The 69,961-nt window shown below is 33.4% G+C and overlaps 9 protein-coding genes across 15 annotated transcripts in view; 4 read left to right on the top strand and 5 right to left on the bottom strand.

Moving 5' to 3' along the window:
• Positions 1-2,496: 2,496 nt before the first annotated feature.
• LOC111010821 (uncharacterized) lies at positions 2,497-6,426 on the bottom strand. The gene is made up of 2 exons (XM_022284388.2): positions 3,590-6,426; positions 2,497-3,386 (listed from the first exon to the last, which is right to left on the bottom strand). Exons 1-2 carry the CDS (start codon positions 6,183-6,185, stop codon positions 2,995-2,997), a joined length of 2,988 nt encoding a protein of 995 aa, XP_022140080.2. The 5' UTR covers positions 6,186-6,426; the 3' UTR covers positions 2,497-2,994.
• Positions 6,427-12,178: 5,752 nt separating this feature from the next.
• Positions 12,179-13,112, bottom strand: LOC148212526 (uncharacterized). The gene has a single exon (XM_088121335.1). The coding sequence runs from the start codon at positions 13,074-13,076 to the stop codon at positions 12,192-12,194; it is 885 nt and encodes a 294-aa protein (XP_087977461.1). The 5' UTR covers positions 13,077-13,112; the 3' UTR covers positions 12,179-12,191.
• Positions 13,113-22,012: 8,900 nt separating this feature from the next.
• LOC111010648 (Pentatricopeptide repeat (PPR) superfamily protein) lies at positions 22,013-24,867 on the bottom strand. Of its 4 annotated transcripts, none has more exons than XM_022284142.2 (3): positions 24,664-24,867; positions 24,443-24,571; positions 22,013-23,526 (listed from the first exon to the last, which is right to left on the bottom strand). In XM_022284142.2, the coding sequence occupies exon 3, from the start codon at positions 23,476-23,478 to the stop codon at positions 22,060-22,062; it is 1,419 nt and encodes a 472-aa protein (XP_022139834.1). In that variant the 5' UTR covers positions 23,479-23,526; positions 24,443-24,571; positions 24,664-24,867; the 3' UTR covers positions 22,013-22,059. The 4 variants fall into 4 exon arrangements, with proteins under 4 accessions (XP_022139834.1, XP_022139830.1, XP_022139831.1 ...); XM_022284138.2 differs by having other exon boundaries at positions 22,013-23,570; positions 24,664-24,866; XM_022284139.2 differs by lacking the exon at positions 24,443-24,571 and having other exon boundaries at positions 22,013-23,570; positions 24,664-24,866.
• A 1,518-nt stretch (positions 24,868-26,385) lies between these two features.
• On the top strand, positions 26,386-37,245 carry LOC111010744 (uncharacterized). 3 transcript variants are annotated; one of them, XR_002601380.2, is made up of 23 exons: positions 26,386-27,172; positions 28,220-28,334; positions 29,397-29,497; positions 30,377-30,468; positions 30,715-30,850; positions 30,955-31,023; positions 31,187-31,288; positions 31,536-31,634; positions 31,871-31,981; positions 32,822-33,028; positions 33,269-33,376; positions 33,443-33,538; positions 33,618-33,674; positions 34,238-34,384; positions 34,474-34,533; positions 34,642-34,746; positions 34,926-35,087; positions 35,244-35,317; positions 35,748-35,871; positions 36,301-36,392; positions 36,501-36,621; positions 36,724-36,946; positions 37,109-37,245. XR_002601380.2 is itself a non-coding variant. In XM_022284271.2 (22 exons), exons 1-22 carry the CDS (start codon positions 26,507-26,509, stop codon positions 36,874-36,876), a joined length of 2,997 nt encoding a protein of 998 aa, XP_022139963.1. In that variant the 5' UTR covers positions 26,387-26,506; the 3' UTR covers positions 36,877-37,245. The 3 variants fall into 3 exon arrangements, 2 of the variants coding, with proteins under 2 accessions (XP_087978126.1, XP_022139963.1); XM_022284271.2 differs by having other exon boundaries at positions 26,387-27,172; positions 36,724-37,245; XM_088122000.1 differs by lacking the exon at positions 31,187-31,288 and having other exon boundaries at positions 36,724-37,245.
• Positions 37,246-40,263: 3,018 nt separating this feature from the next.
• On the top strand, positions 40,264-43,395 carry LOC111010811 (myosin heavy chain-like protein). 2 transcript variants are annotated; one of them, XM_022284375.2, is made up of 9 exons: positions 40,264-40,507; positions 40,670-40,797; positions 41,184-41,231; positions 41,377-41,490; positions 42,045-42,113; positions 42,197-42,253; positions 42,465-42,620; positions 42,859-42,939; positions 43,099-43,395. In XM_022284375.2, exons 1-9 carry the CDS (start codon positions 40,357-40,359, stop codon positions 43,189-43,191), a joined length of 897 nt encoding a protein of 298 aa, XP_022140067.1. In that variant the 5' UTR covers positions 40,264-40,356; the 3' UTR covers positions 43,192-43,395. The 2 variants fall into 2 exon arrangements, with proteins under 2 accessions (XP_022140067.1, XP_022140068.1); XM_022284376.2 differs by having other exon boundaries at positions 40,266-40,507; positions 43,034-43,395.
• Positions 43,396-43,458: 63 nt separating this feature from the next.
• Positions 43,459-46,700, bottom strand: NSL1 (MAC/Perforin domain-containing protein). Its single transcript, XM_022284374.2, has 7 exons — positions 46,069-46,700; positions 45,736-45,974; positions 45,381-45,585; positions 45,085-45,168; positions 44,794-44,977; positions 44,460-44,626; positions 43,459-44,353 (listed from the first exon to the last, which is right to left on the bottom strand). The coding sequence occupies exons 1-7, from the start codon at positions 46,336-46,338 to the stop codon at positions 43,664-43,666; spliced, it is 1,839 nt and encodes a 612-aa protein (XP_022140066.1). The 5' UTR covers positions 46,339-46,700; the 3' UTR covers positions 43,459-43,663.
• Positions 46,701-58,323: 11,623 nt separating this feature from the next.
• ERF11 (ERF domain protein 11) lies at positions 58,324-59,639 on the top strand. Its single transcript, XM_022284186.2, has one exon. The coding sequence runs from the start codon at positions 58,454-58,456 to the stop codon at positions 59,030-59,032; it is 579 nt and encodes a 192-aa protein (XP_022139878.1). The 5' UTR covers positions 58,324-58,453; the 3' UTR covers positions 59,033-59,639.
• A 1,609-nt stretch (positions 59,640-61,248) lies between these two features.
• On the top strand, positions 61,249-64,471 carry LOC111010960 (protein yippee-like At5g53940). Its single transcript, XM_022284556.2, has 5 exons — positions 61,249-61,493; positions 62,091-62,134; positions 62,537-62,645; positions 64,098-64,153; positions 64,250-64,471. Exons 1-5 carry the CDS (start codon positions 61,398-61,400, stop codon positions 64,326-64,328), a joined length of 384 nt encoding a protein of 127 aa, XP_022140248.1. The 5' UTR covers positions 61,249-61,397; the 3' UTR covers positions 64,329-64,471.
• Positions 64,472-69,933: 5,462 nt separating this feature from the next.
• The window catches only part of ERF12 (ERF domain protein 12), a 1,191-nt gene continuing 1,163 nt past the window's right edge, over positions 69,934-69,961 (bottom strand). Inside the window, exon 1 of the mRNA XM_088121442.1 lies at positions 69,934-69,961. This exon is cut by the window's right edge and continues 1,163 nt beyond it. The gene's annotated coding sequence lies outside the window, so the exon portion shown is untranslated.

A 69,961-nucleotide genomic window follows, 5' to 3' on the forward strand; every position in this document is an offset into this window, starting at 1 on the left:
GTCAAGTATATGTACTTATTGAATTGTTTTCAAATTCGTAAATATAATTTAATATATTAGCGTAAAAGCATAAATCCCACATTCCAAGACCAGAGAGTTTTTTATTTGTTTTTTTTTTCTTTTTTAACGAGGAGCATAGAAAACAGAGCTGGCTGCGGCCAATCAATGGGAGGTTTGAAATGTTAATTATGGTAACTTTTTTTTTTTTTACAGGAACCCGTTGTGGTAAATTGGTAAATTCCCCTTTCGATTAAAGGTAGAGCGGCGTGGTGTGACCGTGTGAGGGTACAATCCATGTCAATTGTCAGCAGCATTTATTGAGGTGCTTTTAATTTTATTTATTAATGCAAAATTAATTCAGTATGGGTTTTCTTATCTCGAAAATTTATTATAATATGATTTTTGTATTTACTAATATCTTTTGAACTTTGAATATCATTTTGTTCTTGTTACGAATTCCGAGAACAGAGTACAAATCAAGTAAATTATTTATTAAACTTGTCATATTCTAATTAATAATCAGCAAATTTAGATTAAAAGCTTAAACAAGTATATTCTTTTATTTTTCAAACAATCTTGAAACAAAAAAATTAATTATATTCCTTTTAAATTATTTTTTTCCAAACCAGATAGATAATTTTAATTCATTTTTCGAATTACAAATCAAGACATCTAAAATTATTTCTTTTATTTTTTTAACATTACTGTGCATCAAGCTTTGAGTTCATGACTTTTCTAACTCTCTTCATTAACTAATCAAACAGAATGTAATGAAGGGGTTCATTGCACACGTAAAAAAGGAAGAATAACCGCAGTGAATAATATGTGAGTCAAATGATATAAAATTTAATGGTTGAGTTTAGATAAGACATGTATTACTATACTTAAATGATAGAAAATCCCATCAATATAATCTATTTATTGAATTTTAAGAATTTGTTTAAATTTAAATTTTTTTGAAATATCTATTTTAGTTTAAACCTAACTATTTTGGTGCTAATAATTTTTTTTATTGCAACGAGAATTTGAACTTTCAGTTATCAATTACTAATGTCTTAAGCAGTAGATACACTCCAACTGACATTTTCTTTATTTTTATTATTTTATTCTTGAGTGTTTAACAAAGAGACAACATGATTTTTAAATATCAATTAACCATTCAAGCCATAAAATTTTTCGAGGTATATATTTGATCCGGAAATTGCATAATACCAACTAAAATAGTCACTTTTCTCTAATTAAAATATGAAAATAAATATTTTAAACCTCAATTAACCATTCAAGTCACAAAATTTATTGGGTAGATATTTGATTCCTGGAAATTGCATAATAACAACTAAAATAGTCACTTTTCTCTAATTTAAAGACTAAAATACATATGGACTAAATATATGTTTTAATATCTAATATTTTGATTTTTTTCAATTTAATTCTCATTGTTTGAAAAGTTTCAATTTTGTCTCTTTACCATAGGATGATGAAAATTTAAAGATAGGACCTTCCACTCTAATACCATCTTAAGAATGAACGACCCACCCCTCAACCCAAAAACTTAAGCTGATGAGTTTGGTAAGTTTAATTCATTTATATGAATTCTAGTACTAAGTATTATGTCACGAAAATCTATCAAATTGATTTTAACAATGAAAGGCTAAATCAAAATATTAAAATATAATGGGCTATATCAAAACTTTTTAAACTACGAATCACTGTATCAGTGGACAATTAAATCGAAAAAGAAAACATAAAAATATAGGGCCTAAAACATATATTCGAGATAAATACTTCAAACTTTAGAAAAAGTAAAATTAATTTAATCAATTTTTGTCACGTATATTAAGAAAACAAAAATCTGATACTAAAAGAAAGAGAAAAAAAGAGAAAAAAGGCATTAATTGAAGATGCGATGGCCGATGAGCGATGGGCGTACGGGCAGCGGCGTAGTGCAGACGCAGCAGCAGCAGACCAGAGGGAGATTCTACATTTGGATTCCCCAAACCAATTGTCTACCTCTAATCTTAATTCTTTAACTATTATTTCCAAAACCATTTGTTTCTTTTTTTTTTCGGCTTTCAAAATAATTACCAAAAAGCTCCGATTGAAAGAAACTTGAAGCAGGCGTCGGGTCAGGGATAGAATTCAATGCCCAAAACAAAAACAAAAACAAAAACAATAACAATAACAATAAAACAAGACAATGCCTTTATTATCATTACTCCAAGATGTGGATTTTCGAATGGTAATTGAAAACAAATAGAAATAAATAACCCAACCTACTGCCACTCGCAGCTGCAACCAACTCTGCAAATTGCAGGTTTTCTTCACTTTAATGCTTCTGCCCCACCGGCACCAACTCTGTTCCGTCGCCATTTTTTTAACAGCTCAACGAAATTTCCAGACCACCGTACCCCGAAACCAGGGCCACACCAGAACCAGAGCATGAACCCATGTAAATTTTTCTATTATTTTAAATATTTGTTGGCTGAATAACTGCGATTAAATTAACTTATCTACTTTTGTCGATATTGATATTTTTGATGTCATTGATCAAAACAGACATGGTCCAGAGCCCACGAGAGCAGGCATCACATGGAATTAATTGATGAAGATTCTCTTTTGGATCTTCTCACAATTCTTAAATCAAAACTAGAATTTCCTGCTCTAGACTGTAGAGTTTCTGAACAAAAAGAAAACCACCATTTTCTTCGGTATGTAAAATTTCACTACAGTGATGTTAGATAAAGAGAAGGAACACCAATCGGCATCAGCAAAGCAAACAAATTTACATACACATCGCTCTCAACTATTGCTATTTCTGGCATCTTCTCAGAGTCCTCCGCCATGGAAATCTTCTTCCCTTTTTGTTTCACCTGAATTTCTTTTCCATTTAAAGAAAAACCAAACCAGCGGGAATATGGGGAGTTGAAAAACTTGAGAAATTTTGTATGGACTGGAAGATTTTTCAATGCGATCAAACTGTGATTTACTGTTCTTCTATGCTACACTTCCCTGATCTGAAGCATCTTCGTAATAGTAAGGAGTTAACTTCCCATCTTTAGTGAAGGTTTTTAACTGGTTCTCTGCACCAACTTCTTGCAGCATTTTTACTACTTTTCTCATTGATGGGCGGTTGATGGGGAGAGGGCTGGTGCACACCAGCCCAATTTGGAGGACTCTGCATATTTCTTCCTTGAAACAACTCTCCAATTTCGAGTCTATAACCTTGTCAATCCCGTCTTGATCTAATGTGAAGCATACCCATTTCACCAAGTCTTTCTCCCCAAACTCAGGATCGATTGGGAGCCTCCCGGTGACTAGCTCGAGGATGACCACGCCGAAACTGTATATGTCGCTCTTCTCGTTTACTCGGAGTGTATAAGCATACTCTGCAAGAAGTTCAAAAAGAGGACTTGTTAGAAAATGATGCTTAAAGAATGGGAATGAACAACTAAAGCATTTCAACTAATCTTAGGAACTGGGTTTCTGGAAACAAAATGATCCGATCTCATAGTAATGAATTAGCTTGGTAGTCAGAACAAGTTCAATATCAAGAAAATTGATGACTGAATAACTAATTTTGTTAACTAACCAGGGGCGATGTAACCACAAGATCCTGCAATGACAGACATGGATTTAGGCCCCTTCCCAGATGAATCGATGACCTTAGCTACACCGAAATCAGCCAACCGCGCCCCAAAATCTCCATCCAACAAGATATTGTTAGACTTGACATCTCGGTGTACAATCGGAGGGACACAGTCGTGGTGAAGGTAAGAAAGCCCTTCTGCAGCATCCAAAGCTATCTTAAACCTTGTAGGCCAATCTAACAGTCCTTTCTTACTACTGTGAAGCAGATCTCCCAAGCTTCCATTAGACATATATTCATATACCAAAAGCTTGTAGTCTCTGGTAATACAGCAACACCATAACTTCACAATGTTCTTGTGCCTAATCTTACCCAGAGTATCGATTTCTGCTTCGAAGCCGTCGTCTTGAACTTGACCCTTCTCAACATCGCCTTTTTCGCCTTCTTTCCTCATCCCTCCAAACAGCTTCTTCACGGCCACAGCTTCCCCATTGTTGAGAACAACCTTGTAAACTTTACCAGAAGATCCACTGCCTATGATGTTGTCTTCATCAAGGCAATCCAAGATCTCATATTCACTGAAATCCAACTTGTGGAAGGACATCCGTGTCCACTTTCCCTTCTCCATTTCTTTCTTCGCCATCCTAAACTTTCTGTATTTGAGGTAAAACCATACAACGCCGACGATAAACACGATACCAGCTAGGAAGAAGATCGATCGCAGCAACCAGAGATAGCCTTCACTTTTTGCTTCACCTTTACTGTTGCACAAACTTTCAAAATTTCCACATATACCTGGATTTCCCAAAAAGCTATTTCTGTAGTTTTCTTTGGCTAAAAACGGAGGGAGATCACCTGATAAGTGATTGTTTGATAAATTGAGCACATTGAGTTTCAAATTCTGAAACCCAAGCGGGATGTCCCCAGAAAACAGATTTCCGGACAGATCAAGGTAATTAAGAACGGGCAAGTTCCCAATTTCTTCAGGGATTTCACCGGTAAATTCGTTGTCGGCTAAGTTGAGTTCGTTGAGATTCTTCCAGGACTTGATTCCACTGGGAAGTTCACCAGAGAGTTCATTATTTCGAAGATTCAAACTCGAAAGGTGTCTGAGATTCACAAGACTCCCTGGTAACGATCCGTCGAGTTTGTTATCAGTCGCTAAAAACTTCACAAGATTATTCAACTGCCCCAGGTCTGCCGGAATAGTTCCGGTGAAGTTGTTCTTAGAGATAATGAAAATCGAAAGGTTCCTCGCAGTGGCAATTGTATCAGAAATCTTTCCAGAGAACGAGTTACTCACCAGCTCCAGCAGATACACATGTGGTAGCCCCCAAAATCCGGCCGGTACCTCGCCGGATAACCGATTGTAACCCAACCTCACCCGAGTCAGACTCTCGCACTCACCTAGACCCGACGGAAGTAGCCCGGAAAACTGGTTGTTAATCATCAGTAGCTCCTCCAACTCTCCCTTCTCGCACAAATACTCCGGGATTTCGCCTGAAAACTGGTTGTCTGAAACGTCGATCCATCTTAACGGCGAGTTCTTTCCAAGATTTCTCGGTAACTCGCCGGTAAGCCGGTTACTGAACAGCCTGAGTTCGTACAATCCCGGCGAATTCGCAATGCTTCCAGGTAACTTTCCCTCGAACTTGTTCTCGTAGAGATTGAGACTCTCGAGCGGCAACTGACACAACTCTTCCGGAATCGGCCCAGTCAACCCGTTCATCGACGCGTCAAACAGTCGCAATGAGGTGAGATTCGAAAAACCCGGCGGCAACTCTCCAGTTAACGAGTTATTATACAACTCAATCTGAACCACGTTTACCAACTCAGTGAGCGACCTCGGAATCGGACCGTAGAGATTATTAAGCGCCAAGTCCAAATCGGTGAGTCGTTTTAACCGACCAAGAGAGTGCGGAATTTCGCCCACCAAATTACATTGCGTCAACCAAAGCACCTCAAGATTCGTCAAATTCCCGAGCTCCGGCGGGATCCGACTCGGCGTATACGGATTGTAAGAGAGGTTCAGCATTTTCAGAGACGTAATGTTGCCGAGAAACGCCGGCACCGGCCCATCAAGAAGATTGTAAACAAGAGACAGAACCTCCAGCTTCGGAAACCGAGCGAAACTCGCCGGAATGTCGCCGGAAAAGTTATTGCCCGTCAAATCCAGATACCGGAGGTTGGGTAGATCGGCGAGAGAGCTCGGAAGAGCGCCGGTGAGGAGATTCTGAGCGAGGTCGATGTGGTGGAGACTGGTACACTCAGAGATAGCAGAGGGAAGAGTCATGTTAATGGAGTTGTTGAAGAGGGAAAGAAAGGAGAGATTGCGGAGGCGGCAAATGAGGGAGGGAAATGGGCCGGCGACGTTGGTGTTGGAGAGGTCGAGGGAGTAAACGGCGCCGGTATTAGGGTCGCAGGAGACGCCGAACCAGGCGCAGGGAGAATCGTCGCGATCGTTCCATGATCGGAGGGCGGAGTCGGGATCGTCGAGGGAGAGCTTAATGGTATGGAGGTAGAGGCCCTCCTGAGTCAGAGAGAGCGAGAGAAGGCTAGGGTTCGCGAGGAAGACGAAGAAGAAGAGTGTAATAAGCATGATTCTGCTTCCGCTTCTGGTTCTGCTTTCTGCTTCCCTGTGGAAGGAGAGAGTAGAGAGCGCAGATTTTGAGCGTGAATTTAAGAGAGAGAGAAAAAAGGGGCAACAAAGGATTTTGGTTGTTATGATGGAGGGATGAAGGCGTGATAGGGAGGTGGAGGAGAGGATGAGATTTGTCTCAGAGCCTGACCAGAACCACACCCAGAGACAGCTGCCATCAGAGAGAGCACGAACAATTTCTTTTTTTTTTTTGTTTTTTTTTTGGGAATCGGTTAAATTTTAAAAATTACAAAATATGCATAACAAATTACAAAATGAAAGCGAGAGATAGAATCATAAATCATACTAATTGTTGTCTCTTATCCATTATGCTCTATATTATTTATTCTAACTTATATTTTTTTCTTAGAGAATTTTGATGAATTGAGTTAAAGTTATGCTAGTTGTAAAAATACAGTATTGTTTTTTGCCCAGGTAAAGATAGCAAATTACAAATTTATGAGGCAGAGAAAATAAAACCAAGATGTTTCTTTTTTTTTTCCTTTTACATAATAGTAGTTGATTGAAAAAATATATAAAATTGTAAGCGAAGTTCGAATCTTTGTTGTACTACAAAATATATAAATACAAAATCTAAGTTTATATTAATATTAGGAAACATCATGGACTATAAATGTTACTAAGAAAAGTAAAACTTAACTGTATTAAATTGGTTAAGATATATACATTTAATTTAGATAATGGATCTTATAAATGGTCTCTTTAAGGTTTTCTTCTCTGGGATCATATTTATATATATATTTTTTTATTTATTTTATATTAATCAAACTATGTAAATTACTGATTATATTGTGGTGGCCTCTTCCAATAATTTATCGTTAACTTTGGAGACCGGGTCGTGGATGTGGATCACATGAGGAAGTATCGACAAGTGACTATGGATACGATCGGACGGCTGATGTTGGTTTGAAGTGACCGCTTACTGGATAGTTGACTGCTTAAAGTCTCTCTCTCTCACAAACATCGAGTATGCAATTTCATGTGTCGCCTCATACTTTTCAAGTATTTAAATCTCATCATATCCTCATTTATTCTCACTTCCCATGCGTCTTTTTCCTTTCTCTGCTTTTTCTTTTTCCTTCTATTTTTTTTCATACTACCTTTATTTTGTTTATTTTTTTAATTTACGCTCTCCCATCTTTCTAAATCTTTTTTAGTATAATATGTAGGATTGGGAATTCGAACTCATGACTTTTGGTCAGAAATAGATGTCTTAACCGCTTGAACTATGTTCGATTTGACATATTTCTAAATTTTTTAAAGACGTGTTTGGTTCGTAATCCATAATCTTTTTTCTTCTTTTGAAATTGAGTAAATATCTATTTGAAAATTTTGTTTTCAAAAATTATTTTAAGACCTTGTGAGTCGAAATTTTGAAATGTTTTTATATTTTAAATTTAAAACTATAAAATGAATAAAAAATAAAATTTTGATAAATATATTATTTCATATTATAAATTAATTTTATTCATTGTTGAAATAAAAATGTGAAATAATAACCCTACAAAATTATAAATAAAACATCAATTAATATTGTTTTAGATTGAACTAAATACTTAGTTGGTTACTAACATTAATTTGCATATTTATTACTAAACATCTTAAAACAATTTTTTAAATTAACATTCAATTTTCAAATATGCTCAAATAGCTACTCTACACCTATCTGAAAATACTGAAAAGAACGCTCTATTTCATTGAATTACTTGTTTTCATATCAGCCATCAAACTCATTCTAACTTATTGCCATTTTTTTCCTAAATATTCCGTTTTTTTTTATTTTGAAAAGTAGGTTTACAATATCAAATATTTACAATCCATTTGGTACAGATTTGTTTTGAATATCACATCATTGATTTCTCTTTCAAAAAAATTAACATTTTTAAAACATGAAGAAAAGTATTGAACTTTTTCGAACTCCAATCTCTCGGGGGCAAATTAATTAAATCACTATTTTAAATTCAACTAATTGTGTTCGATGTCCATGGAACATTGTGTTCGTCTCAAATTTTTAGAGAACTTCTCTTAATTCGCAATCAATCAATATCAACTATATTACTTGTTATTTGTAGCTAGCGATGTGGAGAAAATCAATGAATCATTCTTTTATGAGTGCCACTGTCGAGTTCCAACCCAATACAGGTAAATATCAAATATAATTGATATGTATTCTTCCTCTTTTTATTTAATACAAGTAAATGTTTGATTTTACTCTTTATTTTCCATCTTTACAATTGTTAGGTAAGAAACAACCTTCTTTATTTTCCATTATGAGCATCTTGCCACAAACATTAAGGAATTATTATATTTTTAATCTTAGCATGCTTCGAGTTAAAGGCATTGTGAAAGGCATTTTGAAGATAGAGAGAAAAACACATAATTACCCATTATATATGTGTGGTAATTATTACGTTTTGAGGGTAACTTAAAGGTCTTGCTTAATATTAATTATCAATAGGTAGCCATATATATAGGCCATACAACAGTAATGAGAAATTAGTTACTTTAACTAATATCTAACTAAGTAACTAATCCTAATACTCCCCCTCAAGATGGAAGGAGAAGATTTGATACACCCATCTTCGATAACAAATGAGAAAAAGAAGGAGTAGAAACAGCCTTAGTAAAAATGTCAGCAAGTTGAAGATCCGAACGCACAGGGAGCAGTTTAATCAACCCAGCTGATACTTTGTCTCGTACGAAATGGCAATCCAACTCAATATGTTTGGTCCTCTCATGAAACATAGGATTAGTGGCAATGTGAATGTCAGCCTCATTGTCACAAAACAAAAGAGCTGGGGAAGAAGAAGAAACCTGGAAGTCAGCCAAAAGATGATTCAGCCAAACAAGTTCGCCGGTAGTAGCTGCAAGTGCACGATATTCAGCCTCAGCAGAGGACTGAGAGACGGTGTTCTGTTTCTTGGCCTTCCATGATACAAGGGAGTCACTTAAGAAAATACAGAAACCAGTAGTGGACTTACGGGAATCTAAGCATGAAGCCCAATCGGTGTCCGAAAAAGCTCGAAGCTGAAAGGAGGAAGAACACTTCAACATAATGCCTTGACCCGGCGAAGCCTTGAGATACCGAAGTAAATAATGAACTGCATCAAGATGAGACTGACGAGGTTGAGACACAAATTGACTGAGTTTGTGTACTGCAAAGGTGATATCCGGCCCTGAAACCGTAAGGTAGAGAAGTCTACCAATGAGACGCCTATAGACAGTAGCATCAGGCAATAAAGAACCAGCAGTAGCACTCAACTTAACATGAGGATCCATGGGCAAAACAGAGGGTTTGCAAGCTAAAAAACCAGTGTCTTCAAGTAATTGTAAAGTATATTTCCGTTGGGACAAGAAAATTCCAGCAGAGGACCTTGCTAACTCCAAGCCCAAAAAATATCTCAAATGACCTAAGTCTTTCAACTTAAAAACAGTATGTAGATGAGTCTTTAAAGCATCAATAACAGAAGAAGATGCACCGGTTATGATGATGTCATCTACATAGACCAAAAGAGCGACAAAGGAAGAACCACTGCCCCGAACAAATAACGAATAATCAGATTTAGCTTGTTTGAAACCCATAAGCAATAAGGTATGAGAAAACTTATCAAACCACTGCCTCGAAGCCTGTTTAAGCCCATAAATCGATTTGTGAAGGCGACATACCAGACGCTCGCCCTTAGTTGCTGTGACATTATGCTTATATCCTAATGGGAGATCCATATACACCTCTTCGAAAAGATCACCATTAAGAAAAGCGTTATTCACATCAAGTTGGACTAAAGGCCAATTTAAAGAGACAGCGATAGTAAGTAACACCTTGACAGTAACAAGTTTTGCAACAGGTGAAAAGGTCTCTATATAATCGATACCTTCTTGTTGGGTATAACCTTTAGCAACCAACCGGGCCTTATATCTTTCAATAGTTCCATCAGACCGGTGTTTAATTTTGTAGACCCACTTACATCCAATAGAATGTTGTCCGGATGGTAAAGGAACAACAACCCATGTTTGATTGGCTTCCATGGCTTGTAATTCTTCATGCATAGCAGTACGCCAATGAGCAAACGGGACAGCCTGGTGATAAAACTAAGGTTCAAAGTCAGTAGAAATATTCAGAATAAATTGTCTATAGGAAGGAGACAATTTCTCATAAGATAAAAACTTCTGTAAAGGATATCGAGTCTTGATATCTGGTAAGACTGTGGAATGAAGAAGACTACAATGATAGTCTTTAAGATAGGTGGGTGGCCGGGAAACACGTTGAGACTTGCGAATAGGGGCAATAGCAGATGAAGAAACAATAACATCATTGGCAGTTGAGGTATCAGTAGGAGTAACAAAGGTTGTAAGACTCTCATCCACAACAGAATCAGTATGAACTACATCTGGGACAAATTCATCCATAAAAACATGTGAAGCAGCTGTGAAACAATATTTTGATCAACATTAGTAGTGCGGCCCGAAGAATCTGTAAGAGAAATAGCAGGTATACCAGAAAAATCAAAAGCCTTTGGTAAAACACAATCTGGAAATGGATCAACAGAATCATCCTTTAATGGAATTGAACTGAAAGGAAACATATCTTCATGAAAGATAATGTCCCGTGAAACAAAAAACCTCTTGTTTTCAATATCAAATAATCGATACCCCTTAACACCTGGTGGATATCCAACAAAAACAGACGGAATGACCCTTGGATGAAACTTGGACCGATGAGATGGAATGATTGATGCAAAACATAAACAGCCAAAAGTACGCAGCATAGAATAATCAGCTTCTTTGCCATATAACCGAGAAAACGGTGTGTGCCAATCAATAATGGAAGAAGGAGTGCGATTGATCAAATAACAACAAGCAGTTAGAATGCAATCCCCCCAGAACGTAATAGGCATATGTGACTGAAAATACAATGATCGAGCAACATTAAGTAAATGTTGGTGTTTCCGTTCTACAACTGAATTCTGCTCAGGTCTTTCGACACATGAATATTGGTGAAGAACACCCTTTGAAAGAAAAAAAATCAGTGAATGATAATTCTGGAGCATTATCAGATCTGAACTACTTTATAGTTTTCTCAAATTGTGTTTCCACATACTTGAAAAATTAAGGAATTATTCTTAAGACATCAGATTTTTGGCGCATCATGAAAACCCATGTAAATCGAGAATAATCATCCACAAGGGTAAGAAAATACCGATAGCCATTATAAGTAGGAGACCGATAGAGACCCCATGTATCACAATGCAAAAGATCAAAAGAACTCTCAGCAAGTTTATTATGAGACACAAAAGACAATCAACGTTGTTTGGCCAAAGGACATACAAGACAACGATCGTGAGAAGACATACATGAATCCAAATGTAAAACATCTTTTAAAACAGTAAGATGTTTAGAGGAAGGGTGTCCAAGACGTTGATGCCAAATACGATGATTAGGCAAGTGGGCAGTACATACAGTTTTGGTGATAGGAGTCGATGCAGCAGAAAATAAGTAGAGACATTGCCAAGAACTACCCTTGCCAATCGTCCTCAAAGAGTACTTGTCCTGAATGAAACAAGAATCACCAAAAAAATTAACCAGTAGAGAAGAATCTCTTGTTAAGGCACTGACTGAAACCAGGTTAAAGCGAAATTGGGGAACAAATAAGATATTCTGTAGAATAATCTGATCGGTCAACTGTACATCTCCAATAAACTCAACAGAAACTCGAGAATGATCAGGCAAAGATACATGAACTTCAGATACTGGTTTCATACTAGAAAATAATTCTCGAGAATAACATACGTGAGTGGAAGCCCCAGAATCAATAACCCACTGATGTAGAGAACTACCATGAATATTCAGAGAATGAAAACAAGTACCTGCAACATGGGATGTACCAGACTCAGACTCTGAACCAGTCTTGACTTTGGCAAGATGAGACTGAAGAATTGCTAATAATCCCTAACATTGATCAGCATTGATATGTGATAAAGAATCTGGAATAGCAGCCGTATTCTTAGAAGTAGCATCAGCAGATTTGGCTGGAGCAGGTGATGGATGTGTACCTCGAGCATTGGAATTGCGGTATCCCGGAGGATACCCGTGGAGTTTATAGCAACGATCCACAGTGTGGCCTAAAAGGTCGCAATGAGTACACATCGATTTTTCTTTTCGCTTGCCCTGATTTGACAGAGAACGATTCGAAGAAGTCGACGAATTTGACAAATTCGAGGAATTCGAATTCTGAGTGCCGCGGACCATGAAGGCTGTAGACGAAGCAGAAGAATTAGCAGGAGAGATATGCGAAATAGCTCTTTGCTGAACTTCTTGAGCAATTAAAGTAAAGGCACGATTGATCGTCGGAGGAGGTTCCATAAGGAGTAGCCGAGCACGAATTTGGCTGAAAGAATCGTTCAAGCCCATGAGGAAACACATCACGTACTCAGTCTGAAAATATTCAACAAGAGACTTGACACCTCCACAAGTGCAGCGACCGCAAGAACAATTAGGACGATATGCAGCAAGTTCAGTCCATAATGTCTTCAATTTCGTAAAATAGGCACTTACAGATAACTGATCTTGAACTAATGTAGATAAATCACGGCGGAGCTGAAAAATTCGAGGTCGATTTTGTCGTTGAAATCGTTCTTGTAGATCTAACCAAATTTCTCTTGCAGAATCGGCGAACAGGACACTAGCCGATATCTCTTTCGAAAGAGAGTTCAAGATCCATGCAATGACGACGTTGTTGCAAATGATCCAAGAATTGAGATGTTCATCATCGGGACGTGGAATTGATCCATCAACGAAGCCGAATTTGTTTTTCACAGTTAGGGCTATCTTCATCGATCTGCTCCAGGTAGTGTAATTTTCATCATTAAGCAAATCTGAAACTAGAACAAGGCTAGTGCTGTCAGAATGATGAAGAAAGTAAGGATTGATATACCGTTCAAAGGATGTTTGAACAAAAGATGGAGAAGAAAGATTCGCTGTAGGATTGACGAAGTCCTCTTCAGCCATGGCAGAAGCAAGACGGCGAGAAAATCAAGAAAATTTCTTGAAAAAGTAACCGCCAGACTCTCAGAAAAAAAAAAGTAAAAAAATCCTCTGATACCATATTACGTTCTGAGAGTAACTTAAAGATATTGCTTAATATTAATTATCAACAGGTAGCCATATATATAGGCCATACAACAGTAATGAGAAATTAGTTACTTTAACTAATATCTAACTAAGTAACTACTCCTAATAGTAATTTTCATGATGAATAATGAGAACGAAAATTGTGCCTCACTACCTTTTTCAACGCCTGTTTCTTTACTCTTCCGTAAAATAATTTTTCACAGTCATTTTAAATAAACTAATTATCTAATAATAATCAATCTCTGTCTACGAAAAGTGAAAACAATTCGTGTATTAAACTTTCCAAAGAGCTCCAAGAAATTGTTATTTGGTCTGAAACAAAAGTTATATATTAATTAAATACGGTATCAATCACATGCTGCTCCCTTGTATCTGTTTGTCCAGAGTTTCAAAAATTAATAAAGACAAAACGGAAAACATAAAACATTATCAACAAACTTGTATAATTATATCTTAAAACATAAAGATGTTAAAATAATTACTCATCCATTCGTTACCGACAAATTTCAAAATTCAGAGTATCAATATATCAAACTTCTAATTATTAGGTGTATCCATAATTTTGTCTAATCTTATTTCGACTACACATGTAGCTTAATTTAATTAAAAAAAAAACAATATAAAAATAAATTTCTTCACGAATATTTAAAGAAAAACCTGTAATTTTTTATATTGTTCCTTTTAACCGGGTTTATTTTGATACATGTACTCTCAATTTGTTTCTTTTAACCATGGTACTTTTATCTAGGGATGTTTTTCTCCATATATTATAATTTTTATCTTAATTATTTATTTCAATCTCAATTTTAGCGTCACATTCTACTCATTAATTTATCTGAAATGTAGCTTTAGAACTTTGTATTCAAAGGTTTCTACTATATATAAAATTTGGGTTATAATTTTACAATCAATGGCCAAATTTATCACTTTTTGAAAGTATAATAACCAAAAATAGACGTTATGAGCGTATAAATACTAAAATGAACAAAAGTTTAAAAAATATGAAATATATGAATTAAAATAAATCAAAGTTCAAAAGTAAAAGAATCGAAACAATATTTAAACATATTATTATATATGAAAAAACAATATCGAATGTATAATTTTAAAGGGTAAAATACTATTTTGGTCATTTTACTTTCAGTTTTTGTTCATTTTAGTATCTGCAACCTTCAAAACCATTTTAGCAATTTCCTTTCAATTTTGGTTCACTTTAGTCCATGTATTTTTAAAATGTTCGTTTTGGTGTATGTACTTTTAAAAAATAACAATTTTGGTCCCTTCATTTTACTTTTAATTTAATTTTTTTATCACAATTTTAAAACGACAATATATGCAATATATTTTTTTAATGTAACTAGAACTTTATATTAAAACATTTCTACTCTAGGTCAAATTGGTGCTAAAATTTTTGTAAATAAATATTAAAATGATGATTTTTAAAAATATATAGAAATAAAAATATAAACTTTAAAAATATAGCGATAAAAATAAATATTTTCAAAATATTGATATTAAATAAATGAAAGTTAAAGTAAAAAAAAAAGTTACACTGCTAAAATACTATAAGTGCTAGTGTTACACATTTGCGATAAATAAAAAAAATATCAGAGAGAATCTGAAACAAAAGATTCGGAGAAGGTACGGAAAAGTAAGACGTAGGAAAACATTTTAAAATTTACACATTTTCCAACGAAAAAATAAAAAAGGAAGTAAAGGCTGTCAGATCATTCCATATTTTTACAATTTCTAGCCATTTTGTTATAATTAAGAAAAGATTTCCATCAAAACCAATCCAATTTCCAACCCTTCGTTATTCGATATCCCTTGGAAATTTGACTGCCTTCTTTCATCTTTCTTCCCTCTTTTGACCGCCTGCCACACCTCACCCACCCTCTAAAATTTAACTCTTAAACTATTAATGGTATTTATTTTAAATAATTGTAAGTTTGAACTTTAAATTCCTATTCTAAGCGTATTGTTGAGTAAAATTTCAAAACTGAGAATTAATCAGTAAATTACATAAAATTCAATTAATACAGCACTCAAAACTAAGCTATAAACGTGATGAAGTTCAACGTGAAAATGTTAAAATCATGCGAAGAACCCTTGTTTAAGGCAAATAATAATAATAATAATAATAGCAGAGAAGAGAAATCAGTGTCCTTTTTGTGAAGGACAAAAAAAGTATTGAAAAGATGCCTTAGTTCTAAACTTTTATGTATATCCTCCAAGTCCAACGCTTGTAATTAAAATTATTTTTAGAAAGATTAGACGAATGTCATGCTCTGTAGGAAACGGTGCACGCCAAAACAAAACAATCTTTTTCATTTTTCTCAAAAAAACACAAAACAATATTTTTCATTTAGAAAAAAAAAAGAGCTTCACTCCTGTCATTTCTGTCTACATATTAAATAAACAAAATTTGGAAATTTATAAATCTAGTTTATGCTAAATTTAAATTTGCATTAAAAGTGAAATGGGATCCACATTAACTAATTAAACAAACCCATGTGATATTGTTGCTCTTTCAAATATAATGTGCCCAACCACACACTAGAGCGACCTCCAAGGGAAGAGAAAAAAGTGACACAAGATTTCATTATTCCTTTATATTTATTTTGGAATTTTGGGTTAAATTAGGATAGATTTTAAATTTGGTTCTTTTACTAAACTCTAAATCACACCACACTGAAACTGCTCCTACCAGTCAAATAAATAAATAACACTAAACGACTACCATACTTATTCAAATAATAATAAAAAAACCTACGTGAAAGGTATTATCAATATGAGTAGAGAATAAATTGAAATTAAATCCAATCTGAACTAAATTTAAACTTTGTGTCAATCACAAGAATAAATTTATAATTTAACCTTATTTTTATATTCAAATGACCCGTTGGTTAAAAATAAGGTTCATATGACATTCCAACCTTCTCATTCTCATATTCATATATTTTTTTTTTCTTGATAAAAAATGACACATTCTACTAAAGAACCAAGAACTTCAAATCTAATATATTTTTAAAGTGGAGATACTCAATAGGATGACCATCATGATGGCCACGTATATTTCAAGATGTTTATAATGGATATGTAATTAAGCATCCTAAATGGCAATGGAGACTGAAGTAAGTAGATTTGATACCAATGAGATGTGGTTTTGGGTTTTCGAAGAATGTCATCTCCCCAGTGAATAACATGTATACAGAATAAAATATCGTCGGTCGAGATGGGTGGAGCTAAATCTTGGAACTAGGGTGGGTTGGGATCAAGCTGGGATGCATCGGGATAAAGAGAGATGAAAACAGGTAAGGTGGAGAGTTGCATGCCAGAATGGTTGAGGAGGCAGTGTCGCGGCACTGTCCTGGTGGAACATGCACGGACTTTTACAATCTGTAGTGGATGGCGTTGTATCGACGCTATATGTTCCCAATTTTCATGTTTTTAGGTTTAGAGTCGATTTGAGGGTGCTTGTATCCAATCTCATTACAGTGGAACCCGCATTTGATAAAGACTAGACGTAGTCTATAAATTGTTGGGTTAAACCAATATAAATTTGTTGTGTTATTTATTGCTTTCCCTAGATTTCTCTTTGTTTATTGGCTTAGATAACTAGATAGAACTGCGGAAGGAGAAATTATTTGTAGCACCTAATTTCCCAAACACATGCTTTAATCTCTTTTTCTCTTTTATAGTTTAATAGATATGGGGTAGGATCGAAGTACCAACATTTGAGATGGTAAATAGATATTTTATCCACTAAGCTATAATCAAATTAGTAAACATATTTTTCTAAATATATATATATATATATAGTAAACATATCATAATCTACTAATTTTGCCTTTTTGAGTAATAATAATTTAGCTTAGTACAAAAACGGGATAATATATTCATATATATTCAAACATTACCAATATTATTTCCTCTCTAATTAAATTGATATATTTACTTATTGAGTTATCTTCTAATTTTCAAACCTACAGGATTATGTTGAAGTTTAATTCCTATTTTGGTCGGTTCTACTTGCAATTTTTGTCTACTTTAGTCTATATATCTATGTATTTTCAGCCTTTTTTTCGCTTTCAAAAGGCAACCATTATACCCATTGCTATACTTTTAAATGTTGGCCTTTTGGCTGTATTGTCAAAACTATAATACAAATTATAAATGAAAAAAAAAAGTCTTTTAAAACAAAGCTACCGTAATCTTTCAAAAACTTATTAAACGTAGCATTGTGCTGAAACTATCATGAAAAATAGATAGAAACAAGAAAATAAATTAGTCCAAATAGTTAGATTTTAAAAATAGATGGAACAAACTAGACATTTAAAAGGACAGAGACTAAAACAAAAATTTGAAAAAGTGAATAAAAGTTAACACGAAAAATACTTGGCTCTTTAATGATAAATGATTAAATATTGTTCTCGCCACAGTTCATTCATTTTTATAAAAAGTCTCTACATCCACACTTCTCTTTCAGTTGTCAAACATTTAAGGATAGTAAGAAGGAGATTAATGTGAAAAAAATAAAGAGTTCGGAGGGAATGAGTTAAAAAAAAAAGAGTCACCATCTTTGTCCTCGTCTCTTTCACTTTCTCATGCATATTCCACGTTATCCACCTTCAATTTTCTTCCCCAACTTGTCTATTTACTCTTTCTAAACCATCCAATTTCTATTTATCTACCACCTAAGTTACCATAAAAAAAAAACTTTTAATTTTACGTCTAATAAAATGTCTCCGTTTTGATTGGTTAATTTAATATTCTAAGTAGTTGCATGTGTTGGCGGCTTAAAACATTTGAAATATAAAATTAACGCATATTTTAACCTTTTTAAAGGGTAGAAATTAAATCAATATACCTCTAAATTTAGGGGTTAAACTATGAGCCATCCAACATCCCTTTAGCGTGTTATGAAGCAGAAGCACTCAATAAAAACTCTGTAAAAAAATATATATTTATGGTAAAACTTCTAGTAAAAAAAATGTACGAAAAAATGCGAAGGGTGTCGGTATTGAAATAAAAAAAGGATTTATATTTTGAATTTGATTTTGATGGGTTACCAGACAATGAGAGACATGGACATGAATTTGTTTGTTTGAGAAAAGTCTGTACTGTTTAAGGCTAAGCAGCAAACACGAAGCTTCACTGTTTTAATTTAGACCAAATTAGATGATGTGTGGATATTTTCATGCCATTATGCCTCGCCTCACATCCCCAAGACGTACTCATTTTCTATACTTTATATTTTAATACCGAACATCAAAGTTTACATAACAAATTAATTGTTTCAATTTGAACCTTAAATTTTAAAAAGAGAATTACTAGTATCTTAACTCGTTAGGATAAGGCCTAAATGAGATTTTAAAGGCATAGTTTAAAGTCATATAACTTTAGAACTTTTTGTATTTAATAAATTAAACAGAAATATTGACTGATCCACTAACCTTCCTTTAATTTTTTTTTTTTTTTCAAGGAACCTGTTTATGAATTTAATAATCAGTTAGAACCACTGAAATTCAACATATAAAGATGACTTCACATTCATACATTATTTATAATAGAGATGTGACTAACAGTGGTCCAAACAGAACAAAGACTTAAACTTGGCCTTCCCTTGGCTTCTTTAATGATGTTCAGAGTACTTCGTATCACTTAAATATATGACAAAAAGGAAAAGAAAAGGAATGTAAAATTTTTTAGATCTTAGAGGCATAAAACTGTAGATAGAAAGGCATGAGTGGAAGGGCTACCATGGGCCAAGATCTGTGGGGTCAATGGAGGTGTTTGTTTTCAAACTTTGAGGCAGAAAAATGGGCCAAATTCATTATAATAAGGTTGATTAATCTGAAAAATGGTACAGTAAAGGCAGTGGTGGCTCCAACCCATTTGAGTCTGTTCCTTCCCACAATCATGATTGTCCTCTTGTGCTTCATCTATTTTCTTTCTTCCATTCCCACTATCTCCCACTTTCCAACCATTTCCCTCATTCTTTTCCTCTGTTTTGAGATTGGTTTTCATTTTTAATTTGTTCGTATGGTCATATGGGTGAGCTTTGTTGAGTTTTGTGGAGCCCAATTTATTAAGAAGACTCGTTTCAAGGCTGTTTTCGAAGCTCGTATAGAAGGAAATGGAGAAATCCAGCAAATGATTATGGGGTGTCGTGGCGCTAAGAAGCTTTTTTTTTTTCCCTTTAAATGTGAGATGCTCTTATTTATAAAATCCAGCAAATGATTATGGGGTGAGTTATAAGATATATGTTAATAAATTAGTTAATAATATTTAATTAGTTTACAAATCTATTACCAACTTTTTAGAATTGAGATTCAATTTCTAAATATACTACCAACACATGATTAAAAACACTAAAAAATGTGGAATACAATTCTATTTTTCATTAATTCGATAAAATGTGGCTCTTGAATTGTAAAGTAATATTCTTTAAAAGGGTAAAAATGTGATTAAAAAAAAAATCTTTTAGCAGAGTTGGACATTTCATGAGAGTGGATTCAGGTCTGTACTGTGTAGCATCAGCCAACCAGCAGAGGGATTTACCTGCAGAGTGTGTCTTTTAAAAAACCAAAAACTGGTTCAAATTCAGCTAAAACTGAGGGTTATGAAAATGGGCATACAACAAAAAGATATGTTTGTTGATTGTGGAGGAGGGTTTTTTCTTTTTCTATGATTGTATGAAATGGATGTGTATAAAGAACAGGTCATCATAACCACTTTTGGAGTTGCCAAATGCCAACCAGTCCTTAAATTGAGGGAAAAGTGCTAAATGAAAGCAACCAACAAACTCATTGCTAATAAAAGCCTTATCAGAAAGGGCAACTGACATCAAAAAAAAAAAAAAAAAAAAGGTTTGGAGGCTGAGGCTGTCAATTATTACCATTCAAAATAGAGAGTGTGAGAGAGAGAAGAAAAGAAGAGTGTCCAAATAAATATTTTAACATTCCAATAGTCATTGAGACAACACATCATCACACTCCACACACCATCTCTATAAGGGATGTTGTGAGATGAAATTTTGGCACATAATCACTCAAAACCCAGAACAGTGAATTATTGCAAGTGGTAATATTGTCGAGAATTGCACCCAAAAGAAAAAAAGAAAGAAAGAAAAAAAAGATCTTGGGGTGTTCCTTGTAAGGGAAAGGCACATGACTGCATAATTAGGGCCTCCCACTCCCACTCCCACTCAGCCCCTGTTGCAACCACCAAACACTAATGGCTAATTTGTTGTGGTGGTCAACTTGGCAATGTTCATAACATGTTCTAAGAAAATGACCAATGCCAATCAAATCCACAGATCATGTTAAGTGAATTATGATACCAATTATTCCATGTGTAATAATTTGACAAACTGATACATGGTTCAAAATTTAATTTCCTTTCCTCCCTAAAATGGATAAACTAGAGCTACCTAACCATTTGGGACCAGGTTCCTTATTTTGCTTGTTCATAAATTATTCCCCCAACCCACCCAAAAGAGAGAAAATTAATCATCTTGATTAAGATTTCTTCATCATCATCATCTTGATAGACCTTGTAGGTTCAAATCATAATAACTATAGGCTTACATATTAAATATCTCATAAATTTTCTAATGCATTGATATTGTAGAGTAGGATAAAAAAATGGTCCTAATGCTAATAGAATTAGTTGAAAGGCACATAGCTAGCTCAAAAGCTCATAATTATCCAAAAAGACCTTTAATTTTTCATACTTGTGTGTATTATATTCCCTTGAGTACAGTTTAGAATGTAGGGTTCACAGATCACATGGTAATTTGGTCGTGAGCCTATCTGTGTTAACCCAGAAAGTTATCGTGTAATTAATGGACATGGCGTATGGTGGGATTTCATTTCCAAAGTTCACAAAACTCTATCTATGGATCTTTAAATCAATAGGTTATCCTTTGTTGTTTTTTGCAAAGCCAACTGATTAAAGACCATTAAGACAATTAACTTAATCCAGGGTAGCATCAATCATTCTAATGTCAGCCACTTCTAAAATATGTAGCACGTCCCAGTTACCTTAACTTCTTCAAAATGCTATGGGTTTACATTGAAAGTCAGCCTATATGAAGACATAGAAGTTCATAAAATGCATAAAGCCTTCAACCCATGGAAAAAAGTAAACTGTAATCAACAAAATTATATGATAAATCCTAGCATTGTTTGATAAGTTCTACTACTACAATTAATTCATTAAATGGGGTGAAAGAAGACATAAAAGAGACAGAAAGAAGTTCGAAGTTACTTTAGTGCATCGTGCATGAGAAGATATACAGGCAATGACAATAGTTCAAAAAAGAATACCCCAGATCATGGTTTAAAAAAAAAGACTAATAATACGTACTATGCATGGCGAGTGAAGGTGGTATTTCTGTCTGGATGTAAGGATATGAATGGAACAAGAGAAATCATCCCAATTGGTATGCCAATATTCCCTTTGGCTTCCCGTAGACACTATGATTACAAAGAAAAAACCATTAAGATCAAGACTGATAATGTTGTTGAGCTGGTGAAAAGTTGAGAAAATAGAAATTAAGAGAAAGAGTAGGGCAAAACTTGTCTTTGTCTAGGGAGGAAAAAATTCAAAGTGCAGCTGCATAAAAAGAAATATGTGCTCATGAAATGAAATTTTGAATAAATATCATAGACCCAAGAGATCAACTCATCAACTCAAGTTGCAACAACTTCAGAGCATCACAAGTTTTTCTTTGATCACAAAAACAATTAACCACAGTACTCCACAATTCTCTCTGTGGAATACATCCATTAATTACCATCTCATCCAGAATTCTATAGGTTTTTTGGAGATCTCTTTTTTTACAGAAGCATTTTAATAAACCATCAAAAGTATCAACAGTGATACTAATACCACGTGTCTGCACACTAAGATACAACTGAAATGCACGACTTGAATCGTTGATAGTGCAGAGACCGTCGATTACTCTGTTATGAGTCCTGACATGAAGGCTCCATGTTACTCTATTGGGCGTGATCCCACCAAGGACCATTTCATCCAAGAAGTTTGCAGCTTCTTGGAATCTGCTAGTATCACAGAGGCCATTTACTATTTTCCCATACAACCCGGCGTCTGGTTTCAAACCTTGAAGTTTCATCCTGTCGAGAATCTCTAAAGCTTCATTCAGTTTTCCTTCTTTACAAAGTCCATTAATCAATGTACTATAACTGATCATGTTCGGCCTCAATCGTTTTTGGACCATCAGCTCCAAGAGGTCTCTAGCTCGTGAAGAATGACCAGCCTTGCAAAATCCATCCATTAGGGAACTGTAAGTAAACACATTAGGTTCAATACCCTTGCCCATCATATCTTCAAGTAATCCCACGGCTTCGTCTACATTGTTCAACTGACACAAACCATGTATCAGTGAAGTATAGGTGACAACAGATGGTGAACAACCTTTGGTCTCCATCTCTTGCAATAATTCCTTTGCTTCAACAATCTTTCCCAATTTACATAACCCATTGATCAGAGTTCCATATGTATATGAATCAGGCTCACACCCATGATTAGACATTTCGCGTAAGATGTGCATTGCTTTATCCATGGTTCCACTATTCTTGCAAAAGGCTTTGATTAGAACATTGAGAGAAGCTACAGTAGGTGGAAAACCCATTTTTCTCATATATCTATAAAACCTTAGAGCCAATTTTAATTGATTTTCTTCAACAAGAATAGCAAACACTGTAATGTAAGATTTCTCTGTAGGCTTGCATTGGAAATCCTCCATTTTGTGGAAAATTCGAATGGAATCCAATGGCTTATGGACACGACCATATGCCCTACAAATAGTGAGAAATATATCCTCGGTTACATCAAACTTCTCTTCATTCATCCTATCAAGAAGTGTTTCTGCTGACCTGAACTGGTTTGCAGAAACTAACTTACTAATCATGAGCCTAAAAGTATTGAGATCATGCTTAAAACCGTTGGCATACTCAGATGTTGCAGAGTCAAATATGAGAAGTGCCTTGTTTATGTCTCGTTCCGCTTGGATTAGCTGTTCAACATGTGAAGGTGTGACTGTTTTTGCCCATTTAAACATTGCCTTACTGCCCATCGTTCCTCTCTTTCTTAAAGCATCAAACTTTCCAACTTCTGATTGAACCTGGAGCATATGAATCTTTTTAATACTTTCAAGTCCATAGTTTCCTAATGCAAAAAAATTAACCGTAGTTCAAATAAACTCAAGTTTACAATTCACAAAAAACAATGTCAAACAAATACATCAAACCAATGATAATGGTTTTATTGTTTTAGATGATACAACACCCACTGTTAACCACACTATATATAATTCTAAAGCATTCCACAACAAATCGAGTTTCTTAACAATTAATGAAAGAAGTTGTCGCTACTAAGAGTAAAATACATGGGGAAATTTGGTAAATAAAATAGCTAAACAAAAGAGGGATAAATGTCTTTAGTTCTCATACTAACTGGATAGAAACTCACATTTTTTTAACAATAGAGAATGTATGTTTTGCTGACTTTAAACCGGACTGCCTTTTGTTTTGTTTGTTCTAAAAAATAAAATTTAATTTAATCCTTCCATCCTGACTGCCTGTATCTCACATTAGCTGCAGAAAACTACCCGACGTTTCACAGATGACTGATGAGTGAGTCAACCTGTTTTAGTTTTCATTTCTATAGAACCCTTTCTAATAGAGAAACTGATGAGTTAGCTCCACTTCTTCCATAATCGTCTCCCATTCTTTTTCTCTAAGCATTGGGATTGTTTCATCCCACAAAAATGTTAGTTATTTTCTTGGCTCGTTGCACTTGGGAGGATTGACCCCTTTAAATTCATTCAGATGCATCTAATTTTGTTCTTTGAAGGCTTGTTTCTGGGCTTGCTTTGTTATGCTATTGTTCCTGCTTCTAATACTTGCTTTGTTCATCTGCCACTATACTAAAGAAAAAAACTTAAGCTAGGTAAATTATTTTTACATATATTCTCACTAATGTTGTGTAAAATTTTGACTTCGTAGCATATTGATTCATCAATTTCTTATTCCATGCACCTTTCCCAAAACTTTGTCATTGCAATACAACCCCTGAATAGCAGTCGGAGTAGGGAATGGTCCAAAACGGTCACACGCAAACAAGTATCAGAATTGATTTTCTTCTTCCGTAGTACAAGTGAACAAATTCTGAAAAAAATAAAATTTGCCAAACATTTTTCATCAGTTATGTCCTACTGCCCACGCACCAGGCTTCTGCAAATCAAAGAGGGGGGACGTACCTGTCGCCGGAGTGCAGGCTAGTTAGCTTCGGTAGACGGGAGAGGTAGAATGGAAGAATCTGCAGGGGAACGACTGAAACTGTGGAGCAGGTAGACGTAGAAAAACTGCAGAATCAGCGTTTGGTATGGTAGGGCTGCAACAGGAGGGGGATGGCAAATCTCAATGGAGGCTAAAAATGTCATTTCAATTTAATCATGTTCAAGGATTCGGGGGAATTCGAATTCATATCCGTGACCTGTTCGAGAGAGATGTCGATTATCACTAATGACGTGTTCTTTAAGATCGGGCCGCATGGAAAAATAGATATTTTAGAGTTTAAGTTGCTTTATTATTACCCTAATTCGGATAAGACATCTTGTTTATAATCTAGAGGTTGAAAGTTTAATTTATGAGATGAGTAATGTTACGACTAATTAGGTTATCTTAATTCTTATTGGAAGTGTTGAGATTGATCTATAATAAATTTGATGAAATTGTATTTAGTATTTTGATGGAAAATTTGAAGAAAAATTAAATCAATTAGATATATCACATCATCAATTATTTTAACAATATTTTTCTTATTACAACAAAATTACCATAATTTATGATTTAATATATATTCGAGTATAACCCATAAGAATAGGAATTGAACTTTCAACCTCTTGGATCTTAATTGGAAATATATATTAATTATCGCTTGCTTTGCCATTTAACAAATATTTTAAGATTGGATAAAGAAAATAAATACAATTTAAAAGCATTTACATAAATAGTATAAAATAAACATGTGGTCTAAAACCTTTTTAGCAATGTTGAAAATTTAAAAATTAGTGCAGTCTAAAGTAAACTAAAACCCAAACTTATGTTAGTATAAAATATATTGAAAAGGTCACGTTTATATTACAGAAAAAAAAAAAGTTAAGAGTTGTAACCTTCTAAAATTTAATATTAAATTTATAAAAGTCATTTATGTTGTTTTTTTAGAACAAGTGTTAGTTCGTAGCATCTAATAAATCTTTATGGTAATTTAACCACTAATTATATAAACAACTGTTAAAATAAATTATAATAATTTACTAAACATCAAGCTTGAGATAAAAAATTAACTTTATTTAGTGCACTACATCTATTATTAAATAAGTTCATTAAAATTTATAAATTAACAAAAAATAAACCAATTCTATTATTTTTTGTTGGAATCTTATCTATTTTATACTAAATATATATTATATAATCTGTGAGAGGCACATAAGAATACTTTTTAAGAGATTGTTCAAACAAAAATGTATTAAAATATAAAAATTACAATACTTTTTAAAGATTAAGTAAAGATTGGAATCTTCTTGAAAAAAAAAGGTGAAGATTACCTAAATTTAGGGTTTAGCTTGATCAAATTGAAATTTGAGAGTTAATTTTTTTATTTTTGAAATAAAAGTTAAAATTGATATAATATAAATATTAAATAGATTCTTATTACATGGATCACGTGGCTCCACGGGATTCCAAAGATGCAAAGAATCGAAAGATCAACGGCCTCATCAGTAAGTTAATAGCACGAGACGTGAAACCTTTCTTGATCTTCCACACCCGTAAGATATTGACACGTGTACTTCTAAAAGTATCTGGAAAAGTAATCAATGGTTTAAATGCTCCCTGACCAATTAATTTCCATTCCGGCCGTCCAGATTTCGCCACCTCCTCCAAGGAGTTGCCCTCATCGTCGTTTCGAGCCGAGAAAGATTATTATAATATTATTATCTTCACGATTCAGGATTCACTAACTCAGCTACTTCGTTCCTCCAGCGTCGAGCGACAGCTCCACCTCCATGTAATTTCAGCAATCGAGCTTGAATTTCTCAAATGTCTGTCTTATCGTTACCAGTTCTCAGTTTCAATCCTGCTCGATCAAGCCTTTCGTTTTCATCCCCCATCGTTCTCTTCCCCCCATTTTCAGTTCGCGCCACGAGATTTTCTTCGCGTCCGGTCTTTTGTCAGGCGTCCAATGGTACCAACCCGACTAGCGAGACTGTTTCCGCTGGGTCAACAATATCAGTCGACAACTCTGAGGAGGCTGAGTCCACCGCGTTTGTGATTCGGGCCCGCAACCGAATCGGCCTCCTCCAGGTGATCACCAGGGTTTTCAAGGTCCTCGGATTAAGCATAGACAAGGCTACTGTGGAGTTCGAGGGCAAATACTTCACGAAGAAGTTCTTTGTCAGCGATTCTCATGGAAATAAGATTGAAAACCAGGAGAGCATTGATAGGATCAAGAAGGCACTGATGGAAGCGATCGACGGCGATGACTTGACGATCTCCGCCGGACCTGCCACTCGTGGCATTGTGGTGAGGAGGCCTGGGTTGTTGCCTGCCTCAGGAGAACGGATGGCGAAGGTGGAAAGGATGTTCGAGCTGATGGACGGCTTTTTGAAGAATGATCCGCTGAGCCTTCAAAAGGATATTCTCGATCACGTAGAGTACACAGTTGCCCGGTCTCGCTTTAGCTTCGATGATTTTGAAGCTTTCCAGGTAATGCCGTTAAGTTCATTTCAAACTCCAAATAAATATTTTGAAGTACAAAAAAATTTCGAGTAGTCAATTCAAGAACACTCGTGACGTACAAAATGTATCGTAGCGATTTATTTGGACTGGATTGAAAAGCGCCTAATTATGGGGAAAATGTATTCCTGCTGTTCAGACGTATGATTATATGTGGAACTTAGTAAGTATCACATTTACTTGGACAAACGATAAGCTGTAAGGTTTGACTTGAACCACGAGTTAATAAGCAAATTGGAGTTGGCAAAAATGTTACGTGCATATCATTGAGTTTGTAAATAGTTGCCACTGCGTGAGAACAACTAAGTGCAATTTTAGGCTAATTGAACAATCTAAGGAATAGATCCTACAATTACCTAATGAAATAAGCTTGATCCATATCTGAATTATTTCTAATTTATTTTCTTTCCTTTCAGTTTTAACATTTAAAGGTCAATTTTTTGATATAAATATTGAACTCTCTCATTTGTAGGAAAACGTATACGAAGTTATTTTGTTTTTTTTTCCTTTAAAATTTAAATATTATATATTACAACAATCTCACACTCATAAAAGTTGTTTAAATTAATAAATTTGAATACGAGACTGCTTACGGAAGTTATAAATCATCACTATTATACTTGTACCCCAATCATCTACGTTTGTATTATACTTCTCCATATTTCATATTTTTTTTACTACATTTCGGTAAAGAAATATGATTTTTATTCGGGATACTGATATCAAACCTTCTAATTTAATGAAAAATCAATGAAAATACTGGCATGTAAATTTTACTCCATGGCTGTAACTATATGTGTTGCAATGCAACCTTATTCTCAAAGAATTAACAGGGTAGAGTTGTCTTTGTTGGCATCTTTTCCTATCAACCCAAGCAGCATGTTTTGTGATATGTAGGTATGGCCTTTATTTCTAAATATAAAACTACAAAGGCATCAAAATCCCGAATCGTATTGTGCTATTGGCCATTTGTTGTTGTCTTCATCATAATTTGATTTTAAATAGTGGTGCCTGTAGGCTTTATCTCATTGCATACGAGATCGGTTGATTGAACGATGGCATGATACACAACTACACTTCAAGAGGAAAGATCCTAAGCGCGTATACTTTCTCTCACTTGAGTATCTTATGGGTATTTATGCACTTTTCTGGAGTTAAGAGTTACCTTTGGCAATTGCAGTGTTGTTTTCTCTATCAAAGTATCATAAGCTGGTAATGCGATAAAAAGGTTTTCTTATTACGATAATTATGGTTTCAGCAATACGTTTCCTTTTGGGGACTTCTAAGAGATGTTGAGACTTGATGTTTCTTTGAAATGGAGTACAGTGTTTGTGTTACTCCTTTCTGAATTCTCTTGTAAAGTCCGTTAGTATGTTGGTCTTAGCTGTTTGCTGCTGTTGTTAAACAACTGTCGACTGACAGTTTGATCAGCTACAGATATAGCAGTCCTTTCATTTGGTTGACAGTTGACACTAGATTATGAGTATTAAACCCATTTTTAACATATTATTTCAGTAATTGAATAATTAAACCCATTTGTAACATATTTTTGTTTCTAAAAAAAAAAAAATCAAGCTTATCCAACATGAAACTGCTTTTTTTTTTTTTGTACATAATCATGAAACTTTTAATATTTAGTTTGACAATACATAATCATAGCAGAACTGTCCTCATTCTCGTTGTGGAAAATGGTACTTTGAGTTGTGTTGCCTTATTTTCATCATAATCTTTTTAACTTCAATATTTTACCTACTTTTAAAGTTTCAGGTCTTGCTTTTTGATAGGACTGTAATTTAATCCACATGTTCTATTGCCTCATATCCTGCATGGCGATCAGATTAGGATGAAAGACCACATTACCGTGTGTCATTTCTTTCTTTCTTTCTTTTTTTCCCATCTAATGTATTAATTCACATTTTTTTATGCTCATTTTGATCTTACTCTTGGTTATATTTAATCTGAACTTGTGTTTTGGACTTTTGGTTTAATATCTCAATGTTACTTCATCTGGTTATATGCTCTTGAGGATCAATTTCTCTCTCTTACATCGTCTCTTATACTCGTTCCCCTGCTACCATTTGTTTTCTATAACTGTAATTTAGCAAACGTTCTACCTGAGTGAACTTTTTTACATCTTTTTGTAGTCCTTGGTTGTTGACTATTGATACCAATATAAAGCTTTGTTTGAAACCAGGTCGTTCTTTGTCAAATAGTATTATCAACCTTGGCATCCGTGACCAATGTGCTGATGCTCTGAGCCAACTTGGTTTTGAGTTTGAAGTTCTGGCAGAGCAGGTTGGTGCATACTTGGTACTTGGTAGTCAGTTTGTTGTCCATAATCCCTTCAATCTTAGCTTTCTTGAATGGTTCAGCTGAATTAGATCTCTAACTTGACGCTGCTATTTTTCTTCATCTATAGTATACCATATATAAATTGTGTTACAGAAGAGAAACTTTATGTTCTTATTCACCCTTCAATTTGTATTGGTTCCTATTTTTCCCTTCATTTTTCCAAAACTAAAAGATAATGTCAAATAAACCCAAAATTGATCTTACTTGCATGTATTAATTGATTAGTACTCTTGAATTTGACACGGTTTCTTTTGGATTTATGCTACACTGCATGGATATATAAGAGTCTGAACATGGATGTGGATATTACAATTTTATAACCTCTGTAAGAAGAGTTGTAAGTGCATGTTTTTTATAATTGTAACATAATTTAAAAAAATAAGCACTTTGAAGTATCGCGAACTTGGTATGCTCATGTGCTATGCCTTCAGTTTGCAATAAAATATGAAGTGCACTCAATGGGAAAATGATCCTATCTAGAATGATCAGTGTATGCCTGGTTAAGCTACTACAATGTCAAACTTTCTTCACAGATTTTGCTGAGTTTAGTTTTGAGTTATACTGGAGATGGTGAGGAATTACTGGCACATGTCATTGCCAACCTCAATCTTCCAACTGTGTTGTTTTGTTAGCAGGGAATATGAACTAAGTTGCTGTTGTCCTTTTCTTCCACTCCATGGTTTTAAGAATCTCCAGGCCTTTTCCTTGTTTACCACGTTTCACCATAGACTACTTTTCTATCTTTCTTATGCTAACTGTACGATAGACTACTTTTCTATCTTTCTTATGCTAACTGTACGACTCTGTACCCAATGTTCCCAGGAAGGAGATGCTGCCCTGGGCAATGGTGGCCTAGCTCGTCTTTCGGCATGTCAAATGGATTCTTTAGCAACTATGGACTTTCCAGCTTGGGGGTATTATACCTTGAGATGAAATCCTAGAATTTCATGTTTATAAGTAGTTAATAACAATCTTGCTACCAGTACAGTATCTAGTGGTGCTTAATGTATAAGAGGAAGAATTTGTAATTTCACTCAATCCTTAATATTCTTTAGAAGACTTTTGAACTCCTTTCTCCCTAGTAGGATGAACCAAATTCAATTATTGTGGGCTTTCTCTGTGCGTGTATCATACTGAAACAATTGTGTTTCTAATTGTAGCTATGGACTACGATACCAGTATGGATTGTTTCGTCAAGTTATACTAGATGGCTTTCAACACGAGCAGCCTGATTATTGGTTGAACTTTGGGAATCCTTGGGAGATAGAGAGAGTCCATGTTACATATCCAGTCAAGGTTTGTCACATATTCGATCTATTTGAAGCTTTCCTTTTTTTTTTTCTTCTCTTGGTTGAATTTTGCCTAAAATTTCCAACTCACTGCCTCTGATGCTGGTTTAGTTCTACGGGACTGTTGAAGAAGAAATTTTGAATGGAGAGAAGTACAAAGTCTGGATCCCTGGTGAAATGGTAAGAAGCATCTCTCTCTATTTCAGGGACCAGCATGCTTATTATTTTATGCCTTTTCCAAGTGTTTGTTTTGACAAAGTTTATTGACTTTTGAAAACTAGACCCTAGGTTTAAGGACTATCTTGATACTATGTCAGCTGAGTTGTCTGTCATGAGGTTTTAGGTTGAAGCAGTAGCGTATGACAATCCTATACCTGGTTATGGAACAAGGAATACCATTACCCTCCGTCTATGGGCTGCTAAACCAAGTAATCTGCATGATATGGTAATTACTGAATTACTAATATACCATAGAAATAGTTCCAATGTGTTTCTAATCACATGTATGAAACAAATAGCTTTCACACTGTTTTGCTGTATATATTCTTCATTGCATCATAAAAATATAAGCTCTTTCCCACTAACAAAGATATAAAAGTTTATTATACTTCATTTGACAGCTGTTTTGGAATCTTTTATTTATCTCTCTTCGAAATAGTGGCTCTAATACTGCTGAACAATGTAATTTGTAGGAAGCATATAATACTGGGGATTATATTGATGCTGTGGTAAATAGGCAAAGGGCAGAAACAATTAGCAGTATTTTGTACCCGGATGACCGTTCTCATCAGGTTGGTTTGATCTTTTTTTTTTCTCTTTAAACTTCTATCTTATCTTACTTTTTGTAATATGGTTATACTGCTCAATTATAGAGAGAACCAAGATATCAAAGTGATTTATTGTGCGTTTAATTATCTTGACGTTATTGGTGCTTGCAAATAGATTCTTTTTGTATTTGTATTCATCCTACATGCTCTACTACTCCACTGTTGAAATATGTTAACTCTATGAGCTTGTTGTCTTTCAGGGGAAGGAACTGAGGCTGAAACAACAATATTTCTTTGTCTCAGCATCTTTACAAGACATCATTCGCAGGTTTAAAGATGTTCATAAGGACTTCGATCAGTTTCCTGAGAAGGTTATAATTTCAGTAGTTCCTTTAGTTGTTGAGATTTCCTTTCATTCCATTAAAAGATTATTTATAATCCTGAAGGGATTGACACGATTTATTTAAATTGAATCAAATAATTACTTTCTCATCTTTAATTAGTTTCTATTTTGTTTGGAAAATATCTGGTTCTTAATTTACTGGATATGCGGTATCCTGTGTGCAATTGAGGGGATTTTCCTGATACTTATTAATGTATTTGTACTACATAACAAATATACCTTCTTGGAATCTAAATAATCAATCTACTATGTCTATGTTAGAATTGATGAAGGAATACTGTTAATTTTGTATTTAAATTGGACGACCTTACTTGAACAGGATCTGTTCTATAGGTTGTACAATTGTTTCCTTGAGTTCTAAAAAAAATTTTTGTATTTAAATTGGTCGAGAGCTGCATACTCAGTTGTTCAGAGATTTAGTACTCCCCACCTTTTGAAGCATTCCTCTAGGTTGCTATTGAATTCTGTCTCTCTCTCCCCTCTAGCCTCCTTGTCCTACCTTATATTTCTCCTCTTAATTTCTTTGACAGGCTTGCCATGGTCTGTGTCTAACTGACTCCTAACAAAATGACCAAGCTATCCTCCCTATAACTGGAAGTCTCTTTTTTACCTTCCTGCCTACGTTTACAACTGCTAAGCCTTCTTTCTGTTTGTCCCTTTCTAGAAAACGTAGAATTAGTGGGCAGCTTTACGGGTCTACGAGTTCAATTTTTCATTAAGAAACTTTCCAACCTGAAGTTCTATTTTATTTCTTAAATAAAGGTATAGTGCTTCCGTTCCACTAACTGTCCCTACATCTTTATATTAGGTTGCTCTGCAGCTGAACGATACTCATCCGGCTCTTGCAATACCCGAGGTCATGCGAGTACTTGTTGATGAAGAACATCTAGGCTGGAATAAAGCATTTGACATAACAAGGAAAATTTTTTCATTCACAACTCACACTGTATTAGCTGAAGCGTTGGAGAAAATCCCTGTTGATCTGCTTGAAAGCCTTCTCCCACGGCATTTACAAGTATGTTCTGAAACATCGTATATTTGTTCTATTGCGAAATTTGTTTCCCTTTGTTCTGGTTGATGGAATGATGAAGGTTTCTCGTGAAAGTTATTTCAGAGTGCAGCAAGGCTTCTCTTCCCGCAGTGTTCCTAGCCTAGTCCTAATTCCTTTTAACCATTTTTTTCCTCATGATATCTTATCTAAGTTATTTTAAGTTAAATAAATTTTCACAAGCTTACAAGGAGTTGCTCCTGTCAGATTATATATGACATAAACTCGTATTTCATGGAAGAGTTGAAGAAGAGGATTGGTTTAGACTATAACAGGCTGTCCCGGATGTCAATTGTGGAGGATGGTGCTGTGAAGGTATTTTTAAACCCATCCTGGTTCTCTATTTTTATTTTAAAATTTATATCTTATGTCATATGACAGAGTATTCGCGTGGCAAACCTATCAATTTTTTGTTCCCAAGCTGTGAATGGTGTATCGAGATTACATTCAGAATTATTACAAACAAGGGTGTTTAAGGTACTAACTTCTTCATTTTTGACTGACTTGATGCTCGACTTTATAAGGTTACTGATTTAACACCTGAACATCTTTGCAGGACTTCTACGAGCTGTGGCCAGAAAAATTTCAGTACAAGACAAATGGAGTAACCCAGGTTGGAAGGTTGTAGTGATCTGGTACATATGTTGGCACGTGTCTGAACATATTTTTCTTTTTTGTACATTATGATTGGAATTCAGGGGATTGGCAAACATGACGAATGCACCTATTTACTTTGTTTTTTTGGGAATTAAATATGTGCTGACCTATTTAATAATTATTTTACAAGTAAATATATGAGTTGAGTATGCCGTGTGTCCTAATAGCTTTGGGATCTTAAATATTTCCTTGGTCACATTAAAATTGTTTCTTTCGGAAAAAAAATCGTAATTTTACTTGCGTTCTAATAAGTTATAATGCTCTTTTTTGCCACCTTGATTATTTATTTATTTATTTATTTTTCTGAACAAGCAACCTTGATTATTATGTTCATATATGTACTTGGTTGGTTATTTGTTCACCACCATAAGTTCAGATATCCCACGCGGACCACGTGTATATGGAAAAATATAATTGTTTTTTTTTTGTTCTCTTTCTTGGTTTTCATTTGCAGAGAAAAATTCAAATTGGATTTCACGAAAGTGCATAACTATTCTGTTCAATGACTGATTTTCTCAGCGTCGCTGGATCGTGGTGAGCAATCCTAATTTATGTGCTCTCATCTCAAAATGGCTTGGGACAGAGTCTTGGATTCGTGATATTGACCTTCTAATGGGCTTGCGTGAATATGCTGCTGATAGTTCCCTACAGCAAGAATGGCAAATGGCAATTCATTTACTACATTCTTTCTCTTGAAGTTGGTTTGACTACCTGTTGTGGTTGTTGGGTACTTATCCTTGTATTATCAATTTTAGGTGAGGAGGGTAAATAAAATGAGGCTTGCCGAATACATCGAAGCAACAAGTGGCCTCAAGGTAGATAGATATTCTATATTTTATCTCTGAGTTTACTTGCTCGTGTTTAGTCTTTTTTTATTCAACTGTTGTCGTATTATTGCAATAACACGCCAACTCTCAATGCAGGTCAGTTTAGATGCAATGTTCGATGTGCAAATAAAAAGGATACACGAGTACAAAAGACAGCTGCTGAATATATTAGGAATTATCCATAGATATGACTGTATAAAGGTAGATGGCAGACGCGATTGTTTTCTTTATTTTTCTTGATTCAAGGAGATGAAATCCATTTGAATTTTGAGGCATTATCATCACCAACCTCATAAATTCTATGTATTTGATCTCCTTGTTAGGTTTTAATTGTTATGGTAGTTCTTACGAATTTGACACCACTAATTTGCTTATTGTAGAATATGGCGAAGGATGACAGGAGGAAAGTTGTACCTCGCGTCTGCATAATTGGAGGAAAAGCTGCTCCTGGTTATGAAATGGCAAAGAAGATTATCAAACTTTGTCATGCTGTAGCAGAAAAGGTTAATAACGACAGTGACGTTGGGGATCTTCTAAAGCTGGTAAGAGGTTTTTCTGTGCCCTTCATATGAGATATAGTAAGTTTTCTGCTAGTTCAGGGATCTATTTTGTAAATGAACAATAGTTATATTTCTGCCCAAGTTCATCCTATGCTTCAACTAATTTTCACCCCCTTTACAACTTTTGTAATAATGCAGGTTTTTATTCCTGATTACAATGTATCTGTTGCTGAATTGGTGATACCTGGTGCTGACCTTTCGCAGCACATAAGGTTGGTTAATTTTACTTTAATAAAAAAATATTACTGTTTCTTTCTAGCTTCCAGAACAGTAAGAAGCTAGAAAGAAGTCCCAACAAAACACCAAGGAACAAGGTTATACAAAACTATACAGGGTCGAAAACAAAACCTCCCCATTACAGGTAGCCTCCCAAAGACCCACAATAAGTAACACATTACAATAATGTCCAAACCAACGAAATGGTTAGTTGCGTGACTGCATCTATGATATAAAGTTTTAATTTTTAATTATAAAAAAAATACGAGCGTTGAATAAAACGATATTGTGGTTTAGTTTCATTTCAAACGAATTTCTATTATGGGTTCAAAATTACTGGAAGTCCGTCTCTTGGATAATTGAAATATATTCAAATTTTAAAAGGCTCCATTAAGCTTTACTCTTTTCTTCTTCTTCTTGATGTAGTACTGCTGGACATGAGGCATCAGGCACTGGTAGTATGAAATTCCTTATGAATGGTTGTTTATTATTAGCTACAGCAGACGGATCTACGGTTGAAATAATTGAAGAAATAGGGGAAGACAATATGGTCAGTATATCCTTTTTAAGTTTATGCTTAAGTTCGGAATTGACATTTTCTATCTCGAAAAGATTATAACCAAATCATCATGTTTTTCGCCAATTTCTTGGTTTTTGTAGTCGGTGAATCAAACACAGATAATGGTGAAATAAGTAGATGTTAATGCCTTCAACGAAATATTTGGAGATTATTTCATACTTGATACTACAAGCTAATGCCTTCAGTGAAGTTATTTATTAACATGGCTTAAGTCAATCTTGCCCATACAATTCATATTGAAGAATTGTGGACAGCCAACTTCTTTTCCTAAAAAATAATCACCATAGCTTCTGGGAACAGAAACTGAGTTTTACGAAAGTTTTGGCTTTCAGATGTCAATTACCTGAGTGCATCAAGTTTGTATAAGCATTTACAGTAGTTTTAATACATTTGGTCCAGTTTTTATTTGGAGCAAAAGTGCATGAAGTTCCAACGTTACGTGAAAAAGGATCCACCGTTAAAGTGCCTCTGCAATTTGCTCGTGTCGTGAGGTGCACAATCACTGTCTACTATTATAATCTACTACTGACGAATGCACAATGAGCTTACTCTCCTCATAGTTCTAAAATCCTTTCTACGTTTTCTGTAATGCTTTTAAGAATGGTTCGAGATGGCTATTTTGGCTTCCAAGACTACTTCAAATCGTTATGTGACACCGTGGAGGGCAGTACCGATTATTATCTCCTTGGAGCTGATTTCGGAAGCTATTTAGAGGCACAGGTGCCCCTTTGACTTCTGTTATATAAATTCAAGAGCTTTGGTGTTTATTAGCTTTTCCTTGTAATTTGTTTCACAATGATCAAGATCAATTGTGTACAACAGGCAGCAGCAGATAAAGCATTTATCGATCAAGAGAAATGGACTCGGATGAGCATCCTTAGCGCAGCCGGTTCGGGTAGATTTAGCAGTGACAGAACCATCCAAGAGTATGCAGAGAAGACTTGGGGAATTGAGCCTTGTAGATGTCCTTTATGATGCAAAGAAATCAGGAAAAGTGAAAAGCATGGGGAGATCAGATAACCCATAAATAGTACTGAAGGACCAGGTGAAATTTCCGTTCTGAAAGTTTCTTCAAAATCTTCCTTCCCCTACTGTAATGAGGATTAACTGTGTTTGTTAACTGTAAAGCATGTTGAAATCAGTACAGTGTCACCTATATATTCAAAGATTATACGAAGTTTGCATAAGAATCTGTAACTGTGTGCAGTGGATAGTGATTTCTAGCGGTGAAATGCTGGCTATGAAAATGCAGTGAAGTTGTGATATGTTAGATTCACTTTGAAGGTCAAAAGAGAGGGATTGTTTCTCCCAGTTTATCAATTATTCAGAGTATTACTTATTTCATTTAGTTTTGTTTTTCTTCCCATAAAGTTTTTATTAACCAGATAGTCATGGTTATTTTATAGCATATTAAACATTCATAGCCTTTAATTTCTTGTGACCATTTTTTTTAGTTCAATAACAGTTGGACATGGAGATATTTAAGAGTCTCGAAAATATATTTATCATTTAACCCCGTTGAACTAAAATTTATTGAGTTGAAACTTTTCATCTGAAGAGAATAAATAAATGTATTTATTGTTGAGTCATATTCATGTTTTTAGTTATAAAATAATGCACGATGTAGATGTAAATGGTGCATGGTAGGTTAATCTTAAAATCTAGAATACTCTCATCTTTCTCTGACTTTATTCCATTTTTTTTCCTTTAATAATTTCTCGCTATTTCTCTAAGAGTTTTATAGCTATAATGCATGATTTGAATTATTCTTCAGGTTTGAATTTTCACATCTCAATTTTCTTTGTAAAATATAGAAGAGACATAGTTTGTATAAGGAAAATAAAAACAATAATTAGCCACAAATGAAATGTTATTCACTCATCTAAGCTCTCAGTATAAATAAGTCAGCATTTAAAAGATCTATTACCATCTCAAAAGACGATTCGATTTTTCACCTCATTTTAAAAGAAAAAATTTGTCATGGTTTATTACGAGCACCACACCAACAATCTCTCCTCTGGATAATGCTAGCATCTAACTAATTATCTAAATTTTAAATTTCAATATGCTTACCTTTTCATTCCTTTTACAAGCTCTTAGGTTATGATTGAGAACTCGAAACAAAAATAGAAGGGGTAATCCTTCCCCAAATTCTAAAATTAATTTATTAATAGGAGCATCAACCTACTAAATGTCACAAAGTATTGCGAATTTGAACTTGACTACTCTATGTATCTCTATCTTCGACTTTTCGAAGTCCGAATCCACACCTTATTATACTAAAAAAAAGTGTCAAAGCATTCTTTTTAGTTAGCTTAAAATCAAACATTTATTTCCCGTCAATTAAAAAAAATCAAACGTTTATTTCTTTAATATGACAAACTACGTAAATAGATGGAGGGCCAATAGAAAATTTAGATTTCCTCTATTGTTAAATTTTAGGATTTGTGTACTGGAAAAAAAATGATAAAACACTTTTGGTCGCCTACTAAAGTAACAATTTAGTTCCTAAACTTTAGTTTGTAGCGATTTAATCACTGCATTTTCAAATTGATAACAATTTAGTCATCGAATTTTAATATGTAACAATTTAATCATTGTAATTTTTTTGTAACGATGAATTTTTTTTTATTAAGTTTCTTATATATATAAATTGATAAATTAAAGAGGGATCAAATATGTTTATAAATTAGAAAGATTAAATTGTTATATGATAAAATTTGATACTTAATTTTAATATTTTTTTATGATATAGACTAAATTGTTATAAATTTTAAACTATAGAGATTAAATTGTTACAAACTAAAGTTTAGAGACTAATTAATTATTTTAATAAAAGTACAGGGACCAAATGTATTTAAAAAAAAGAAAAGAAAAGAAGATTTGAACTTAAAAAGAAAGATTTAAATAGATAAAACTGAAACTTTATTTTAAATGATTTTTTTTTCTCGATTGGAGATAGAACGAAGTCTCTCTTATTCCTAAGTTGGCAAAATTGTAATGGGTAGCAAAAATATTTATATATTTCAAAAAATGTCATCAGTTTTTCAAAATTTCAAATATAGCAAAATATTTGAATTTTAATTTTCGATTTTTTTATTATTCCAATTTTACCCTTATGACATCTAATATATATCTGATGTATATCTATATCTGATATACATCAAATCTATATCTAATGTACATCCGATGTAACTCTTATATACTTCCGATATACATTCGATGTACCCCTAATATACAGTATCAGATATACCATGATATACATTATCAAATATACCACTGATATACATCAAATGTACGTATTATACATATAATATATATATATCTGATGTACTTCTAATTTATGATATACTAAATATATTTTCAACTGATATACTAAATATTCTTGCAACTGATATACTAAATATAAACTATATCAAATGTTTAATTTTGAGTGGTATATCAGCTGTTTAAATTATAGTTTATCATTTCAATTTGTTGTTTAATATACTAATATTATCAATAATGTTGATTACTATATCACTATTATTTATTCAATATTAATATTAATTAGATACTAAATATAAAGGATATCAACTGTTTAAATTTATAAAGTACATCAAAATGTTAACTTGTCTTTTTGGACTGCATGGTCCACATAAACCTTTTATATAATAACTTTATATTTCAAAAATAAAAAATAAAAAATTTTGCAACATTTTTTTCATCTGAAAAAGATATTGGATATAATAGTATGATATCAACACACATATGATAATATATATATATATATATATATATATATATATAACAAACATATATAATGGTTATATTAGTAGATATAAGGGTTATATCAGTGGTATATCATTTGTATATCAACGGTAAATTAGAGACATATCAAATATATATGTATTGTTTTAGCATGGTAAATCAACGGTTAACATATGTATATCAGTGGTAAGACATGATAGAGGTAGAATAGATATCATGGTTATATCATAAGTAAATCAATTGTATATCATTATTATATCAGTGGTATATCAAAGATATATATCAGTAGTCAAATATATTATAGATATATATATATATATATATCAGACATGTTAAAGGGTGAATTTGTAATTTTACAACTGGACCTCCGTTTTTTCTAAAAAAAAATTTTTATATTTGAAAAAACTAAATGTGGTCGCTATTTTACTTATTTTACTAAATTTTTTTTGCCATATTTGCAAGTGCTTACTTCGATAACTTCTGAGCAATATTTATAATTGAGTATTACTTGAAAATATTTTATCCTAGATCTGATTGGCTTACAAGCATATTTGTCATAAAATAATCATCTTACATTTTCCTCACCCAAAGAAAAATTAATAATAGTAATAATAATCTTATGTTGACGGGGAGGAAAAAATTTACTTGCGTCGGGGTGCTGCAGAGGGGGTTTCTGGGCTGTGGAACTCAGAAAGCTCTGCAAATATGGCGGTTCGTCCAATTAAGATTTTGTGTCTATTTCCCTCCATATTCTTACTTATTTTCACTGTCTGCGAAGTCGCCTCCCTTGCTCGACCAACTAATCACGTGTTGATCGACGAATTGCTGCAAATCGAGCTCAGGATCTCTCACTTAGGTGTATACCCTGTACTGTTCTTCTTTCGGAATGCCTTGATTCCTTATACGATTTAGCTTAGTTCTAGTTTCTGTCAAATCTAGACCTCAGGCTGAGACATTTATTGCTTTTTTTTCCCTCTCTGTGACATCACTACATTGAGCATAATAAAATTGAATGCAGAATCCGTACTGGAGGAAAGCAAGCAAAATTTAACTGAGAAAATCAATAAACTCGAGGAGCAGGAGAGGTTAATCGAGGCTATGTCTTATAAGATTCAATACTTGGAGTCTGCTCTTACCGATATGAAGGTTTGCTTCGTGCATTATGCTTAAAATTTTACGTCACCTACGTGTGTATTTCTAGAGGTTGACTCCGTTTTGTCTTTTGATATTCTTTGTCTATTGATCCTATAATAAATAATGTGTTGGATGTATTCAGTTACGGAATTTGGAGGTTGTGCAGTTAGCCATCCCTTTGTCCGGATTTTCTAATTGATTGCAAAAGAATTGTCTAATTATAATTTATATCAAGTCATCAAGAAGATACGTGTACATCATTTTAGGTTGTAGCTTTACTATTTCATCAATTTAAGCATCTAAATACATGACAATAGGCAGAAAATTTTACAATCAGGTATCATCTGAATGCTTTATTTTAATGGGGGTAATATTGAGGTTTATTATTGAATTTGCAGAGGAAAACATCAAGTGATGGTGAAAGGATTGCTGCTCTGGAGGATGAGGTTTCTATCTACTTTGTCATATTCAATTTTTGATGTAAAAGTTTCGTTGGTAGATTTTCTGATCCAGGAGCCTATTATCTGATAAATTTTGTTGAAGCATCTTCAAAGGTTCAATTGATCCGTATAGTAGGCTTGGGCATGTTAGGTACGACTTATCTGGGCTGCATCAAGAAAGAACAACTTTGATATTCATATTCTGAAAGCCAGAGTAGAGGATGCAGAGGAAAAACTGGAAGAGGTTGCCTCACAAGTTGAGAAGGTCTAAATTTCTATTGGAGAAAGGACTAGGTTTTGTATTTTCTAGTAGGCGTTGTTTGAATGTTCAATGCAACATGCTTACATATTTGTCATGACAAATTTATAAATCTAAGGCGAATGTTTTATTTTTATTATCATCATCATCATTCATGTTTATGTGACAATGTGTATTAGTTTTTGGCCTATAATTCTGATTTTTTTTTTCTTTTTGTCTTTTTACTTATGATTTATTTTCTCGCACACTCCATGATATCCAGTAGCTAACATTATCTAACAAATTAGAAAAGAGAAATCTTTCAACATCTTGTCATTTGTTGAAAATTTTCATGTTTTCCCCCTTTTTCTATGTTGCCTAGAACATGTCCACGGTTTACTTATCTGAAGAAATGTGGTCGACGCTTGTTCTGGACTCTGATTGAAAATGAGTTCATTTCTCTATACAATTTTACATATTTTCTCCTCTACCAACTTGTATCCATTGATGTATATGTAATGTCCTCCTATGCAAGTATTCCTTCGTTAATGTGCTTACTCCAGGACCATTTTATTTTCCAGATGTCTGGCATAGTATCTGAACAATGGATTCAAATTCGGCATCTGGAGCAGGCTCTTGAAATGACAAAAGTATGCCTTGCTGGAGTGGGCAAAAATTTGTTGTTCGAGCTGTTATACCAATGTATTAACTAACTTCATTGCCTTGTGACCAGATAAGAGCTGTGAAGGTTCATCGGCAAGTTGCCCTCGCTCGATGTACTTTTCTGAAGGTAATTTTTTAACAAGCTCAGTTGCACATTATTTTTTTGTTGTTTACTCTGGCTTACCCGTTCATTATGGTTGCCTGAACCTTCGTAGAGTGCTGCAATATAAGTTATAAGTTATAACCAATGTTGGAATCGAACAATTCTTATCATTTCACATTTTGTATAAATAATTTCACTTGTAAACTTTATTGAATGTGTTTCATCTTGTTTATAGTTGGTCAACACACGTTTTGTCTATCAACTTCAGAAGGACCTTCAGACGTTGAACCATCGTTTGTTCAGCAAACTGCCTACCTTGCGTTCCATGGTTACAGGAGCCATCCATCACTGCGAAAGAGCCTATAAAGAAGCTAAAAAGTATCATCATGAGGTGTGTGTGTATGTCACATGTAGGACAAAGTCAATCTACTAATTTCTGTAAAGCCATAGAATGGGAGTAAAACCAATAGCCCACCATATACATTCTCTTAAAATGCCTCCAATACTTAATCTTTGACATTTGTATCTCGTTGAAGAATGTGGCATTAGAGTTAAATAAGCATATTGCCAGTCTTAGTTTTATTCCCTTCGTCATAGTGACTATAAAGTTTGAATATTGATATCTGCAGTTACAAAGACTGATTAAACAAGAAATGGAAAGAAATGAATATGCAGCATTTCTTGCCAACAGGGAATTTGTTTTCTTTCTGGTAAGCTGACGAAATTCTTCTTACTTCATCTAGAATTTTGTCACCTGTCTTTTTGCGTACTTCCATTATCTAATCATGTGTTATGGATTTTTAGGCGTCTGCTCTTGTTACCTTTCCAATTTTTGGTGCCTGGATGTTCCTCTCTTCGCGGTTTTGCAGGTAAAGGGCTATCCTCAAGAGAAGAGGGCGAGGGTTATATGTCAGCACCCAGTTTTCCCCACCATCCTATACTTTTGCTTGGATTGCAGATAAATTTTCCATTCTGGGATATGAATTTCTTCAAGAACTAGTCTAGACATAGGTTGCAAACTTTTAGAATTCGAGTGAAAATATTCATATTTTGTGTAAAATGTCCGAGATATATTTATTGCCTGACAGGCTGACACTTTATTTTAAACATTTTACATGAAAAAGAAAATGCTGATATTCCAAAACTGGGGAGCATCAGTTCTTGAAGATCCATGAGATTTATCTAGGGGGAAATATAACCCTTTCTTTTGGCTTTAGTAAATAGATGGATAATCAAATATGGCACCGAAACCAGGCCACCAGAAATTCTCACTCCAAAAAATGCTTTAATATGTCACGACTTTACATTCTCAAAATACTATTGGTGTCACCAAGAATGATGGTGTTTCGTGGTTGAGTATAGAGAGGACTAATGTACAAAACACATTTACAGCAGAAAAATAGGTGTTTCTACTGGCTGCCTAGTTTTCTCTCATCATATCATAGAATCCTCCGACAATATGGTTAACAATGCGTATTTCACTTTGACAGAGATCCGGCCACCTTCCACACAAAGCTTGGCTCCGGTGACCACCCAGTATCCAGGTGAATTCTCAGGGCCACGCACCATTTCTTTCGTGTTGATGACATTCAACATTTTCATCGCCCTCGAAGTCAAAGGTGGACCGTCGGGATAAACAGCCGAGTTCAATTCAATTTTTGGTTGCTTTTCTGGTTGATGCAGCCCAGTACTAAACCTTGTGCTGATAAAGGTGGAGATGAGTCCAGATTTCCGGGATGTCGTTGAAGGTCCTTCCCATTCCGACCGACGAATCACTGCCGATGCCACCATTGAGAACCCGAGCCTCAGGAACAACACCTTTCTCATTCCAACAACCTTAACTTCAAACCAAGCCTTGGTGACTATGGAAGCAGAGTCGTCATCAATTAGAGAACCATTGTACTCCACTGGAGCAGTGCAGACATGAGAGAATATGCTCCACTTAACAGGTTCGAAGTAGCCCTTCTCCTCTGGCTCATCAATGGGCTTATAACTAAGATCATCTGAGAGTTGGAGGGTCTTGGGAAGACTTGATAGATGCTGGAGATGGACTGCCAGATGATCGCTTTTCTTCCCTTCCAAAAACAATCGAATTCCTGTCACTGGACGATTTTGTGCATCAACCTGCAGCGAAATTGCGACTTGATGTAAAACATACAGTAATTTTATCCAAGTAATTCGACTTGGAAATCAACTGCATTGTCAGTCTTCGATTCAGAAGATTAATTACCTTAGTAGTATTTACATAAAGCCTAGGCCCCATCAAAGTGAACTTGAGAGATGGTGAGGCTTGGTTCCGATGTCGGGTAGCAAGAGGAAGATCGGCATACACGGGCGCCCACTGCCTAGGCAGCTGAAATTCAAGAAATTGCTGCAGCTCCTCAATTGGAGGTTTATCTGCAAATATTGTCAATCATCAAAATCTACAACTTTTAATGTGAATGTGAATGCGACACGTTGATGCCATGAATCTGGGGTGTCAAAATCAAAATCTTTAAATGGATGTTTCTCAAGTATTAAGGTTTTAATGTCTGATCTCCATACAGAAGGACTTGCATACTCACATCTTAGGTACAGGTTCACGGCATGGCTTAGAAATCCATTGCCTCGGATGCCATTCATGAGCGACGTTATGGGCACGAAGGACATCGAAATAACGTTAGGTGACTGGGATATGGTTGAGAGCCACTGATTATGACTTTGACCGATATCGACACCTCCCCTCCGAACAAAAATTTTCATCAACTCCTGCATCCATTCATTAATTAAACAAGTCAATTCTCGTCTCCATTACAAGACGTCGTGTAGTAACATTCTACACAAGCGATGAACAGATTGGATGCCCAGAAGCTTACATCACTCTTTGAGTGACTGACTATTGGTGGTTTGATGGACGCAGCAAATGCATTACGAAGCTCCCACGGCACAGAATATTCATCCTGAAATGTATGATCCAAATTATCAAAATATAATCCATGAGGATAAAGTAGATGCATCATTAAACCCCAGGAAACTTGGTCACACTTATAAATTGAACAAGGTAGCAACTTTTTCCCACGTTCTGTTCATTTGGTTTGATCTGAATCTAAGCAATTTCAGGGAAAGAAGATGGATCAGGATTTTATGTTCTTCAAGACTGAAGAACATGTACCTTGATTTTTGGTGCAGCAGGATGTGAAGTGAAACTTCCAGTCGCATTTGCATCTTCAGAAAATCTGTCATCTGCTAATTGCTTTAACGTCTTCTGCACTTCGTTCTGCTCTAGATTTGACTCTCGCAATTGCCTCATGTAAATTACATCTTTTCCTCCCATTTTTACACCCACAACCACATGAGTACCATATTTCTCAATGAACCTGAAATCAAGTCACTATTAGTGGTCACAAAATCACTGTACAAAGCTGCAGAGACATAAAATTTTCACATCTCAGAAGAAAAAACTACAAAAATAGAATCAATTTCCACAACAAAACAAAAACAAAAATGTTATCAAACTGGAAACATACTCTGCAAGGGCGGCAGGGTCCCAAGAAGAAGGAACCTCTCGTTTGAGTTGCTCAGAAAGAGTAATATGGGATCTTTCCAGCTCAATGTTATAAAGCGTAATGAAACAGCCATCAAAAGCAAGACTTTTTGTTGAACCAGCATCGTTCTGCCAGTTACCCTTGAAATTAAACATGGCGTTGAAGAACCCCGACGGAATTTTTCCAGATAAACACAACTGCTGATTAAACTGCTCCGACATCTGTTTTCCACCAAACAAAATAAACCCATGAACCCAATTTCAAATTAAGTTTAAAAAATTAGGGGAAAATTTAAAAATTTTTGAAAAAAATCACCTGATTGAAGGAGATGACATCAGACCGGAATCTGGTACGCTCGCCTTTGTCGCACTTGATCGACGTCGAAACATTGGGGACGACAATTCCAGGTGGAAGTACGAGGTCCTTGGTTCGGGTCGGGTCGAGGTGGATCAGCTTGGATCCGGATGGACCCGGCTTGCAAGACGAGAGGCGTATGTCGTTACAGAGATCGTACCCGAACCCGAGAACCGAAACCGCTTTCTCGGCCGCCGACTGAGGATCGAAGCGGTGGACGTTAAAAGACATTGCTTTTGCTATTGCTACTGAATCTCCGGTTTCTTCTAGGGTTTCGTTTTCCCAATTTGGAGATAAAAGGGAAGGAGAGCGACGACTACGAAGAAGACGACCCAAAAAAAAGCTCCGTTGAAAAGTTTGAAGTGTTATGGGTTTCCTGTTTTCAAAGCTTTCGCAGAGTTCAAAGTCTGACCGAGGAATAGAAGAAAATTTCAAAATTTAATATTTTGGTTGCAAATTGGCGTAGTGGGTGAAGAAGACTGACTTCACCCAACTTTGACTTCCGACAGTAATTATTGGTCGGAAGAACAAGTTATAGGGTAGCAGGCGGCTGTTGATGGCGGCTGTTCTTTTCAATACGCGTACGGAATTATTAAAAAAAAAAAAAAAATCCCTCCGCCGTTGGAGAGAGGAGAGCTTCCATGAATATCTTGGAAGGTCCAGTGTGAGAGGCGAAAATTAAAATGTTGTTCATCATTTCATTTCACCTAACAATGCAAAACCAGAATGAAAAATCTTTACCTAACCCACACTCCAAGCCATTGTGAATTTTAAAATTCAGTTTCTTCTTTGTGTGTGGGCTGTGTTCAACCCTCCAACGGCCCAACTTAAAACTCTCTTTTTGTTCTCTGCATTCTCAATCAAGTTTAAATTTTGTTAACATTTGGTCTAGTATGTAATGTTTTAACGATTTAGGTCACGTTTACTTAACTGCAATCGTAATAGAAATCAATCGTAATGAAATCAATTGAAATCGTAATGTTATTCCATTGATATTGTTTTCTAGAAATTTTCTAAAATCGTAATCAGAATTCTTTTGATATTGTTTACTAAAAATATCTGAAATCGAAATCGGAATCAGATATATGACAATTACTAATATAACCTTTTCCCCTTTTTAGCCTGTTACAAATATATTATTGTGCTAATCTTTTTTAATAATAATAAATTTTAATTTAATTTATTACTATATTATTATAGTAAATATTTCTTATTATAACAATTTATCTAATATTAATACATAATGAATAATTAAAATAAAATTATATCAAATAAAATATTTTTTATTAGAACAACCAAACTTTAATAAAACATATTATTATCGATCAAAAAAATAAATAAAATAAAACATATCATTAAGTTTTATTATTATAATATTTAAAAGTAATAATATCTATTTAAAAATTTATTGATATTAATTAATATTAATATTATATAATAAAATCACATCAACTAATAAAAATTGGAGTAGAAATGGAGAAGAAATTATAAAAGTATAAAAAAACTAATTAAAAATTATACGGATCTAATCATGAGAGGGAAATGATAAAAGTTGTACACTAATTATAATATACATGTGGGGTCCGCGGAATAAGGAATGAGAATGAGATTGATGAGGTTGTAGGAATGTAATGAGATTATAAAGTTTGAGGTGGATCCCACTATTTGATTACATCAAAATTTTCATTATGATTCATTGATTGTGGGATCCGCGGAATAAAGAATGAGAATGAGATTGATGAGGCGATAGGAATGTAATGAGATTATAAAGTTTGAGGTGGATCCCACCATTTGATTACATCAAAATTTTCATTATGATTCATTGATTACGATTGCGGGTAAGTAAACGGGACCTTAATTAATTATTACTGTGAAAATTTTGATTAAGATGTGTTGTGGGATTTCTTATAATTAAGTATGTAGACTGATTTGTTGTTTGAGGACTACTATAATTTTTTTTATTATAGTAATGAAATTGTTATAGGCTAATTTTCTTTTCTTTAACTTCAACCATACGGGCCATTAGAGTGGGATTTTACCCACTTAACCTTTTGATTGATATTTTTTTAATTTAATAATATGCGAGGTGGGATTTGAACTTGTGTTAATCAATGATACATGCTTTTAACTAGTTTAATTATATTTAGATTGACATTATACTAAACATTGATATAAAAGAATTTTTCACAGCATAGATTAAATGGTTATAAATTTTATATTATAAGAGCTAAATCATTTTATACTTGAAAGTTGGACTAAATTGTTATGAATTTTAAATGAGAAGAACATAATTTTTACATACTAAAATCGAGAGATAAGCACGACTAAAATGAAAGTATAAGAACTAAGATGTTTAATAAAGAGATTGTGAGTTCAATACTCCACTCTCAGTACTATATATATATATATATATATATATATATATATATATATATATATAAAGATCATAAAAAGAATAAAATAAATAACTTCAACGGCTGAACATCTAATTAAAATAGATATATGTACCTCTCAATTTTAGAGTCTGAAAGTAATATTGTAAAGTAAATAAATCACGGAACAAACGCCATTTAACCGTTTTTGTGAATTCTATTCCACATTTATATTTGAATCAAAAAGTTTGAAAGTTTATTTTCTTTTAATTTTAGGTTAAATATTATCGATTCTGATTCTCATAGTTTAATTTTAATTAAACCCACAAATCAGCTTTAAACTATTTTTCACCCAAACCCTTTTCCTATATAATTTCCTATTCAGTCTTATGCTAATCTAATACAATCAATCCAATTTGAAAACATTACCTTAATGGAAAACGCATAATTTATAACTACACGAGCAAACCCATGCATAATACAAAATTTCAAAACAAATTTTAGAAAATATATAAAATTTCGATCGGGGTCGTCATTTTATTCGTGACTTGATTTTTTCATAATTAGAATTTATAAGCTTTTGAAGTTTGCAATTAAAATTTAATATAATACTAATCTAAAGAACACCCCAGCTATGCGTATCAAAGCACCCAATTGGAATTGATTAAAAATAAGTTAACACTAACAGGCTGTTAAAACGATTAAATTAATTAATATTGTGTAAGAATTAGCTTTGTTTGGGCCGTTCGAATAATATAAATTTTGTTGAAATTTATTGAATAGAGTCACGATAAGGAAAGCTTGCACGCAATGCCATCTAATATATGGTTTAAAATTTAATTATTTGACTAACATAACATTAGTTGATCCTGACACAAATATATAGTAATTTAAAAAACTTCAAATGAGCTTATAATATATATACATCTTAATGTCAAACTCAAACATATGATTTAATAGACCAATAAGAGAAAAGCTGAACTTTAACAATTTTAGTCCAATCAAGATTTAAAATGACAAATAATGTAGCTCGACGTTTTGAAGTATCAAATTCTCCAACATCGTGACAAAGAAGAAAATTTTGTTTTCTCATGATATTGAGGAAATGTCGAGAAATATTGACAGTGTTGATGAAATTATGTCAAGAAAATTTGATATTCTCCATAATTTCTCTCAAACTCTCAGCATATATCATTCTAATTATGTAGTTAATTTTTAAAGTTCAATATCTTATCATGTTTAAGATGGGTTGTTAAAATTTTCCTTTGCAAAAAAAAAAAAAAAAAAATCTTATCATGAAGTTGTGCATGCTTCTGCAAAGTAGTGTATTAGCTTATTTCTGATATTTACGTAAGTTTTACAGTTTTAATATTCTAAAATTATTATACTATCTTACAATATTAGTCTTATATTATCGAGATTTGATATCCTGCATACAAATATTACTTAGTTTTATTAATATGTTTAGTAAAAATGATGAGTTATATTAAAGTTTCATAAATTAATTCAAACAATTTCCATCAATTTTCATGTTTTCGAGATTTGTTTCGAATTTTTCGTTAGCATCGACATTTCTTTTTATAAATATTATTCATATTTTTAGATATATAATGATTAAAAAGGTTAGTTATAGCCTACCTTTTTTTTTTGACTTTAGTTAATAGTCTAATTAAGCAACCATGAAAGACTTAAAATAAGCTTATTTACTAATTCAAATAATTTGTATCAATTTCAATTTCTATATCAATTTCTATAATTTGTATTCAAATAATGTCAAAATTTCTATTGATATCGGAAATTTTCATAAAATTGAAATTTCAACATTTGACATCATACTTTCAAACTTTGTGTTCAATCCAATATGAAATTGTGGCTTAATTTAAGTAATTAATATATCGTTAACCCCAAACTTGATTTATTGGCATTAATTAATTTACAGTACTACATGAATATATTTAATTTAAAACATATTTAGTTTTTAAAAATTGTTAAAAAAAAAAGTTTGCACTATTATGCTATAATACTTGTTCATAGATTTGCGTATTTGAAGAAGTGTGTTGGTCGTTCTTTAACAAGAAAGACTGAGTCTGAATTTTGCTTTTAAAATGTACGATATATTTGCTTCCTACACTAAACTAATACAATATTAATCCTATTTTAGTACCTAAATTTTTAAGGTTATTTTATTTTAGTCTCTAATCTTTTAAAATTTTATGTTAATTTTTGAACTTTCAAAACAATAGTTTTGATTATCAGAGTCATTTTCAGTAATTATATAATAATGAAGTTTTAAACTAATTAATGAATATTTGACGTAAATCTTAAAGTTTTTGATAGATAATCAAATTCCGTAATTTATTAAAAAAAAATTAATATCATGATGCATATAGTTTTGATTATCATGGTCGTTTTCATTAATTATATAATAATGAAGTTTTAAACTAATTAATGAATATTTGACGTAAATCTTAAAGTTTTTTTATAGATAATTAAATTCCGTATTTTATAATAAAAAATCATGCTACATATATATTACTATAATATACTTATATAAAATAGACATCTTTCTACTAAAATTTTAAAATCTAATAAGACATATAATATATTTTTGTCAACAAATGATCTCAAAAGTTATGTTTTTTTAGTTATATAATTGTAGGATAGAAATCGAACTATCGATTTTTCTAATAGTATTAAGGTGTCTTATCCAATTAAATTTTGCACGAATTGACATCTAAAAAATAATGTTGAATTCAAGTCAAACATGTTATATTAGTAGCGAGACTTATCACATATTTTTGCACCCACTTTCCAGATTATTTAATTGTACTTGAAGTTTTGTTATTATTCTCTTTTAGTTATAAAATTTGGGTATTTTCTTAAATTTTAAAAAGTTTATTTTAGTTTTGATTTTTAAAAATAATTATTTTTAAATGGATGATTAAAATAGATATTTTTAGAGTTGAAGAATAAAAATAGTTAAAATTTCTCCCATGGTGGACTAAAAAGGCAATTTAAAAATTCGCAACTCAATTAAAATAAACTTGAAACTTCCAAAGTTTTAATGGTGTAGGAAGAATTATATAATTAATTAAAATATCTTGTACTAAAGTTCATTCCATTATTTATGAACCATAGTAAAATTTAAACCTAAATTAAAGTTAAGTCGTGTTGTATTATCATGGAGATCTTGTAATCTTGTTTTAATGTAAACACCATTGTTATAGTTTGGTATAAATATAATCTCTCTGACTCTAACCATTACTAACTTTTTAAAGGTTTTTTCTTGTTCCAGCCTTAATAAGTTTAAACCTAAAGACAAACCATATATTGACAAACTCTAAAGTAATAATAAAGTAAAAAGAAATAATATTCCACAAAGTTATATTCACATGCAATCGATGGATCTAAAACGTACTAATCAAACAAATAAACATAATTCGACTAGTTATGACACAATCATCGATCAAAAAATTAGAAGTTAGAATTATGACTCGTTGAAGTATTGATTTATTACTTTTTAGTACAACAAGTGAGCGGAAGAATTGAACTTATAATTTTCGATCTTAAAGTAAGGACCAAAGAACCCATGACATAACAATCATAGCAATATGAATGAATGTGACTGGATATTAAAAGTCACATCTGCCCTGATTGATTCTTGCATTTAAGGAGAAAATCTTCAAAGTTTCACACATCACATGTCATATCTTATCGGTTGGTGTGAAATTCAATTAATTGGTTGGGTTCTATTTATTACTATTATTTTTTTTTTACGTGTAATTTTGTGGTGGTCAGCACTTGTTTTCTGAAGCAGCCACACACGTCAACTGCCTCTTTCACGTGTTTGACCATTCTCTCTCATGCAAGTGGGAACACACTCATTTTTTTTCTCTTTATTACCAAAATACCCTTATTTTAATTTTCTTAAAAAATATCAGAAGATATCCACAACCCCTTTTTAAGATACGAAATTAGATTGAAAACAAAATTAAATTATATATTTGGTATCTATAATTTAGAATTAGTTTCGATTAACATTATATAGTTTTAGTTTATTCATAAATCATATTTGTCATTTCTATATATTGAATATGTGACACATTTTTTATTAATGTGGTAATAAATGGATATTTTTTCTTTTTTAAGTATAAATTGATATTTTTTCTGGTTGAAAATGATATATAGTAGATTGTATTATAGTCTAGTTTTGGATCAAAAATAGAAAAAAATAGTGCATTTTCGAGTGGATAGAAAGTGTTTTAACAATAATTTGTGAAGTTTATGTTTCTTGTTTTAAAAAAAAATTGTAAAGTTTAACTAGATCGTAAAGACCAAGTTAAAACTTTCTATAATGATAAAAGAAGAGAATAAGTTAGGTCCATACCATTAGCATCAAATTGTCAAATATCAAAAATTTATTTGAGACAGCTTAATTTGAAAAATTATGTCTTATATTCGTTCATTTTAACATAACATGAAATATATATGTATAGTGTCAAGATGTTCACTCTCTGTGGGAAGAATTGGACTGATTATTTAGTTTTCTTTTATAATTTTCTGAGGAACAGACTGATTTTGAGTTTATGATCACAATTGAATCTAATGGCTGCAAGTTGTTGTTTTTGCGGCCGCCGAAAAGAACACGATAAAATTAAAATTGACAAAACTTCAATACTTGAGAGGTCAACGAAGCTTCCTTTCTCTAGAGATTAGAAGAAAGAAATATAATATATATAACTTTTGACAGATGGACTGAGGGCCGTTTACTTTAAGATAACGAAAATTAAGAAATGAAAATAAAAATGAAAATTTTTCCCTTTTTTTCTTTAAGGAAAACTTATTTTGTTAATAAATATTACTCGGACTATCCTTTAATATCGTTAAGAAGCTACTACAAAAATAAGAATTTCATAATAAACGGAGGAGTGAGAAGCAAAAGCAATATGCTTGACCACACGATCAACCAATATGTTGAAATCTCTCCGGCACAAATTTCATTCTTGAAGTTCCTCCGTTTCCAATTGCACCCAAACTTCCGCTTCACTCAAAGTCTTCTTCTACCTCAATAGAAGTTGAATCAGTCGAATTCAAAAATCAAATTTGTAGAACTCTTAATCTGTGAGCGAGGTGGAGATCCTCCCAAATGGCGAGCAATTCGACATGCAAACGTTGGTACGCAACCTCTACAAATTTGGACATCGTGAATGATATATTATTCTCCCTCCCATATCGAATCAGCAAGCTCATACACCTATATGGAGAAGTAAACTATGGCAAGCAACATTCGTCTCCTTTAAAAATATTTACTACAATATGCGAATTGAATTAATTGGCGTATACATTGAGAAGAATCATCTCCCAAATTCATTCTTATTTCTGAATTGTAGGCTCCAAACATTTTCAACAATTAATTTATAGCCTTTATTCTTTCTCTCCGTCCCTTAATAATTCATGACTTTAATTTTTATTTTAGTAGGATGGAGGACAGAATTTTTTGGTTGGTGATTTATTTTATTTTATGGCTTAAAATATTATTATTTAATATCAATAAAATTGTTAAGTCATTAGATATTATAACAATAAAATTTTATATTAATGATAGTGGTAGGTCTAATAAAATTATATTAATTTTGTTAGTTGATAAAATTTTGTTTATTTATTTGTTAATATTAAATAAATGGTTAAAATTAAAAAATAAATTACTATAAAATAAAATATACTATTCTTTAATTAAAAAATAATATTTCCCATTATTTAATTAGTATATTTGTTAATAATCAGAAATAAACAAATATATGTATTTTAATTATTTGTAATTGTTATAAGTCTAATTTCTTGGGTGAGTCTGGACGGTTTTAGTAAAAAATTAAACAAATTAATAATGTGATTTCGATTCTAAAAAATTTATACTAAATAATATCAAATAAATAATATCTACATTTTTTCGACTAATTTTTATTCGGTTTACGAGTAAACATGGTGTAAATTGATATTCTAAAGTTTTAAATTTTAAAAATGAGAAATATAGCTAAATAACGATGATGAAAAACATTCGGGGGTCATGTATGTTAAAGATCACACATGGAAAAGAAAAGAAATCTTGTATAGATTTATAATAGACATGATCTATATTTCTCTCATATTTTCAATTGGTTGAGAGATGTAGCTCCATGAATATTAATACAGTATCAGAGTTCAACAAATTCAAATTCAAATGAATATTCGATTCAAATAATGAGATTCGTTAAGATCGATGAGTAAAAAAGAACCACAATCGTATTAACAATGTGTACAATGATAGACAAAGTCTCAGTCCCCAGCCCCGGTCCGAACGAGGTCCCCTAATGTCGCTGCTGCCGAGACCAATAATACAAAAGCTCTGTTTTTATTATTTTTTGTAAATAAAAAATTGGTGTAGTGTGAAAACTGGAATGTCATACTACGTTAATGGGGCGGCCCTATTTTGGGCTTATTTTGTAAACGCGTCGCTATTATTATTATTATTTTTGTCACACTACCTTAATCTTTCCCCACATTTTTTAAATAATAGTTTAGGAAATCTCCCCTCCCCTTGATTTTTATTCTTACTTTCTTTTTTTAATGGAAAAGTTATTAAATGAAATTGGTCTAATCCACTTTGTTTTCAATTGATTCACGTGTGTTTCATGGGTATGCCTCTTAAATATATAATGCCTATAATTTAATATAATTCTGTCCCTTCTTCATTGGTTTCATTTAAAGAATATTATTCCAGAATTTTCCCTTTTTTTTCTTTACTTTCATAACTGATTTACTTCATTTGTGAATAGTTTCCCATTTCATTAAAAACAAAAAGTTGAGCGAAAAAAAGAAACAGTATTTTTCATGTATAATTTGAAACATGGTTCGAAGTATATCACAAATTTAGTGATCTAACAATATTCAAAAAAAATTTTAAATGTCAGCCCTAACCTAGGTAAATAATTAATTTTGAAGATACGACATCATACAAATAAATAAAATGATAGGAAGTAAAGAGTTTTCAATGGTTGAGCTTATCTTCACGTCGGCGTGAACAATTAATTATGAACCTATCAAATGAAATAAATAAAAATATAAACATTTTAGTTCTATTTTGTGATTCTGGAACTTAGTTTTTGATAATAACCCCAACTGGCTTACTTTATTAAATTGTGGTGATGTTTTTCGATTTTAGTTCTGTTTCCTTAGAAAAAATAATACCATCCACGGATGCCAAATTGGGAATCATCTTGGGAATTTCTTTCAAACAAGAAAAACTCTTTTTCCCTTTATTTCTTTTTTCAGCAAGGGATTTAAGTAAATATTCATGAGCATTATATTTTACTCAAATTTTAAGTTTTGTAACCAGCTTTCTTGTGGAGAATATAATATTACAGAATGTGTAAACAACGTATGCATAAATAGAGAAAATGACTCAAATTTTAAGTTTTGTAGGTAATATCATCGAGGTATAGATTTAGACCATTTGTCTTATGAGAAAGGTTATGTAGTAGTGCACTAACCAAAACGATATATTCAAAATGTGCTATAATTTCATGTGTCGGTTTTTTAGCACAACAAATTAGGGGAATGAAAGTTTGAACCTCTAATTTTAAGGAAAATGACAGTTAAGCTCACGTTGACTTGCGATTTTATTTTATAAGATATTAATTTATTTATATTATATTAGGGATTTGTTAATGACATGTGAGGTACATAGAAACCTACCTCTCAAGCTATGCATTTTTACAAATAAGAAATCTACAAATAAAAAATAATTAGTTGCATGAATTAAAATTTTTACGTAACATATTCATTTGCACAATCTAAAACACGAACTGTTATAAAATTCGAACTTTACAATTCTAAAGGATGCAAACTCATACTTATTTAATAAAAAATGAAAACATAATCCAAACATTAAAAAGTATTTAACTTGGTATGAACTTTAAGAAGTCGAGCCTAAATATGTTTACTATTTTATTTCAAGCAATATATGAGTTTTACTAACTTTGTAAGCTCCATGATTCTTTGTCTTTTTCCTTTTGTTAAATATAACATTTTTAATCTTACAAATGTGGAAAGAAAATTCAAAATTTATGACTTCTTACAAGAAGAGACACTCATTGCATTATTATTATTATTTTTTTTAGTACCATCATATGACCATCTGAACAACATTGAAGTCGACACAAGCTATATATAAAATTAACGTAGAAAATTGAATTTTTATATCACATTAATATTTACAAAGCATAATTTGGTTAACACAATCCAAACATATATTATACAAATCAAGCCTTTCACTTCAAACTTCTATAAATACAGATTTATAATTATCATGGTCGTCTAATCCGATTTGACCTGACCTGGTTTGTTTGTTTTCTATTATTATTTTCCTTTCCTTTCTTTCCTTTTCTTTTTTATCACTCCATTTTCACATGGAAAATGATTTGGTACTCTCTCTCTGAAGCTAGCATTCAATTGTTTAAATTCCGTACGCGAAAAAGTCTATAATTTATTAGAAAAGGTTAGAAGAGAATGTAAAGGTGTGAAAATAGAAAATATGGATGAAGAACAACAACCGAGTGGTCCTAAGAAATACACACACATGCAGTTCTATAATACATGCGTACAGTGAGGAATTAGAAAATTTGGAGAAATTTTCCTTATCATGAAACACAATATTTAGAATCATATATGTTGGTTATATAATATTTTGAGAAGCATTTCAAATAGTAACTAATCCTTCATAATAAGTAAGGATTGACCAGATGAAATAGTTCCTGCTAAAAAGAATAATAATAAGAATGGAATAATTACTGATTAATATCAATTTAGAAACCACATATTTGGATCATAACATTTTAGATTTGATGTGTTGATTAGGAGAAAATATTAAAAGTGATTAACCAAACATCACTTATACTTATAATATACTGTAATTTTTTTATTTAAATTATTGACAACGATCGTATTTAATTATGTTGAATAAAATAAACAAAGCGAATAAATGAACCCACCATTGCCATATCATTTCTCTTATTTCTAAAAAAGAACTTTAGTTGTAAGAAGTTTTTTTAAGCCTAATAAATTTGGAAGGGTGGAGATTTAAAACCGCTTAGGCTTTGTTGATCTTAAGAGCTAAAAAGCATATGTTTTTAACATTATTTAATATATATATTAATTAGATTAACAAGTGATGATTTAATATAAAAGGTTGGTCAACCAATTAAATAAGGGTGAGGATACTGAGTAACTTGATTGACCGACAAAAAGAATTGATAAAGCGCGAGTTTCTGTAGATGAGAAAAAAAATTTCTTTTCCAATTTAAAATTATAGAGTAACATAAATATGAAACTTTAAGCTTATAAAACGATTAATTTGTAAAGAAGAATTAAGGAAGGTGGGCATGCGGTGATGGAGGAAGTTTGAAGTCGTCACAGTAGTGGTGAGAGTAGCAGAACCCTTTAGGCTGCTGTGGCGTAAGGTTAGCACGATTTTTATTATCGACGAACGAGGAAACTGGAACACGCGTCAATGGTTGGTCGGTACTATCCGTTGGGTCCCACCGAGCGGCTCCATAACCGATCCAAAACGCGGGGGCTGAACCCTCAACCAACCAACCAAAACGCCGCTTACATTTTTACTCTCTTCTTCTTTTTTAATCCCCAAAATGCCCTGCTCCCCTGTTGAATCTGAGCCGTTGGATGGCGGATGATCCTCTTACACGGTGACGCGGTCGGCTTACGACATGGCCAGCAGTCAAAATCCCTCATTTGACTCTCCGCCATCTCGTATCTATCAAGTCCAATTCTTCTATTTAACCCAAATTCCCCCTCTTCTCTATACAATTACAAATCCAACCAGCCATTTTCAAAACACACAATATTCTTATACTTTAATTTCCACTCACCTGCCCCTGCCCGAGAATACAATACCCAAATAATATTTCAATTATTTCTCGTTTATGGCGCCGAGGGAGAAGGCTAAGGCTAAGGCGGCGATCATGCCCGACGCTTGCGCCAGCAAGGATCCGCATTTTAGAGGCGTCAGGAAGAGGCCGTGGGGAAGATACGCCGCCGAGATCAGAGATCCGGCCAAGAAGACCCGTGTCTGGCTAGGTACATTCGACACCGCCGAGGACGCCGCGCGAGCTTACGACGCCGCCGCCCGCCAATTCCGCGGCGCCAAGGCCAAGACCAATTTCCCCTTTCCCTTTCTCTTCCCATCGTCCAAACTCAATCACAGCCCCACTCGGAGTAGCACCGTCGAATCCTCCAGCCGGGACCCTGACAATCACGACGGCGACGGCGACGCTGCCGGATCCCGGCGGCCGTTCCCATTCCAGCAGGTGGCTGGAGGAGGAGTTTTCCCCAATCACGTTCTATTCTACGATCCCATTTTCCGCCAAAAGCCGGTTTCGATGACCGGAGCTCAAAGTGACTCGGATTCGTCTTCCGTCATTGATCTCAACCAAAATGACCACAAATCGAGACCGCTGCTTCTGGATCTCGATCTCAATTTCCCCCCGCCGGAGACCGCTTAGTTTATCCGACGTCGATCGATATTATCGGAACTTTTTTCTTTTCTTTTCTTTTTTTGGAATTAAGCTCTCCATGTAATTAATTAATTAATACACACCTGTTGTACTAGTAGAAGGATCTAACTTTTTTTTCGGTGACGGAGCCGAAAGACGAAGGTCATTACTCATTCATTTACCCCGTCCATGTCGTCGGCGCCGGAGAACAGAATCTAGAGACGACAGAGGAGGCGGGGGAGCGGTGGTGGGTGGGAGTGGGGTCCACTTATTCCAACACGTACTATGAGAATTAAGGGAAGAGGACAAAACACGAGTTTTGGTTGTCGTTTAAAGAGCGCAAATGCAGGGGACGTTGACCTATGATGGATTGCCACATGTCGTTTTCTCTCCAATTTTCTGTTTTCTCGTAACATGTTCTCACCAATAGCAATACTATACTGTACTAAGAGTCTGTGTCGTCTCTCTTATCTTTATCTTAAGGAAATGGCAATGGTTTTTTTTTTCCCCTTTAATTTTTTATTTGGATTTTAACTTTTGTAGAGTTATGGGTAGCCAATGCCAAATCATTCCAGTGTTTTAAGTTTCCTCTGTTATCTACTCTCTTCGTTTTTGAGTTCTGGGCTTCCACTGTAATTATTAAATTAATTTGACGGTCGCAGAAGCTTTCTTTTATATTTTCTATTTGAGTTTAATAATGACATGAATTTGTTAGACATAAAATTGAAATTTTATGAGTGTATTAGAAGAAGTTTTTTGAACTACACCTCAATTAGAAATCTTGAAAACTTGAGACCAAACTTGTAATTGAATAAAAAATTAATGAGAGGACTAAAATGGAAAATTTTAGAAATAGAATAGGAATGAGAGTGGAGACTAAAATAATGGTTTAAAAGGTGAAATCTAAAAAGGAATATTGTTAATTTAATTAGTCAAAAAATTAGTCAACTATACTCTAATTTGGTATATGATCATAGGATGTCTATGGTGCCACTGCCTGCCGCGGACAAGACTGATGGGGTTATGGCTTAATGGAGAAGCCTTTCCCCAAACAAAAATTCTCTTAAGAATGGAAAGATGGAGTTGATGGAAACAAAAAGTATATGTACAGATGGAGGCTATAAAATAAAAGTCTATGTAGCGTTTATTTTTTAGCATATTTTTATCTCATGCATACTTGCCATGTGTATTGTGGTGAGTTATGGACCCCTCGATTGAAAATATGTATCTAACCAAGTTCTAACGAGATAGTTGTCTCACGTCTCTAAGTATTCTCTAACTACCTATTCACTTGTGTCGGTTTTAGGTACAGGTACTGAGTATCAATTCAATCACGTTAGGATGAGGTGGGGCGATAGAATTACTTGTTGTTGACTTGAAAGACAACCTATTGTGATGGAAAATTTACTTACTCCAACATGGGGAAGGTAGATAATACTAGAGAGAAATTCACGTTGACACAAAATAAGGTTAGAGTAGCAAGGCTACACTTCCCAAAACTCTCATATAAAAGGCGTTGGAGTCTCACATTCCCTAACGCACACAATCTCTTAGCAACCTATTTGAGTTCAGCTAGACACTTACTCAAACTAAATATTAACTTTAAGTTTTGGAGTGTGTGGTTGAGTACACCACAGTAGTGCAAGATTCTATTTGAAGGTAATTGACTTGTCTTGTCTACAGATCAGTTTAGCAGACACATGACTCATAATTCTGTATCATGAGCAACATTTGGTGGGCTATTATCTGCTTTACAAAAACTGCCATAAAAAAGAGTTTTAAATTCTCATATTAACATAGCATTGCCATTGCTAGATACCATTAATAGGCTCTATTCCCACAAAAGCACGTGACAATTTTGAAAGAAACTTGCTTAATGGAACTAATTTAATTTTTTTTTGAACTTAAAATGAATTATTGAACTAAAAAACGCCTTTTACTTTTGTTAGCTTCAAATATATCACAAAATTTTTTAAAATAAAAAATAAAAATTCTCAGTTTTTATTGCTGTATATATATATATATATATATATATATATATATATATAATTTTCGTAGTAAAAGAAATAAAAAAAGAAAAAAAGAAAAAGAAAAGATTTTGGGCCCCATTATTAACTGGGCTGGGAGGTTACTCGGTCGAAGCCCATAATTAAAGGTTAGAAGAAAAAGAAGAAGAAGAAGGGAAGAACCGGTATTTACCGGTTCCTGTAGTTGAAAGGAAACGGCTACTAACATTTCGTAAACCGACCAGGCATGGTAATGTTTTCAAGTTCGTTATTTTGATTTTCTCTGGACAAAACAGAGAGAGGGATGAATAATTGCGCATGAGGTTTCAGAGAGATTAGGTCTTCAATTTGGGATTCTAGGGTTTTAAATGGGTAGGGTTTTTCTCGTTGAATTGGAAGGCAGGTCTTATAGATGCCGCTTCTGCAATAACAACGTTGCTCTTGCCGATGACGTCCTCTCTCGGGTACTCTCACTCTCTATCTCCCCGTTTTATTTGCTCCCGCGCGTCTAATTCCGCCCAGATATGCTACAATTTTGTTTATTGACATTGTGGAATTGAATTTCTGAACATATTGGAGCGAAACGGGAGTTTATTTAGTCCTCAAATTATAGGTTTGCATGAGGATAGGTTGTTCTGTTTGTTTTATCATTAATGATCATGTTTTTCTGGTTTAATTGATATAGCTTTTGTATTTTCGGATTCCATTTTTTTGCTTTTTGAGCAATTTTGAATTATCAACGATTCAATCATATTTTGGTTGCATGGTTAATATTCTACTACTCGGAGGTAATCTGATGCGACGGAGTCTCAAATGCTCAGTTGGAGTATTAACTCCTTTGATATCTCGATCAATTTCCCATTCTTTTTTCTCACTTTGATTTTTGAGATTGCACCACGAAGCTACTTTTTAAGTTATTACAGTTTGATGAATCTTTATGCTGCTTTATTATCATAACATAATATTGTGCGTGTTGCTCGTTTCGTTCTGCATAGTTAATCGATTATGAAGTTATCATTGTCCATTTTGATGAATTTTTTATTGTTCTATTATTGACCCAGACTTTCAATTGCCGCCAAGGGAGGGCATACCTTTTCAGCAATGTGTAAGTGTCCTTGTTATTAAATTTTGCTTTCAAGTCCAGCTTCAAATCCAAATGTCTAGACTCTTTGCAAGGCACCATTTGAGGAGGATTCTGTAAGAGGGAGGGGATTCTATTGAATTCCCTTTGAAATCTGATTTATTTAGTGTGACAATATATCTATATATGGAATTGGAAATATCTTGTGACGCTTCATACTTCTACTAGGATTCTTTTTGCAGTCTTTACAACTCACAATTCACAGTATGATGCCTTGTGCCTTTTATAATTATTAGTTATCCCTCTTCTCTTTTGTAGTGCATTTCTATTCTACAAACATTGAGATGAAATGACCTTATTTTGATTTTTTTACTGACCTCAAATCTTCATTGTAACATAAATTGGATTACTTTTACCTGTTGCTAGAGTTAATGTGACAGCTGGACCCAAGGAGGAGAGGTTGATGCTTTCTGGTATGCACACTGTGGAAGATATTTTTTGTTGCTGTTGCGGACAAATTCTTGGATGGAAATATGTAAGCTTTCGTCTCCAACTATCTTTGATACGTGGTCTAATTTTGACCATCTTTAATTGAATTAATGACATTTTAGTAAAAATCATCATGAATTGCTATTTATAGGCTTAAATATTTAAGTTCGTGGTTTTGTTATCATCTACGTATCTCATGCATATTTCAACTTTCAGAATTAGATCAAGGTAATCCCTGAAACTAGTTTATGCGAGCATAAGTTGGTTTGATGCCATCAAGTATTCAAAAGTATTAGTAGTAATAATAATTATCTATAAAGCATGGACATTGTATACAAATTAGGAGACGCCAAGAGAATATGTTGGAATATTGTTAATACAGTTCAATCCTTATGAAAGATAACCTATTAGAATAAGCCAAAACCAGAGAAAAAGAAAACGCTCTTGGAAGAGAAGAGCAAAGCCACCTCTTTGCTATTATAAAACACATAACAAAACCCCATTTTATCTAAAATTTTTGGAAAGTAAAATTTGTTGTTATATACTTGAATACAGAACTGCCGCAAATCTAAATTTCCCCCTCCGGGAGGGAAGGTTGTCCAACTCTCTATCGCATCAAATACTGGGGATTTCTCTCATAGGCCAGAGTTCTTCGTGGTTTCAGCCTTTTTATTTATTTTTATTTTTTTATGATAACTGGGAGTTGGAACTCCGCTCCACTATATCAAGGGGCACCCATGCTCGCCCCAAGACCCCGACCCAGGAGGTTTCAGCTCTATTTTGTTTTGTTTTGTTCTACTTCTCTTTTGCTTTTCATCCTCTTCTCTTTTGAGTTTATTATAAAGTTTTTAATATTTTTAGTTTCAGATATCACTTTTCTCAGGCTGAGATTGTAAAAGAAACCACTTCTCATACAGGGTCATTGAGATCTTTACAGAAAAGAAGAGAACCTGCCTGATGGCAATGAAAATAATATTGCATTCTTTTAACTAGGAAAATTGAAGAACGTAATAGGCAAACTACTCCATTCATGCAAAGTGCACGTGTAATAATTCATTTCTAATTTGGACAGATAGAACAAAACATAATCTGAGTATCACAATCGGATGCAAATGTAATATGCAAGGTAAGGTGCAACGACCATGTCTGCCTGGCTGTCTGCTAGGCTTGTCTTGAACAGCTAAATATGGAATATGGCAGGTTGCTAGAACTTATGCCAGCAGTTACCATACTGACTTACAAAAAATCTATCTTATTCACTGTTACAAGACAGGATGAATAGAAAGCGTCTCCAATATATACATGTGTATGCATATCATATAACCTTTCATATGCTTGAAATCCTGAAATTACATTAAACTGGAATTGATGAGGGTGCTTTTCATGGTTTGATCTGCATGCATGTGAAAGATTGTGTGTCTTTATGAGGAATTTTTCTTGACTGGTTGATTTGATTGCAGTATTAGATTGCAAAACTAATATTGCTGCATTTCGATAGGTAACTACACATGACAAATACCAAAAGTACAAGGAGGGAAAGTTTGTTCTTGAGAGGTACTTGGACACTTTCATTATCTTTCTAGATAACTTCAGGTTTCCTGTAAATACACTATTAGTCCTGAGTTTTTCTTTTCTTAATACCTGTAACAGATGGAGAATAGTTGAAGAGATGATGGAAGACTTAAATGCAGATGCTCATCCTGGTTCAAGCGATATGGAAAATCCTTAGTGAGTTTGTGTAATGTTCTCCAAAATAAGGAAATTGAAGCGTACATGTCAAAGAGTGCTGTATGTATAAACAAATCTAGAGGTTGTAGAGCCACCATTGAACTGCATGACCATAATCTTTAATATCATTAGCTTTGAATGGAATCATTGTCTTGGATGCTGAATACTCCCCCCGCACAATTATTTTTCACAAATGAACAACCCCCTCCTCCACTCGGTAAATTCAAATTTAGGCATTTTGTTTGGGAACTTGAATTGGGAGGAACATAGTTCCACAATCTGATTCATAAGAATTAATTAGAGAGCTCATTATAAGCTCTCTCTAAATTGAATTTTACTATGCCATGCTGTGTCTTGTGTAAAGCTGGGAACTAGAAAAGGAGAAAAGGAATTCTTTCTTTCTTTTTTTTTGCAGTAGAAGCTGATGGTTAGCTTTTTGGATGGAGCAGAGATGGCCCACAAAGATGAATGGTGGAGATTGTTTGTGGCGGCCTCAACTTTAGGCGCCGTTTTGAGGCAGAGGAGAGGGGCCGCAGTGAGCCGTGTTGCTTGGCTGGCTTCTCGGCAACCCCCGCCGTACACGACGAGTGGGACTGCGGCCGCCGCCTGCCTGCCCTCCCCATTTAAAACGTTATCAGTAAAGGTAAAGGGGGAATGAATGAATGAATGAATGAATATAGTTCCTTCTCTCTCTCTCTCTCTTCTTTGACAGAAGGAAAGTTTTAATACTTCAAAATGAAATGACATTCACTTGTTTTGTTTTGTTTGAAGAAACAAAGTCTTCTCATATTATGTGCAAGTGCAACATAATCTCAGCAATCCAATCCCAATGGATTCTGAGGGAACTTTGGAAAAGGAGATGCAGGTATAAAAAATGTCAACAATTTTGAAGCCTTGATTTTAGCCATAAAAAGAAGAATCCAGGCTGGTTCAATGTATTACTATTAGGAATGAGTCAACAGTTAGAATGTGAGTGTATAAAGCTGGACTCCTCAATATTACATGCTCTCCCAACCCTTGAGATGTCACCATCTCTCAGCAGCAATTTCAATTTTCAATTATTTATTCCCAATTCCAAATAAACGTTTCTCTCCACCTCTCTCTCTCAATCAAAATGTTAGCTTTTTGGGGAAGACGGAGTCCCTTTATTAAATTTTTGTGATTGATTAAAGAAAAAATCAGGTCAATCAATACATGATTAAGTTTTGCAACGAATTAGTCAATATTAGGAAAATAAAATACCTCACGTTTTGGTTATGCTGTAAATTGCAATTGCAAATCAATCAGAGTAGGATTTGGGTTAATTTGAAGGGAAAAATAACAATTAAAATAATAAAATATTTGGATACGATGGATAGTGGACGACGTTAGCGACAAGATCACGGAGTTTAAGCGGGAGCTGTCCCAGAAACAAAAAACAATTTTTTTATGTTTTTGTTTTTGTTTCCATTTTGCGCGGCGTGTTTGGTTGCAGTGGCGTCGTTAAGCCGACGTGACGTCTCTGCTACCGACAGCCTCACTCGTGAGTAGAGTAGGGACCAACCTGCCATCGCCTGGACCCCACCTCACCTCACCGATTCTCCTTTTTTTTATTATTTTTTTTATGGGTCTTTAAAAGGAAAAATAAAAAACGCCAGTTTTAAGAGTGAGAAAAGAAAAAACCCAAATAATTGGGTTTAGTATATAGTACGATTTGATAAGAAAGAGAAAAAAAAAAGCGAAAAGAAAAAAGAAAGGAACTTTACAAATATGGGTTGATTTGTTTGAATAGAGCCATGTTGTGGGGTTGTGGCTGTGGCCTGTGGATGAAATTTTTAATTTCTAAATCGATGCGCTGTCTGAAACCAAAAAAAAAAAAAAGGAAAATTGAAAAGACATAATAATTATATATGAATTTGGTTTTTAAATAAAAAGAAAAAAGAACGAGGGGCAGGGGACCACGTGGCGGTTGGAGTAGAAAAAAGAGGGAGGAAGAGAGGTTGAAATGACGGCTGGAGAAAGTGCAGTTTCAGTTTCAGTTTCAGTTTCAGTTTTCAGTAGGCAGCGACCAAGACGATACGTGATGACGCCAATCTCCCAAATTTTATCTTTTTTGCAATCCCATCCCCCAATTTTTCTTCTTCTTCCACTTCCCCCCCAGATTTTCTGCTATTTATTTTACTACCATGTTTTCTAGTCCAACCTAGCTTTCACTTTCTATGAACCTTAATTAATTAATTCATTGATTGAGTGTATATGTGGACAACGTTGATTTATTATTACTTATTTTAAGAGCATAAAGCCGCCGTCTAGGAGGGGGACCTTTTGTTTTATTTATTTGTTTTGTTTTGGACATCAAATCCAAATTCCATACAGACAAAATCTTGGGCAAATCTGTAATGGAAATGGGGTTTGGATAGGCTGTACCCACTGTGTGTCTGTAATGGCTATGGCTATCGTTTTCTCCTCTCTTTTTTAATTTTAGTCCAGAATAGGTTAAACCAACCAAGATTTTGGTGCAGTTTTCTTCCTCTGAAATCTCTTTTTTTTTTTTTTTTTTTTTAAAATGTTCACTTTGAATTTTCCTCAAATTATCCAAATTAAGCCAGTGAAATAAACCCACCTTGACCTGCCCATTGCAATTTTTGCTGACTTTATTTTATATGGATTTTTCATTTTGCTCTCGTTTTTGTGATGGGGGTTTGATTTTTTAGGTTGTCGCCTCTTTTCTCTCTTTCTTGTTTAATTATATCTGGTGGGCCCCACCGTTGATTAACTTCAAATTGTAATTTTTTTCCTTTTCTTTAAGTTCTCTCCGTCGTGGTCGTGTTCTAATTCAACACGACACATTAAAAAATAACATAGTACAACACTAACCAACATGAATATATTTCAAAACTAATTTGAGTAGAGATTGTGAGTTCGAATTCACGTTTATACATGTTGTACTAAAAAAAACATAAGCATGCTTCAACTAGCTAACACTTGTAAAGAGGAAATAATTTGATATCCATACCGCAACAAATATGATGATGTCACTGGAAACGCCCCGTTATAATCTCCATGAAATTAGAAAGGGAGAGAAGAAGTTAGGGCTTTCAGCCATTTTGTTGATTATCTCTTATTGTAATTTAAGTTTGTTTTATTATTATTTTTTAAAAAAAGTAATTAAAGTAAATATTATTGAGTAAAGGATTAGATGTTCAAATTCTCAACTATCTCCAATGAGTGTGGAGTTTATGTTTACTTAATATTATACTCATCACCCGAATTTTAAAGAGAATAAGATAAACTGAAAACAAAAACATGAAAAATGTTTACATATAAATAAGTGTTTTTTTTTCATACAAGGACCAGTCGTATAAGAAGCTAATTCGAAGAATGTTTAATTATCAAATGACTTTATTGTTTGTTTTCATATTTTAATCATGCTTCTTATCTTATTATAAAACTATCTTTGAATAACTGATATTTATGTTGTAAAAAATAGATTAAAATCGACAAATTTATAAACATCGATTTCTATTTTTAGTTTTAAACTTTTTCTGTTTTTATAAATAAAAATCATATATATTTGATAAGTGTTATTTGTTTTAACTAAAAATCAAATGTTTGACGATCGAAAAAGTTAGAAAGTTGAAGAGATATATTAGGATTAGAGATGACTGCAGTGTAGGAGGAAATCTAGATGTCGTCTCTCATCCTCATCCTCACCAAAATTTTTGGTCTCCATCTCTACCTTGTTCTCAAATTACTCTAAATCGAGGAGTTCACATTTGGAGACAGAGATCTTCGTTGGAAAAATTACCAATTTAATAATTAATTTTAATTAATTTAGGATTTAAAAATTAAAAAGAGTAATAAATTAGATCTATTTACTGAAATTTTATTTTTACTACTATAAATAATTAGTTTTAACATTAAATATTTTATCTACAGTTATAATAAAACGGTTAATAAAATATATATTAATTATCTAAATAATAAAATTGGGACGGGATGGGGACATAGTAGGAAATGCATTCCCTCGTTCTTGTAATAGGAACTGAATTTTACGAAGTTTTTTTGTCCTCCTCCTACATTGATAAAATAAAAATTCAGAGAGATAAAAGGAAAAAATCAAAGAAAGAAAAGTTAGAAAAACCTTTAATGAGAGAAAAGTTAAAAGACGAAAATAGAAAAGTTTTAGAGATAGTAAAGTTAAGAGCAAAAGACATCTCAAAACAAACTAGAGAGTGAGAAAAAAAAATTAGAGAGAAAAAGTTAGAATAAATAGAATAAAAATATATAGAGATGAAAATTTGAGAGAGAAAAGGATAGGGAGAGAAATTTACCTGCAAAAAAAAATTAGTGAAAAAAAAATGTTAGAAAAGAAATATGTCAAAAGTGGTGGACATGAAGAAGAAAAAAATAATAATAAGATTTTGAAAAATAGAAATCAATTTTTAGAAACTATTTTATTAAACTTCAAAGATATTGAAAAAAGAAAGAAAATTTGAATGGGTTATTAAATAATCATGCTTTTTAAGAATAACAAATAAAAAATAAAGAACACATCGAAATAAAATAATTATCAATTCAAAATAACAAAAGAAAAAAAGGTGAGAGACCAGAAATTAGTGTATCCATATGGAGAGGAGGAAAAAAGAAATATATTTATAGATAAATTATAGAGAGGGAAAATGAATATGTTTTGAAATTAGGAAAGGGTGTTAAAAATGATCCATAAAAGGAAGTATATTGGTAAGGAGAAAAGAAATGAAAATGGGTGTGCATTTAATACATCTTTTACCCTCAAGACTAGTGGTAAAAATGAGTTACTATTCAACAGAGTTCTACTTTTACATAAATTTTGAATCCGTTTGATTTGAGAAAGGAAAAGAAGTAGAAAATTTGAAGATTCAAATGCTCTCTCACACCCATAGTTTTAGTGCCCACATATTGACAAAAGAAATGAAAGAGAAAAAGAACCTTAGCCAAGAAAGGAATGTTCCCACTTACATATTACAACATCCTTACTTTATAGTACCACAAAATTTGACCCTTTTTTCTAATTAGGTGTAACATTTTCAAAATAAAAGGGCATAGATATAATTTGATCTCATCAAATTTCAGGTACAAGATAATATACTTGTAGCTCATTAAAATGATCTTTTTTAGAAGAAATACATATGTTATGCGGCGGTACATGTATTATATTAAAAATAAAAAAAAAATAAAAAAGGGTAAACTGGGGGCAGAAATTAAGAAGGAAAGAGAGAGGACGCGCGGGAGAAGCGCGTGGAAGAAGGGAGGGCTAAAATTGGGATGGAATTTATAGGCTGCTGAAATTGCCGAAACCGCAAAACCAGACGTACGAAGCTAAACAAACTAAGAAAGGAATGCAATTATTATAAAGCCGCACACGCTTGCTTGCTTTACATTGCCACCATCCGACGTCGTTTAAATTGCTCCCATAAACATTAATAAAAATCTCATGCTTTTGGCGCGTGACTAAAACCTCGAAAGAAAATAAAAGAGAAGACCCGTTCAATTGCTGCCCCGCCGGTGGAACTAATATTTCCCCGGACGGCGGCCGGCGACGCATCATTCATTAACCCATTAAAGAAGAAAGAGCGAGGCAATCATTTTTAAAAATACCGGAGAAATATCAAA

This window comes from Momordica charantia (genome assembly GCF_013281855.1).
Source record: "Momordica charantia cultivar OHB3-1 chromosome 3 unlocalized genomic scaffold, Mcharantia_2.0 BLBB01000003.1, whole genome shotgun sequence".
Classification (NCBI taxonomy): Eukaryota; Viridiplantae; Streptophyta; class Magnoliopsida; order Cucurbitales; family Cucurbitaceae; genus Momordica; species Momordica charantia.

What these genes read in the sequence shown, in the direction of transcription:
- LOC111010811 (XM_022284375.2), top strand. Translation starts at nt 40,357, where the DNA reads ATGGCGGTTCGTCCAATTAAGATTTTGTGTCTATTTCCCTCCATATTC. An exon ending in TTGCTGCTCTGGAGGATGAG is followed by an intron (nt 41,232 to 41,376) that starts GTTTCTATCTAC and finishes TGGGCATGTTAG; the next exon opens with GTACGACTTATCTGGGCTGC. An exon ending in AGGCTCTTGAAATGACAAAA is followed by an intron (nt 42,114 to 42,196) that starts GTATGCCTTGCT and finishes CCTTGTGACCAG; the next exon opens with ATAAGAGCTGTGAAGGTTCA.
- ERF11 (XM_022284186.2), top strand. Translation starts at nt 58,454, where the DNA reads ATGGCGCCGAGGGAGAAGGCTAAGGCTAAGGCGGCGATCATGCCCGAC.
- LOC148212526 (XM_088121335.1), bottom strand. Translation starts at nt 13,076, where the DNA reads ATGAAGATAGCCCTAACTGTGAAAAACAAATTCGGCTTCGTTGATGGA.
- LOC111010648 (XM_022284139.2), bottom strand. Translation starts at nt 23,535, where the DNA reads ATGCTCCAGGTTCAATCAGAAGTTGGAAAGTTTGATGCTTTAAGAAAG.
- LOC111010960 (XM_022284556.2), top strand. Translation starts at nt 61,398, where the DNA reads ATGGGTAGGGTTTTTCTCGTTGAATTGGAAGGCAGGTCTTATAGATGC. An exon ending in CCGATGACGTCCTCTCTCGG is followed by an intron (nt 61,494 to 62,090) that starts GTACTCTCACTC and finishes TTATTGACCCAG; the next exon opens with ACTTTCAATTGCCGCCAAGG. An exon ending in AAATTCTTGGATGGAAATAT is followed by an intron (nt 62,646 to 64,097) that starts GTAAGCTTTCGT and finishes GCATTTCGATAG; the next exon opens with GTAACTACACATGACAAATA.
- NSL1 (XM_022284374.2), bottom strand. Translation starts at nt 46,338, where the DNA reads ATGTCTTTTAACGTCCACCGCTTCGATCCTCAGTCGGCGGCCGAGAAA. An exon ending in CGTGAACCTGTACCTAAGAT is followed by an intron (nt 44,627 to 44,793) that starts GTGAGTATGCAA and finishes CAATATTTGCAG; the next exon opens with ATAAACCTCCAATTGAGGAG. An exon ending in TTTATGTAAATACTACTAAG is followed by an intron (nt 44,354 to 44,459) that starts GTAATTAATCTT and finishes ATTTCGCTGCAG; the next exon opens with GTTGATGCACAAAATCGTCC.
- LOC111010821 (XM_022284388.2), bottom strand. Translation starts at nt 6,185, where the DNA reads ATGCTTATTACACTCTTCTTCTTCGTCTTCCTCGCGAACCCTAGCCTT. An exon ending in TTGTGGTTACATCGCCCCTG is followed by an intron (nt 3,387 to 3,589) that starts GTTAGTTAACAA and finishes AACTTCTTGCAG; the next exon opens with AGTATGCTTATACACTCCGA.
- LOC111010744 (XM_022284271.2), top strand. Translation starts at nt 26,507, where the DNA reads ATGTCTGTCTTATCGTTACCAGTTCTCAGTTTCAATCCTGCTCGATCA. An exon ending in TGGAGGATGGTGCTGTGAAG is followed by an intron (nt 33,377 to 33,442) that starts GTATTTTTAAAC and finishes GTCATATGACAG; the next exon opens with AGTATTCGCGTGGCAAACCT. An exon ending in AAATAGGGGAAGACAATATG is followed by an intron (nt 35,872 to 36,300) that starts GTCAGTATATCC and finishes CATTTGGTCCAG; the next exon opens with TTTTTATTTGGAGCAAAAGT.